The following is a 72,089-nucleotide window of genomic DNA, read 5'->3' on the forward strand; positions in this document are numbered from 1 at the left end:
TGGCTAATAACCAGTACTTATACTCATCTGAGAGGACTCCAGTAAGAAATGGAGCTCAGGAAGTAGAGACTGCAGATGTACTTCTAGCTCAGAACAAGCTTCTAGTTCAACAAATGAGCCTTCTCACTCAACAATTAAACAGCATACAGAGCTCAGTCACTAACATTCAGAGCACCCCTGACTTGGCTTTCATTATTGCAGAACTCGCAAAAAGCCAACAAAGCTTTATGTAGGAAGTTTGAACCTCATTTAGGAACCAGGAAATACGAATGGGCCAGAAAATATCTGAGCAACTTGCACTGATTAACATGGTTACAAATAACAGAGAGAAGTGCAAGACCATAACCTTGATGAGTGATCAAGTGGAAAGTACAAAGGTACAAATTACTGAGAAGCAGATTGCAAAAGAGACACCAGAGAGTGAAATTACAGTAGCAAGGGACACCACCAAGGAAGTAAAACACCCAGGAGGGGGCAGAGTTGAAGTAAAACACCTAGGAAGGGGCAGAGCTGAAGTAGAACGCCCAAGAAGGGGGCAGAGTTGAAGTAAAAAGCTGACAAAAGCCTAAGGGTGGGTTTGGAAATTTCACAAAGTGGATTTCCATTGCAAGTATAGTCCAAATCCAACAATTGGCCAACGTCAAAGTTTAATTTAAAAATGATAATAATCAAGAGTAATTCAACCTCAGGTCGCTCCCTCAGACCATGCAATTAAGATGTCATTTTCTTGGTTGTAAGATGAAAGGGTTTTGAAATCAAAGAACGAAATATTAAAAGAATCAAGAGATAAAAAACTAAGAAATGATCAAAAAAGAAATTAAAGCAAATTAAAAGAAAGCAAGATCAAAACTAGTGAAAATGCTAGAATTGCATAAAAGAGCCTTGACTTAGGAATGAGACTCAAGGAATCCTATCATCGTCATAACCACAACTATGACAATTATGATGAGCCAGTCTCGCTTCGTCAATCCCTAACATCAAGTAGTAAGTTACGCAAGCATAATTAACCTTAATCCATAAGTCCTAGCTAACTTACCAATTACTTGGTAAAAAGCTAGCGTCAATGGAAACAAGAGTCAACTAACTACCCAAGAATTGCCACTAAATGTTGAACATTATGACTCTAGTATCCTAGGAACTCATTTTTCTAGCCAAGGTGTGAAAATCCACTCAAAATTACCAAGTGGCATTTTCACAAACACTTAGCGGGCATAAAAATAAAACATGAGAAATTACAAAGGAAAATGACAACTATAACCAAACTATTCACAAAAGCAATAATAAACATTCAATCAAGCAAGTAAAAGGTATAAAAGATTAAATTCATCAATCAAAACTTCAAGAAACTAAAATTGCATACATTAACAAAGTAACTTGAACCATAAGACAAAGTAGCAAAAGTGATGTAATTAAAGAGAAAATCAAAGGTACTTACAATAAAGATGAGCAAAATCAAAGATCAAACTTGAAACTATAAAATACTACAATGAAAATAAAGTAAAACCCTAAGAGAGCATTTTCTACTTTACACTACTCCTAAAACTATTCTAACTTAATGTAAAACCTCCTCTAAAACCTAATAACATCCTCATGCCTTCATATGTCTTCATTCCCCTTTGATATAGCACCCCCAAAAGGCTTCAGCAACTCTCAAAATTGGGCCAAGAGGCCCCCAAAATTGTAAGCCACTTGCTCTATTAATGAAGTCACGTGCAGGGACTTGTGCGTACGCATAGATGTGTGCGTACGCACACTTGCTGAATTTTCCATTTGTGCATACGCACAGATGATTGTACGTACACACACTTCACTGTGTGCTTCTCTTTTGTTTTCTTCATGTGTTCTCCCTTTTTGCATACTTTTCTTCCATTTTTGCCTAGCCATTCTTGCCACTAGGACCTGAAATCACTCAACAAACATGTCACGGCATCGAATGGAATAAAAATGGAGTTAAAATGATCAATTTAGGAACAAAAATGCATGTTTTCATATTTAGATTCAATCTCGGGAGAAATCACAAAAGTATGCTATTTTGGGGATTAAGTGTGAGTTTATATGATGAAATCCGTCCAATTCAAGCCAAAATATATCATCAAATATGGACTCATCAATATTCTCCCACACTTAAACAATAGTATGTCCTCATGCTAAACCAAACAAGGAGAATAATCAAAGGGTAACAACTTATTGAATGCAACTAACTATATGCATGGACTATACTAAATGCTATCTATATCTATATATACTATAGTATCCTATGAGTTTGGTGAAAACATCAAATCAAATCTCCAAGCAAGAATATGAACATATAGGGCTAAACAAAGAAGTGATTTAATGCAAGCAAAATCCAAATAATTGATTTAAATTTCAAAATGAAGCGACTTGCAAGAATACATTTTTAAGAGGTGCGGAAACACAGAATTGAGTAATCGAACCCTCGCTAGGTGTGTATACACTCTCACACTCGGTATCTAGGGTCTAATCACTCTAGCCTCCTTTAATCATGCTTTCAAGAATTTATTTTTCATCTAACAATCAACAACATAGGATGCATGAATGCAAAAATTATGAGGACTTCATAGAGTTGTAATGGAGTTAGGGTTAAGGTGGGATAAATATGGCCAAGTGGACTAAAAAGATTGAATCCTTGATTAGTTTAAGTATCCAACTCAAACTATATTATCCAATCACAAAAATTTGTAATCCTAACCTTCCATCATCTCTTTTTATATACATTTATGTATATTCGTTCATTCAATTCCCACATGCAATCTTTATTCCTTTCCTTTCTCTTTGGGTAGCTTTTGTCCCAAATTTTTTATTTTTAAAAATATATATATATATATATATATATATATATATATATATATATATATATTTAAGAAACTAAAATGCATATGGTTTTATAATTTTATACATAAATGCAACCACTTTCAAAAATATTTTTTTCGAAGCATACAATACTTTTAATCTTTTCCACTAAAGTTCCTCCAAAATTTCCCCACACTTAAATGCAACACACTTCTCAACCTAAGCTAATCAAGGATACAAATCAAGGTAAATCATGATTTTTCGCTTAAGGTTGTAATGTACTAAAATCAAACAAAGGGGGTAAATAAGGCTCAAAGGGGTTAACAATAGTAGATGCAAGCGTATGTCCATATGGTTAAGTGAGTTTAAAAACAAAGATGGCCTCAATCATGCTCAATGCATTCAAACATCAACTATTGGAAATAAAGAATAAGCAAAACCAAGATTACAATCATAGAAAGAGCACATCACACAATGAACAAAAATTGTGGTTATAAAATGTGACCACTCATTATAAGCTCAAATCTCACAAGGTATTTTGTTCTATCTCACTTCTATATTTCACAAAAATTCATTCAAGCAAGTTAAATAGAATTTTCCAAATTAATTCAATGGCATGCCCTAAAAACAAAATTCTTGGAATTCTTTGTTATTTTTCACCAAAATTATTTTTCTATATATGCATATATTGTGATGGATGCAATTTTTCAAAATTTCCTAGTTCTTTTCCTAATTTTCAATATCCAAAAATCAAAATGAACAATTAGGACAAAATTGACTAGGTGGTATGCTATTCACATCATCCAATCACAACCAATATATATATATATATATATATATATATACCAAGTAACTAAAAGTGCAATATAAATATATCAAAATAGAAATGCAATGCTAGAGATAAGCTATAAGCATACTAACATATATACAATGACCAAAGTACTAGTATATAGTGAGATTTGTGAAAGAAACTCTTGGCAAGTTTTTGGCGCCGCTGCCGGGGATCATACAAACAGTGTTATACTTTTGGTTGTTGTGAATATGTTCATATTGTGAATAGCACTTTTTGGTTGTTTGTTTGTTTTTATTAGTAGATTTTGTTTATATTTTCTTTATGACTTTTTCATACCATTACCACAATTCACCTCCTTGGAACCCAAGCACTTATCTTTCTAGCTACCAATTCTATACATCATCGCCTCACTACATACAAAATCAAAATCCTCATCCCCATAAGTTCAACTATCAACCTTCATCACCTCGAGTTTTGTCTTCATATATGGATCAACCCACACAAGAAGCACTCTTAGTACTTATTCAAGAACAACAAGCGTTCCGGAAGAAGCAAGAGCAAGTTATGTCCACTTTGGCAGAGACCTTGACCTGGTTAGCTTCATTGTGTTCATGCTACAACCAAGAGATTCTAGTGGATGAACGTGAGGAGCCAATCTCAAGTGAAAAGTGTGGAGTGAAGGAAGAATTGCAAAATCAAGTAGGAGACGAGAAGTTACAACATGAAGCACAAGAGGAGGTAATTGGAGAATTGTTGGAGATTGATCAAGTGGATTCCATCATTCATGATTTTTTGTCCAACTTGGTCAATCTCTTCAATGACCTTCATAAATCTTCTCCCATCGAATTTGAAGGAGATGCTGATGTGGACTTCACACAACCTCCAATATTTGACTTGAGTGATGATGAAGAAGATTTTAAAGAGGTTGAGGAGAAGTTTAGTGAGCTACAAGAAGTGAAGGTGCATGTACAAAAGCAAGTTGAGTGGGTGAGAATTACACCAACAAGCTTCATAGGCCCCACCAATATGCTATCTTGAAAATGGATTATCAACTTCAAACCCTTCTTAGAGTGTTAGATGGTGAAGAAAGGAATGTTAATTGGCAACGAGATTCAAAGTTCATCAAGGGAGCCAATTCAACATTTGGATTTCAAATTTGGTGTAAGTTTCAATTGAGTGGATTCCGGAGAGTGTACAAGTGCTCTAATGGTGATTCAAAAGCTTGTTCATCCAAATGCAAAAGAAAATGGAAATCAACAAGAAGATGAACGAGAAACTAGAGTATGGGATCCGGGCATTAATCTCAACAACCAATACTTATGGATCCTCAAGGCTAGTTTGGAATTGCCAACCAAGTTTTCTCTTGATTTGACTTCAACTTAGCAATTCAAGGAGGAGTGGAAGCACAAGCCACCTTGATACAAGCTTCACTCAAACATGTCCAACTTAAGGACTTTAAACCAAAGTGCTAGGTGGGAGACACCCCACCATAGTACTATCCTTCTAACCCTTTTCTTTATTTTACATTTTAATTCTTAAATAATTGCTTGATTTGCTTAGCTTGGTTAGTTGCATTTTGATGTTAATTTACTATTCCTAGTAGAATAATATGTTTTTGAGGTTTTAAAAATGTTTTGGGGATTGGAAAAATATTTTAGAAGTCATGTTTAGTGCCTTAGAGACATTAAAATGTGTTGCAGAAATAGAGCATTGTGCGTACGCACAGCCTTGTGCGCACGCACACTTCCTTTAATTTTTGTCATATGTGCGTATGCACACACTTGTGCGTACGCACACCCCCTTGGACACCTTCACTGTTGGGAGTGCTCACACACGTTGTGCGTGCGCACCCCCATCCTTTTTCCTTACCGTGCGTACGCACACACATATGCGCACACACACATTACCCCTCTTAAAAAAATCTTTTTCCGTGCATACGCACAGCCCTGTGCGCATGCACACCCTCTACCACCCTCCCTGTCCAGAGCGCTCGCACATGTATGTGCATGCGCATACCCTTTTGTTTTCCCTAGTGTGCGTACGCACACTCCCTTGTGCGTATGCACAAGTGGAATTTCGAACGTTAATTCGAAAGGAGACTCATCGCACTTCAGAACCCATCCCCCATTTTCTTCTTCTTCACTCTCTTCAATACTCACCCCAGACCTCCATCCACCACCTTCATCCGACAACAACACCGGCGACCATCGTCGCCCACCCTCTCTCTCTCCTCCTTTCCCACCTCACCCATTTCCTTCTCCCCTTGCCCCTGCGCGCTGCCCTGTTCCAGCCTCACCCAGCCAGCAGCTCCGGCGAGCAGCAACCAGCAGCGGTAGAACTCTGTGCTGCTGTGTCATCATCAATCCCATCCCTCTGTCTCTGTTCTCCTTTCTCTATTCGTCAATGCAGGTTTCCTTTCTCCCTTTGTCCCTTGTTCTTTTTGTTTTCATCAATTTTTCTTACTTTTAATTCTGATGCTGATATATAGATTTAAGTTTAGGTTAGTTAACTTCTGTTTTCTAAACTGAAATTATTGATTGGTTGTTTTCTGGGTTGAATGCTTCTTAAATTAAACTGAAATCTCTGTTTACATGAGCTGCACACCACATGCTCGATGAATTGCCTGAATGGAAATTTTTGCTTAATTCACATGTTTGGCCACCATCTGTGTTAAGTTTTGTTACCCTTAGGCATTATGATTAAGAATTATGCAATTTCGTATGATTTCTGATGCTATTTGAGATCAAATTTTTGTTATGCACTTGTTTGTCATAGTTTGTTACACACCAAATTAGCTTGAATTTTCAACTTTGATCATGTAATTGGGGTAATTTTAGAAGTGCGTAGCATATTTGTTGAGTGGATTCAACATTTGGATTTCAAATTTGGTGTAAGTTTCAATTGAGTGGATTCCGGAGAGTGTACAAGTGCTCTAATGGTGATTCAAAAGCTTGTTCATCCAAATGCAAAAGAAAATGGAAATCAACAAGAAGATGAACGAGAAACTAGAGTATGGGATCCGGGCATTAATCTCAACAACCAATACTTATGGATCCTCAAGGCTAGTTTGGAATTGCCAACCAAGTTTTCTCTTGATTTGACTTCAACTTAGCAATTCAAGGAGGAGTGGAAGCACAAGCCACCTTGATACAAGCTTCACTCAAACATGTCCAACTTAAGGACTTTAAACCAAAGTGCTAGGTGGGAGACACCCCACCATAGTACTATCCTTCTAACCCTTTTCTTTATTTTACATTTTAATTCTTAAATAATTGCTTGATTTGCTTAGCTTGGTTAGTTGCATTTTGATGTTAATTTACTATTCCTAGTAGAATAATATGTTTTTGAGGTTTTAAAAATGTTTTGGGGATTGGAAAAATATTTTAGAAGTCATGTTTAGTGCCTTAGAGACATTAAAATGTGTTGCAGAAATAGAGCATTGTGCGTACGCACAGCCTTGTGCGCACGCACACTTCCTTTAATTTTTGTCATATGTGCGTATGCACACACTTGTGCGTACGCACACCCCCTTGGACACCTTCACTGTTGGGAGTGCTCACACACGTTGTGCGTGCGCACCCCCATCCTTTTTCCTTACCGTGCGTACGCACACACATATGCGCACACACACATTACCCCTCTTAAAAAAATCTTTTTCCGTGCATACGCACAGCCCTGTGCGCATGCACACCCTCTACCACCCTCCCTGTCCAGAGCGCTCGCACATGTATGTGCATGCGCATACCCTTTTGTTTTCCCTAGTGTGCGTACGCACACTCCCTTGTGCGTATGCACAAGTGGAATTTCGAACGTTAATTCGAAAGGAGACTCATCGCACTTCAGAACCCATCCCCCATTTTCTTCTTCTTCACTCTCTTCAATACTCACCCCAGACCTCCATCCACCACCTTCATCCGACAACAACACCGGCGACCATCGTCGCCCACCCTCTCTCTCTCCTCCTTTCCCACCTCACCCATTTCCTTCTCCCCTTGCCCCTGCGCGCTGCCCTGTTCCAGCCTCACCCAGCCAGCAGCTCCGGCGAGCAGCAACCAGCAGCGGTAGAACTCTGTGCTGCTGTGTCATCATCAATCCCATCCCTCTGTCTCTGTTCTCCTTTCTCTATTCGTCAATGCAGGTTTCCTTTCTCCCTTTGTCCCTTGTTCTTTTTGTTTTCATCAATTTTTCTTACTTTTAATTCTGATGCTGATATATAGATTTAAGTTTAGGTTAGTTAACTTCTGTTTTCTAAACTGAAATTATTGATTGGTTGTTTTCTGGGTTGAATGCTTCTTAAATTAAACTGAAATCTCTGTTTACATGAGCTGCACACCACATGCTCGATGAATTGCCTGAATGGAAATTTTTGCTTAATTCACATGTTTGGCCACCATCTGTGTTAAGTTTTGTTACCCTTAGGCATTGTGATTAAGAATTATGCAATTTCGTATAATTTCTGATGCTATTTGAGATCAAATTTTTGTTATGCACTTGTTTGTCATAGTTTGTTACACACCAAATTAGCTTGAATTTTCAACTTTGATCATGTAATTGGGGTAATTTTAGAAGTGCGTAGCATATTTGTTGAGTGAATTAAAGCAATTACTTATTCATAAAGGGTTTTAACATAGATAATCAAATACATAAGTACTTGCTCTTTGAAGATTTTTGAGCAATTCAAATTGATTTTCATCAAAGTTTATTGCTTTTTGAGTAAGGACTATGTCTATCTGATTATTTTCCACTTTTGACATGAATAAGTAAGTTGTTCTGACATTACATTGGTCATTGTTCTTGTGCTACTTTTAATTAAATCTTGCATTCTCATTGCACAATTGCAATGCCAAAGTCTTTTTAATTCAATTCACTTTCATCATTTTAGCCTAAGTTGTTTATGCTCTATCTTTCATTCATCCTTAGGCTCCTTGATTGAGGAAAACCTCACTTTTCTTTGAACATATAAAATTTTCAACATGTTTTCCTTAATTAAGTGTTTGTTTATTTTTGTGGCTCTAATTTACATATTTTAATTATTCCTTTTTTCTGCTTTGGTAATGATTATCTATCTCTCCTGAGTTGTATTCCATTTTTCTTTTCTCTTTCAGGATGCGTCGTAAGGGTAAAGAGCCAACTTCTTCTAGGGATCCTATCCTTGTTGGTCCGAGCAATCAGCCAGACACTTTCATTAATGAGGAGGCCCAAGAACAATACAGAAAGTTAGAGAAAAAGGCCTTCCATTATGAAAGGAAGCTCAATGTGCTTGAAAATTTTTCTGATGCCATCCACAACCGACTTGATTACTACCAGTGGAAGTTCATAGAACTCGACCCGGGGGAAATTAATGAACACCTAGTTAGAGAGTTCTATGGAAATCTGCTGAAAGTGGATGCCGAGACCGTTTTTCTTAGAGGAGTGCAGCTAGACACCTCCAACCATGCATTTGAGGCACTTCTCCAGATTTCTCACATTCCACTGAGCTGTGATGCCCTCCCAAAGATAACAGCGGATGTGATTAAATGAGACATTTCTTTAAATTAGCATTGCGTGCTCTGATATTCATCCAGAGGCAAGGATCTGGCAACAGATAATTGCCGATTATATACCACCGAGTACACATGCCACCTATATCAGAGTTCGAGTGGCCGTCCTTCTCTCGGCCATCTTGGAGGGTAATAAGATCTCTGTTTTACCCCTGATTAGAGAGGAGATATGGAAGGTGTGCACAAACCAGAAGTATAACATCGCCTTCCCATTCATGATTATGAGACTAGCCACTGCATCCGAGGTGGAGCGGAGGCCGGGTGACCAGACGTCTACCCTTATCAGTACTCACCCGTTTTTTCCTTTCGGGGAATGGGAGGAACCAGCACAGAAGAAGTGGAAGACCACTAAGCCACCACCACCATCAGCACTTCCTGCACCTTTAGCTCCCGCCCTTGCAGCACAACCCCTCTATGAGTTGGTTCATGATCTCTTTTAGGAGCTCTGCTTCCATGAGCGCCGTTGTAAGCATCGTTTCCAGTGGTTAGTAGCTAGACAAGAGGGTAGAGACCCCCGGTCTACCTCCTATAGCCACACCTGAGCCTGAGCCCGAGCTTGAGGCTGAGTCTGAGCCGGTAGCAGCAGCAGAGTAGACAACAGTAGAGGAGGCAGTTGAGCAGCCAGTTCAGGAGCCAATACCAGTCACCTCTAGAGAGCTGATAAACCCTAATTTTGTGGTTTATCTTGTGCTTAATTTGGGAGATTTTATCACCTTTTCCCACATTTATTCAATGAAATAGCATGGTTTTGCAATTCTCCCTTCATTTGTGCTTAAATGTGAAAACATGCTTTTTAGGCCCTAAAATTGGTGATTTTAACTCACCTTAATTCCATTTGATGCCTTGATGTGTTTGTTGAGTAATTTCAGGTTCATAAGGCAAGTATTGGATGGAAGAAGTGAGGAGAAAAGCATGTAAAGTGGGAGAACTCATGAAGAAATGAAGGAACCGTAAAGCTGTCAAGCCTGACCTCTTCGCACTCAATCAATCATAACTTGAGCTACAGAGGTCCAAATGAGGCGGTTCTAGTTGCATTGGAAAGCTAACATCTGGAGCTTCAAAATGATATAAAATATTTCATAGTTGCCTGATGTCTAGGGATGCGCACGTGCACTGTACGTGTGCGCACCGATTGGTGCACGTGATTTACTAAAAGCAACTCGTGGCCAGCGATTTGTAGAGTATTTTGGGCCCAATCCAATTCATTTCTAATGCTATTTCATGCAGAATTCAAGCTTGGGCAAAGGGGGAGCAATTGTTTGAAGTTTTTGCATCATGTAGCTTAGTTTCTAGAGAGAGAAGCTCCCTCTTCTCTCTAGAATTAGGGTTCCTAGGATTAATTGCATCATAGATCCATGTTTAATTCTTTGCTTTCATCTTGTTTATTCTACAATTTTATGCTCTAGTGATATAACTCTCTTGCTCTCTCTTGTTAATTTTCCTTTTTTGGATCTCTTTTATGAAATTTACGTTTGATGTTCTTTTAATTGTTGATTTGAGTTGTGAATTTACTTTTCTTGCAATTGGTAGTTGGTAGATTTATTATTCTTGCACTTTTACTATGCTTTCCATTTGTACCCACCAAGTGTTTGACAAAATGCTTGGTTGGGCTTTAGAGTAGACTTTGAGCATTCTTGACTTGGAAAGAGTAATTAGGCAATCTTGAGTCATGAAAATTCAACCTATGTTAGTGATCTAGAGTTGTTAGTTAATATCATTTTTATTGACTCTAATCTCTTGCTAACCCAATTAGTGAGTTGATTAGGACATTTGGATTGAGATTAGCTAGTCTTGTTAGACTTTCTCTCATGGAAGATAACCTATATCTTCTTCCATCATTGGAGATGACGTAATAAGATAAATTCTTGTTAATTATTGTTATTAGTGACTAGGATGGAAGGCCTATGATCTCAATTCTTGCCATGAATGTCTCTCTTTATTAATTGCTTTTCTCTATTTTGCTTTCTTTAATTGCTTGCTTGATTTACTTTTCTTGCCATTTATTTTTCGCCCCTTATAAATCAAACCCCCTTATTCCTTCATATCCAATAAGCATACACTTCATTGCAATTCCTCGTGAGATGACCCGGAGTCTAAGTACTTCGATTAATTCTTATTTGGGGTTTGTTCTTTGTGACAACCAAAATTTTTTATGTGAGAATTATTTGTTGGTGTAGAACTATACTTGCAACGAGAATTCATTTTGTGTGAAATTCTATACCGACACGACAAAATCTCATTATCAAAATGGCGCCGTTGCCGGGGAGTTGCAATGGTGCTATGTTATTGGCTATTGTATATATTGTGAATAGCTTTATTTTTGGTTTGTTTGTTGATTTTTGCTAGTTGTAGGACTTTATTTTCTCTGTTTCTTGTTAGTTTTATTTTTGTCTTCTCTTATCACTATGAATTCTCATCACTTGGGCTATGAGTGTGGTTCAAACTATGTTGTAGGAGATAGAATTTACAATGATGATGTGTATCAAGGATTTGGAGATCAAAGTTTGGCAAGAGTGATTGGGGACATGACTACTATCCTCACGGAGATGCGCAACAACCAAAGGAAATTTATTGCCACCCGAGCCATCCAAGCGCCACCTCAACGTGACTACTCTTCGGATTCTTATGGGTATACTCCTTATCCTATTGCACACCAATCTAATGTATGTGATGACCCTTATTGTGATTGTCAACCACAAGTACCACATACATATGAACCCCCTCCTCAATATAGCCCTCCACCATACTCACAAGCCTCATACCACCATTCACCTCCATATGATCCTAACTCACACCCACCATACCAACCACCATATGAGCCATATCTAGAGCCACCACTATTCCAACACCAATACTCCCAAGAATCACAAAGTCCACACACACCAACTCAAGAATTTCACCAATATGAACCACCTTCCAATTACAACAACCTTCCCTCAAACATTGAACCCTTTCTTCCACCATCGCCTCCCGATGAAGCCCCCATGCTAGAATTGAGAGATCTTGAATCTCATATCTTAAGGCGACAAGAGGAGGATGAAAAGAAGTTTGAGGAGTTAAGAGCAAACATGGCTATCATGGTAGAAGCCATTGGCAACATAGTCTCATCCCGCCTAAGCCTATGCGATCAAGGCACTCCCATTGTTGAATGTGGAGAAGCAACCAAGGAGCTTAGTAAGGGAGTAAACTTGAAGCTCCAAGGTGAAGAAGAAGAGTCAAAGCAAGAAATGCAACAAGAGGATGAGGTAGAGATTATTGAACAAGAGGAAGTAGTGGTTGGAGTCTTAGGATATGTTGAGTATATAGAGGAATCACAAATGAAGAGCCCTCTTCCATGGAGTTTGAAGTTGATGTTGAGGAGGAGAGTGCACAACCTCCAAGACACAATGTGATTGAAGAATTGGAAGAAGTGTTCCAATCAATAGGCCCTCCTATTTATGATGACTCCACATCAACATATGATCCTCTTGAATTTGAGGAATCCTTCCCCACTATACTTGGAATTAATGATGAGGTAGATTTTACTCAACCTCCTATTTATGATTTGAGTGATGGGAAAGAGCTAGAAGACATTGGTGAAGAAGAACTTGAACTTGAGGAAGCTTGGAAAGAGGTAAAGCTTGAAGAACCTTGCCAAGTGGTGGAAGCCTCTAGGAAAGGATGGACGGGAGTAGAGCGCGCCTTATCAAGACCGTTGGGAACTCCTCCACCTAGGTTGTCATCTAATCCTTCATTTGAGTGGGTAAAACTTCTAACTCTTAGCTTTATTATCCCACTTGAATATGGTTTGCTTGAGATGGATGGCCAACTTAGGGCGCTTTGTGGAATTAAGCGTAAGAGGAGGATGTTTAGTGGTTGGCGTTGTAAGTCTAGGCTCATTATGGTTGGAAGCTCAAAATTGAGGAGCATGGATTGGTGTAGTGCTCAATTGAATGGGTCTAGGAGGATAGTTTGGTGCTTCCAAGAGAATTCATCTCTCTTGCCACCCAGAGGAAATCACCATGATCAACTCAAGGACGGGTGTGAAAACAAGGTGTGGGATCCCAGATCACACAAGAAAAATCAAATTTGGGAGCCCATAGTTTGTGAAGAACTCCATCAAAGCTTGGAGTTATTAACTTTGAATGATGAAGCACAATGGAAGTCCAAGCATTGGTGGATGTTCAAGGATGAATTCAAGCACAAGCCACCTTGATGAGGAGCTCCCCATAAGTCCAACTTAAGGACAATAAACAAAAGTGCTAGGTGGGAGACACCCCACCATGGTAATATCCTTTCATTTTTCTCTTTTGTACATATTGGTAAAATAGGTTTAATTTCATGTTTTGATTGATTTGTCAAGTTTGTTTGGTAGTTTAGTGTGTTAAATAAGGTTTTGTGGTGTTTTGGTAGTTGTTTGAAGGTTTGGAATGCTTGGTTTGGTGATAAAACATAGAAAAATTTTAAAAAATAGAGCACCATCCATGCGCACGCGTGCTTCACGCATACGCGTGAATCAAGCAATTTCGACCATCCACGCGCACGCGTACGCGTGGGTTGAATTTTTCTACTTCCCATACATTCACCCGAGAGTTGTGCCTGAAGTGTGCCAACTTTGTGCCCAGGGCACGCGCACGCGTACCTTGCGCGTACGCGTTGACTCTCTGCTTTGCCATGCACGCGTACGCGTCACTTCCATTTCATCAATCCACGCTTACGCGCATATGACGCGCATGCGTGGATTGCTCTGTTTCAACCATCTTCTTTTCTTCTCTTCTTTCCATTTCTTTCCTCTTCCCTTTTCTCTTCTTTTCTTTCCACCCTTCAAACATCATCCAACACTACCAAACACCATGTAACACCATTTCTTTTAGTTAGTTAGTTAGTTTAATTTTTGTTTTCCATTATAAGTGTTGGATTACTAATCTTGTTTACTATTTACTACTGCTTATTACTAATAAGATGTTAGTTTAATATCATTGATGTTAATTGTCATTGTTGGATTATTTGTTGAGGTTATATTTGGTTACTTGGTTTGGAATTTTTCATGTTTAACACTTTTGAATACCAAGTACTTGTTACATTGCCTTCATGCATTTTACCTCTTTGAATTGCATGTTTTGGCCACCGTGCATTCATCATCTATTGTTAGGCAATTGTACATTATCAATGCATTTTTTTTAGGATGCTTGTTCTAATTGATTATCACCTATTTCATGCATTGAAATTGTGCGGTTGAGAAATTGGATCGAAAGCTTACCTAGCGACATATTTTTTAGCTTTCTAAACTTTGTGGACCATGCTTGCTATGTGATTGATTTTTGACTTCTATATTCTTTTCTCTAAGTTCCATAGCATCCATGTGTTCTACCTCTATGTCACTTAGGTGCTGCAACAACTTCAATAAGTGTCATTAATTGTGGTGTAAGTTTCATATACCATTATGTTCATTAAGTTCACTTACACATCAATCAATGCCCATTCATTATCCAATTTCACAATCGCTTGATTTTTGCTTGAATGCTTTTATGCTTCTTCACTACTTGTTCGGTTGCCTTAACCTACAAGTCTTTCAAAGTACTTCAAGTACACTAGAATGAGTGAAGTGTATGCTTTCTTTTGTGTAAATGTGACATGGCTTTTTATACTAGCGTGTGTGTATTCTAAACCGCGCGCAATTTTAGAACCCACACACTTATTTTTCATCAATGTTACACTAATTCACTCACTCAATTTTAGTGATTCACCTCATTCCAACAATTCACGCTTCCTAACTTTTGTATGTTTTCATCTTACGGTGTTTATTTTGTTTTTTCATGATCGATGCACTATAAGCAAAAATAGAAGCGGGAGGAAGAACACGCAGCAACCGGTTGACCTACCAGATGAAGGTGACAACTCGGAGAGTCGCCGTACCCCCTTGCTCATTTAGTACACCGAGGACGGTGCAAAATTTTAAGTGTGGGGAGGTCGTCCGACCACTCGGCGTTTTTGGGTAACAAGTTCTAATCCCAACACTTTTTCATTTTATTTTAGGATTCTTAGTTTCATTTTCTTATTTTGCATATGTATATATTAAGCTTAGTCAAAATAATAAAATTTTTCAAGAATTTTATTTATAGGGGCACCCCAATTGATTGAAAATTTTTTTTATTTAGAACTTGCTTGATTTATATACTTTGTGGATCATGTCTTGAGCCAAGAACACAAGCATGTGAGATTTGAGCCTAATTGTGTGGTTACATCATACATAACCACTTACTTTCCTTATTGTGTGCATTATTCTCTTCCTATGATTGTAATCCATGATTTGTTTGATTCTTTATGTCCATTACTTTGTGTATACATGCAATTATATGATTGAAGCCATTGTTCAAATAGCTCACTTACCCAAATAGCCTACCTTTTATCTTCCATTGTTAGCCAATTTTGAGCCTATGCTTAACCCATTTGTTCTTAATTGTAGCACATTACAAGCATAAGTAAAAAATAACAAATGTCCCTTGTTTGGATCTTTGATTAGCTTAGGCTAGTGAGAGTGTCCATCATTTGATTTTGGGGAAGTCGGGAACAGTGGGTAGAGATAAAAGTGTGTTTACGTTTTTGTTGAAAAATCATGGAAATTGGGTACATACTCATGTATTAATCATGTGTAAACCATATGCATTGATGTTCCTGTATCTATTTTAGTTTGAAAAAAAAGAAAATAAATAATAGAAATAGAAAAAGAAAGACAAAGAATTGCAATAAAAAGGGGACAAAATGCCCAAAGTGAAGTTCAATAATAATCAATGCATATGTATGGTGATCAAAAGGGAATGCATGAGTGTGTGAAAAAGTGAAGAATGGATAGCTAGGTTTGTTTAGAATTGTATAGGTTGTCATAGGTTAGGTGGGAAGTTTAAGTTGATCAAAGATTCGAATCTCTAGCTCACTTGATCATATGCATCCTACCTTGACGCTAGCCCCATTACAACCTATGGGAAAGCCCTCATGATATTTGTATACATGCATGAATTAATTGTTGATTGTTAGATGAAAAACAAATCTTGGAAAGCATGATTAGGGGAGAATTGAGTGAATTAACCCCATACACTTGAGCGACTAGAGCGGATACACATCCGGTGAGGGTTCGATTGCTCAATTTCATGTTTCCACCCATGATCATCTCTTTTCTTGCAAGTTTGTAAAATCTTTTTAATAATTCAATTTAATTGTGGGTTTGATTTGACTGCTATGGCTTTAGGCCTTGTACTTAAATATGTTTTCTTGGACGTTGACTTGTTTTGACCAAGTGGATGCATTCATGTAGATAGATTGCATATAGATAGATTGTATTTAGTTAGTTTGCATTGAATAAATTTGATACCCCTTTGCTTATTTCTTGATTTTAGCATGAGAACATGCTTAGTTTAAGTGTGGGGAGATTTGATAACTCCAATTTTGTGGTTTATATTGTGCTTAATTTTGGGAATTTTATCACCTTTTTCCACATTTATTCAATGAAATAGCATAGTTTTGCAATTCTCCCTTGATTTGTGCTTAAATGTGAAAACATGCTTTTTAGGCCCTAAAATTGGTGATTTTAACTCACCTTAATTCCATTCGATGCCTTGATGTGTTTGTTGAGTAATTTCAGGTTCATAAGGCATGTATTGGATGGAAGAAGTGAGGAGAAAAGCATGCAAAGTGGGAGAACTCATGAAGAAATGAAGGAACCGTAAAGCTGTCAAGCCTGACCTCTTTGCACTCAATCGATCATAATTTGAGCTACAGAGGTCCAAATGAGGCGGTTCTAGTTGCGTTGAAAAGCTAACATCTGGGGCTTCAAAATGATATAAAATTTTCCATAGCTACCTGATGTCTAGGGACACACACACGCATTGTACGCGTGCACGCCGATTGGTGCACGTGATTTACTAAAAGCAACTCATGGCCAGTGATTTGTAGAGCATTTTGGGCCCAATCCAACTCATTTCTAATACTATTTCATGCAGAATTCAAGCTTGGGAAAAAGAGGAGTAATTGTTTGAAGTTTTTACATCATGTAGCTTAGTTTCTAGAGAGAGAAGCTCCCTCTTCTCTCTAGAATTAGGGTTCCTAAGATTAATTGCATCATAGATCCATGTTTAATTCTTTGCTTTCATCTTGTTTCTTCTACAATTTTATGCTCTAGTGATATAACTCTCTTGCTCTCTCTCGTTAATTTTCCTTTTTTGTTCTCTTTTGTGATGATTAACTCTTGATGGATTTGGATCTCTTTTATGAAATTTATGTTTGATGTTCTTTTAATTGTTGATTTGAGTTGTGAATTTACTTTTCTTGCAATTAGTAGTTGGTAGATTTATTATTCTTGCATTTTTACTATGTTTTCCATTTGTACCCACCAAGTGTTTGACAAAATGCTTGGTTGGGCTTTAGAGTAGACTTTGAGCATTCTTGATTTGGAAAGAGTAATTAGGCAATCTTGAGTCATGAAAACCCAACCTATGTTGGTGATCTAGAGTTGTTAGTTAATATCATTTCTATTGACTCTAATCTCTTGCTAACCCAATTAGTGAGTTGATTAGGACATTTGGATTGAGATTAGCTAGTCTTGTTAGACTTTCTCTCACGGAAGATAACCTATATCTTCTTCCATCATTGGAGATGACGTAATAAGATAAATTCTTGTTAGTTATTGTTATTAGTGACTAAGATGGAAGGCCTATGATCTCAATTCTTTCCATGAATGTCTCTCTTTATTAATTGCTTTTTTCTATTTTGCTTTCTTTAATTGCTTGCTTGATTTACTTTTCTTGCCATTTATTTTCCGCCCCTTATAAATCAAACCCCCTTGTTCCTTCATAGCCAATAAGCATACACTTCATTGCAATTTCTCGTGAGACGACCCAGAGTCTAAATACTTCGGTTAATTCTTATTTGAGGTTTGTTCTTTGTGACAACCAAAATTTTTGATGTGAGAATTGTTTGTTGGTGTAGAACTATACTTGCAACGAGAATTCATTTTGTGTGAAATTCTATACCGACACGACAAAATCTCGTTATCAAGAGCCGACCCAGGACATCATCTTCTACCAGCCACCACAGCACCCACCACTGCCAAACGGTGGAGCTTCATAGAGCTAGTCACCCCTAGTTTGATTTTGGCACGGAGGACCGTGCAACATTTAAGTGTGGGGGAGGATCTGCTACTTCTTGGGTGTAAAAATTCTCTCCTAAATGCGGGGGCTCGGGTTGCTGTATAAAACAACTAAACATAAATTGAGGAAGAGTTCATATGGGTGTGGTATGGTAAAAGACAATGCGTGTATTTTAAACGTGCGCATGATTAGAACACACATATTGGCCGGTTAAAATGAAGGCCACACAATCAACAATTAAGAATGATTTTCTCAATTAAACGCTTAAGATGCAAGCAATGAATAGGCAAAGGTTAAAGCACAAGCAAGCTTAGGCAATTATAACAAGAGTGAATTGAATTTAGTAAATATTGGATGAAGTTGTGCAAGTGAAAGCGCAAGATTAATATAAAATAATACATCAACAATAACCAATTCAATGATGAAAAGAAGATTACTTATTCATTCTCAAGAATAAGGAAAATAACCACATGGACATGGTGCTTGTTGCAAAAAGTGACAAGCTTAATAAGAATCAAGTCAAGTCACTCAAACAAATGCAAAGCATTAACAAAAACTAAATAAATCAAATCCTTTTCCAAATTTCGTTCCTTATTTTTTCTTTTTCTCCCTATCTTTAATTTTGATTTTATTTTATGAGGTGTCTGAATTAGTAGATTCCTTTTGTTCCATGTAAGGATAAAGGAATCAAGGAATCTAGGAATAGATTTTTGGACCCATAGTCCCTATGTTTTCCACAAGAAAGTAATGTAGAAGAAAGAAAAATAGAAAATTAATCAATTGATCCATCAGTTGGCGAGCTCAAAACAATTGGTTAGTCTTGCAAAATGACTTCACCATTCAAGTTTGTGCCTGATGCAGAAACCCCATCAGTTTGATTAGGTGTTTCTTTCTTCTTGTATATTTCAGGCCTTCTAAGTAGGGCAGCCTGGATTGCAGCTTTCAATTTATTACCCTTATGCATACCCTTATCCATTTTTGCATCCTCTTTGGATACTCTGATATTCTATTGAACTTCCACTCTCTCAACTTCCAAAGTTATGATCTTTTTCTGATTACCATCCACCCCATGTAACCATGTAAGCTATTGCCCCTATTTCATCACTTCCCTTTAAACGTTATACTTTCCTCTCTCAATTCCCCTATTTTATTTTTTTATTTTTTATTTTTACTTCCTTCCACTTCTCTTATCTTTGTTGGATTTTGACGTACTTTCAGTTTCTATCCTTTCTTCTTTGTGAGTTCATTTTGAATTTCTCTTCGTGCGCGTACGTGTGATTTTTTCTTTAAATGTTTATTATTATTTTGATTTTTGGGTTGTTGGTAGTGTTTTTTTTTTTCCTATCGTAATTGTGGAATGCTTGTTAGTGGTTACTTTGTAAGACCAGGTTCAGTGGGTTTGGATTGGGATCTAGGTGGGATCTCTTGGTTTCTGGTTTCTTCTTATTATATATTATTCTCATCTTTGCGTGATTTAGTTTATAATGTTTATGCTGGTTAATATTTGTTTCTGTGGTTTTTTTAATTTGTTTGTTTTTTTTAATATATATAGATTATCACCTAGGTGGCTTCTTCGTCTGAACAAAAATAAAAAAAGATTGCATGTGAAATTATAATAATTGGATCTTAGTGTTGGATTCTTTTTGTTTCAGGCTTTGTTGTGTTTTTGTTTCAGCCTCTGTTGTGTTGTGTGTTTGTTTCGGGCTCTGTTGTGTGTTTATTGTGCAACACTATCATTTTTTGTTTTACTTTTTGACTTAGCTACATTAAGACAATATTCTCTATCTTTAACTTGTGCATTGTAATTCAATCCAGCTATTTTTAATGGAAGTATAATTATGTTAATTGTCAACAAATTTGCAGTAAGTTATTGCATATTTTGATGATTAATTACATTTAGTTGGTGATATTTTACGTAGGGTTTTAAATTTGAAAGATATTTAGGATGTTTATTTTTAATTTATTTATTATTTTATTATGGAACGGTTTTTCCGGTTGAATCACGGTTAGACCAGTTAGACCAGTAAACCAATGAACCAGTAACTAAAACGGTTTGATGACCAGTCTGGTTTTCAGAACCTTGGATATTTGACTGCACAAGGCATCGAACCGGTTCAGACCGTCCAGTTCGAAAACCTTTTTTTTCCCTACCAAGGTTTTGAAAATCGGACCAGAGCGACCGGTTCGACCGGATTAACCGAGAACCGGTCATTTGGCCGGTCCGGTTAGTCTCTAGAACCGTTCTGCAAAAAACCAGTTAAAAAACCGGCTGAACCGGTGGTTAACCGGCAAACCGAGCGAACCGGCCGGGTTTTTCAAGTCCCGGTCGCTGATCCAACAATCAAACCGGCGCCGTTTTGATTCCAGAGAAAAACCAAAAACCGAATGCTGAGTTATCCCCTTTCTTTCTCTAACAAACACACCCTCACCAACCCTAGATTCTCCTAAACGGAGAAACCCTATTAGAGCCACCATCACCATCTCCCCTTTCATTCTGCTCTGCTCCTCGCGTCGCCAGAAGCTAAGGTCGGTTCGGGGCTGTTGTTGGCATCGCCGTTTTTCTGTCCGAGCTCTCTTTGTCGCTGCTTCTTTGCTCTTCACCGTTGGTCGTTGCCGCTTCTCCACTCCTCGCCGTGGGTCATCACTGCTTCTCCCCTCCTTGCCGTGTCGTTTCTTCTTCTCACCTCCTCGTCGTTTTTGGCTGTGGCCCCTTCTCGTCTCCCCGCCAGTCTTGTCGTCGCTGCCTCTCTGCTCCGCACCGTGTCTCACTGTCGTCGCTTCTCTGTTTCACGTTACCAAAATTCCCAATTTGAATTTCTCTATCTCGCTGGCTCTATGCTGTCTTTTCCTCTCCTTCACTGGCAATCCAGATAACGTAAAACCTCCCCTTTATCCTCTTCAATAATGTTCAATTTGTTGTAATTGTATTACATTGTTTTCTTCTTTATTTTGTTCTGAATATACGTATGATAAATTATTGATGATTCTGCTGAGTTTTGAGATATTCATTTTCTGAAGTTTTATTTGAATTCAGTCAGTTGATGTTGAATTAATTCTGCTAAGATTGAGTTATAAATTTACTTTTTTTAAGTTTAATTTATTAATTATGCTGAGATTATATTTGCTGAGATTGATATTGAATTAATTCTACTGAGATTGGGTTATAAATCCAATCTGTTTTCCTTGTTATTTTGGTAAATTGTTATTTTGCTGTCATTGATTCAAAGAGGAACATTGCTACAATTCTGCATTGGATTTACTATATGGCTTTAAAATAAGAGTTGGATGAAGTTCAGACAAGGAGATAGTTCATTCATAGGAAAAGAGAATGAAGTTAAGAAGTAAAGAACAAAAAGATTACCTAATTTATGAAAATGGAAAATTCAGGAATGGAAACCTAATTTATAAAGGTTATTCATGCTTTTATATTGTGTTTTTTTGTTTAGTTAATTTAATTGTTCAGTTTTTGTGTATTCTGAGCTTCTTACTGTGCTGTGGAATTGCTTCTTCTTGTTCATTGAAGACTATACTGATTTCTTTTTCTCCCTGCACCATACTAAAATTTGTGGCCTCAAATTTAGGTAGCCTATAATGGATCATTATCTTCTATTATATCTGGAACTGATATTGTTTGACCAAGCTTAGAAGTTGCTAATGTGTTATATATACAAGAAGATTGAGAAACTTAAATGAAAGAACCAAGCTTCCACCAATTTTAATTCATACAATGCTTTAATTGCTCTGCACCTTATCTCACGATATATGCCACTTTGAATTTTTAATAATTTTGTTATATTTAACTAAACCGGTTCAACCACGATTCGACCTCGGTTGAACCATTGAACCAATGAACCAGTTACTTGACCGGTTCATTGACCGGTCCGGTTCTCACAACCTTGCCCCCTACCAAAGCGAAGTTGTTTTGGTCATTTTTGAAAAAAAAAACAACCCTAACCCTAAACGGCTAAACCCCTTGAAGGCTCTCTTCCTCACCATAGTATCTCGTCGCAGGAGCTGTGTCGTCGTCGTAGGAAGCTCCCTCGCCGTCGTGTGGAAGCTCTGTGGCCATCGTTGTCTCCTCTGTTCGAGCTCTCTCTCTGTGTGTTCGCCGGTGTCGCCGTCTCCTCTGTCGTCGCCGTCACTCCCCTTCCTCCTCGCCGCCAGTAAGCTCTGTGATAATACTGTGTAGTTTTGTTAATAATTTTTGCTGTGTACCCTTTCTCCTCTGTGGCCCTCTCAATTTTGTAACTTCTACGGTATGCTTTGATTTCCAGTTCTCACATGCATCTCTGAATATTTTCATGATTTGGTTGTAAAAAATAAAAATAATTAAATTGGCAATTTCAGTAGTTTTCTTTCCTGCCATCATTACTAGCACGATCCAAGCAGCTTCGAATTACAATCGTTGGTTTAAGTTTCAGTTGCTTTGAAAGTTGTGGCCACATTTGATTCATCTTATTTGGTACTATTTATGTTGATAATAAGCACCATTATTACACCTTTGCTTTTTGCATACAAGGTTCTACTACAGTCAACTTAATGATATGGTTTCTGCTGCATTTTATAATGATTTATTTCTCATACTGAAAATTTAGTCCATATATTTTGTTCAAATATGTGTTTTCTGCTAGAAGTTATAAGATATCATTTTCAAGAGCTATTTGTACCTGCTTTAGGGAAATTTTCCTATAATTCTTAAAGGTTTATATGGGATATCTTTGTGGCATAATGCATCTGATATAAATTATTGTGTTTTGTTTGGAACAGGCATTGGGGTATCTTCAATTTATTTTTGCTTGTTCAATTCTGAGTTGGAGTTGGGTTTAATTGTGAGTTGCTGAGTTAATAATACTGATTTTGTTGATGTTTGCTTATTCTGAATTGCTGATCTTCTGAAATGATGATGATGTTGTTGCCGATATGTTGTTGGCTTGTTGCTGATTTTCTGATGATTACTGATTAGTGATGATTAGTGCATGTGTTTAGTTAAAAATTTGGTTGTTAATGTTTTTTTTTGTGTAGAACATTAGGTGAAATTGTGAAATTTTGAATTTTATTAAGTTAGAAATTATTGAATTTAAATATTTGAAATTATAAATTGAATTTTTAATTAATATTTAATTAAACCGGTTGAACCTCGGTCAAACTATATATATTGTTGTTGATTATAACTTGTTGATTATGATTCTGTTTATTCAGTAACTGATTGATGCTGTTGATTCTTGGTAGTGTAATATATATAGTTTTAATGGTTGATTGATGTTTTTTTTCCTGATTATTGGTGTTTATGGTTTTTTTTGTTACTATGCTATATTGTGCTGTGAACAGAATATGAATATCATTAGCCATTGTATGTTAAAGTTGGTGGTTAATGTGTTTAGGCTATGTTCTGTTTGGGTCTATGGCTGGATAAAGGGTCTATAAAATAGACCTGATCAAAATATAGTGCCGGATCAAGGCCAAAGCAAAGCCCATTAACACCATTTGCAATTTCATTAAAATTCTTGTCTTACCTTTTTTTTTCCACCCAGCTTTGCTTCTTCTTTAATTGAATTTAATTTTGTTTGTTTATTTGTTTTTAGATTTCTGGTTGCAGAGTGTTACATTGAAATGGGTTGGAAAGCTGCAGAGAAACTTATTAGACACTGGAAAATTGTCAGAGGTGACAATGTAATAACAATCCCCGAATCCAACTAAATATTGTTTGTCCTTTTTTACATATTTATGTTATAAATTTTGATTTTACATATTCATTTTCTGTATGTAACAGGTTATGATCATAAGGGGTAAAGATAAGGGTGAGTCTGGGGTCATTAAACGTGTTATTCGTTCCCAGAATCGTGTTATTGTCGAGGGTAAAAATTTGGTGAGAAAAATAAAACACTCTTCATCCCTACTATATTATTTGTCATATTTAGCATGTGATTATGGAAAAAAATTGATACAATAACAATATACAAACCTTTGTCATAATGATATGGTATGCTCTAGAAACCATGGACACCAATTAAGTGATGTGTTGGTCGCAAGGACACCAACATAGCATGACGAATGTGTATCTGTATCTATATTTGACCAAACATGTATTTCTCAATTGGTTCACACTTCAGACATGACTTGGAAATAGTATAAATAGGTTGGGAAATATCAATAAAAATGATATTTTGTAAATTTTCGAATGAACTTAGTTGTAGTAAGTAGTAACACAAATGACATATGTTAATAATGTCTCTTAAATTTTCTGGCAGAGCCTAGAATGTTGTATATATTGGTAGATTGATATTTATAAAATCATGAAAATTATATAAATCGTATATGTACGTATGTGTTTATAACAATGTTATTCTCGTGCTATTTTAAACATTTGGCTTGTCTTGGTTTCTATGTCATGTAAGTATTAGTGCTTTATTGGGTATTTTGTTATAATTTGAATGATTTGGTGTTCATGTGAGTTTATATCTATATTTGCATCAGTAACTACTCTTGTATTTTGTTGAGATTAAGTGAGAATTTTATTAAATGGGTGCACTATGCTTTCTAATTTTTTTTACTTGAATGATTTTTTTGATGTCCTTTATACAGGTAAAGAAACATATAAAGGCAGGGCCAGGTCATGAAGGGGGGATCTTTACAGTTGAAGCCCCACTTCATGCCTCCAATGTGCAAGTCGTTGACCCAGTTACAGGGTATATGCACTTGTGTTTGAAAATTGCACCAGTGATTGTTGCATCTCCAGGTTTGGAATAATGTTTCACAGTAATTGATTTTCACTTTCACTTGTGCAGGAAGCCTTGCAAGGTTGGGATTAAATATCTTGAAGATGGTACTAAAGTCAGAGTATCCAGAGGAATAGGAACATCTGGGTCCATAATCCCTCGACCTGAGATCCTCAAGATAAGAACTACACCAAGACCTACACAACGTACATATCTAAAACCTTGCCTCTTTTTCCTTGTTTAAGTAGTAGCTGTAGCTTTTCTTTAAAGTTTCCATATATGGTAAGCATATGTTGTTTCTTCTGCCTTTCTAATTATACTCAGGAGTCACTTTTGGAGCTGATCCATCCTCCTTTAATATACAATTTAAAAGATGGCAGTTGGCACAAAAATATGCAGATATATAGAGTGGAAATTCATATTTGGAAAGAGAGTGGGAGAGTGGTCAATTTTAGTTGTCCGACTGATTACATGTTGAAGAAATTTTTTTCCTTTATTTTTTTGTGATAAAAGAAGAAATATTTTTGATACAAAGGGATTAAGGGAATGATATTACATAGAGGATGATGGTACATAAGATGTCCTCAACATAGTTACATAATTTCACTGGTTAGGTGACATACCACGTACTAATTAACAATTAACAATTCATCTACGTATCGGAACGCCATGGATATACTTCCTACATAACATATTTTACATGTGGTGACCTGTTCCTGTATTTGAAAGTATCAGTTTCCTTATAACTATGGTCCTCAATACAAAAAACGAAGCAGGATATTATCCCTTTAAATAGATCGCGTTCCTTACACTAGGTAGGTGCAAATCTATCTCACAAGACTTGCTGCCCAAAAGCCTTCTATTAAGAATGCAAGAATTGCACCTCCCAAATACACCAAATAATGGCAGACAGCACATTGCCATAAACATTTGGCTTCCATTCTTCTCCCAAAACCTACAAACTTAATTGATAAAATCTGACCCAAATTTTCAGGATAAACCCAACATTATTGTTGTTGTATCAAATATGTCAGACAATGAGTTCCATAGAAAATTAGCAATAGAACATTGCACAAATATATGTATATTCAATTCCAAATTAGCACTAACATATAATACATTGATTAGGGAATAGACTTCTAATTCTTCAATAGCATACTGTTGGAGTTAATTCAACTAAGCACTCTTGTCTAAATAGAATATTTCATCATTGAGAGAACTTTGGATTCTAATCAATAAGAGTCTTGTTCAAAGAGTGGTCAGGAATTGGAATTATTTCATGTTGAAGAATTTTAGTTGTCCTAACTGTAATTGTGAAGTGCTTAGAAGAAGAATCTTGCTTCCAGAATTTGAGTTAGTTAAACTAATATACTTGCAGTGAAGCATTCATATCTAAATGCGGAAGCCGAACTAGGAAGCTAGATCATAACACTGTAATGCATTTATCCCAGTAATTTTGATCGATCAATTAAAGTTTATTGTGATATTCATTAAGTTAAAAGTTAGGTTAGAGGCAAGGTAATCGATGGGAGTTCTAAACCTGCATTTGGCAACTTCCAAGGATAGAAATACAGAAAACCATGAGAGTGTGTGTGGTTGGAGGAATTATAATAATTCCTAGGAATTTTAAGATAGGAATATCATATTCCCATGTTTAGTTCAAAGTTTGAAAAACTATTTCTAAGCAAGTTTGATTCCAGGGAATCAAAATACTATCATTTCAATTCCCACCTTCCCCTTGGGTATCTTTAATTCCCATGGGAATGGAATCTTTATAATAATGTAATACTTGAACCACACACATCCTGAGGGACACAAAATTGTTAGAGAAGACATAGGTACAAAAGCAAGCAAAATGCCTCTATCCTAGGAAAGGTTTCCTCTGTACTTTCTGCCCAAAATATGGGGACTGTGGGGGAAATATTCTCTATCTTTACTGTCTCGTTGTCTTTGTATATGTATCTTGGCAGTTGACATAGCTACCAAAAACAGGGCTAAATGTTCCTGTTACAAGGCCAATCTCTTCAGTTACTCTTTAGCTATTCTTCAACCTAGTTTTGTTTGTACCTCTTACTTCCAATGCGGTGTTAAACTTAAAAATAGTGTTTGGAAACAGGGGGCTGGAACTGAAACTAGGAGATTGAGACTCAGTATTGTGTTTGATAGCAGAGATTGGAACTAAAATTTCAGTCTTGGAACACAATTTCTGTCCCTCCAGAAGGTGGGGGACACATGGGATTGAAATTTCTAGAGACAGAGATTGAAACTTCAATAACATTTATTTCCAAAAATACCCTCACCTACTTTTCAAATTCCACTATCTCACTCGCTCCAATTTCTCTCGCCCTCTCCATTCTGCATTCTCTCTCTTCCATTATGCTAAGTGTCAACTGTAAGTTCCACCGCCGCCGACGAAGTATTCTCTTTAGTTTTTCTTTTTCTCCTTTTTTTCCCTCTTTTTTCCCTTGGTCTTTCATTTATTTATTTGTTTTATGAGAGTAGACAGTGGCACATCCAGATAGAGAATAAGAAGCAACACAAAGAAAACCCAAGGAATTCTGGTCACTTTGATCAGCTGAAATTGATTTAGAATTTGTGAGCATTGAAAGCTTTGGGCTATGAATACCATGAGGAATGCGAGCAAATGACCATTTCAATGCCTTGCTAACCCCATACTTTGATTGTTTTTGTGATAGAAGAAGAAAATTGATAAGGAAAAGGGGAAAGGAGGAAAGGGTATTTAAGTAATTTTATTTGTTTCAGTTTCTATATTTATATTAAATCAATTAGGATACTGAAACATAATTCAGTCTTGTACACTTTACACAAAATACAATATAGAGACTTAACTTGGTCTTTGTCTCCCACTCTTTCAAATGTAGCCAAAGGGATATATGGATTCATTGGAATAAAAATAATATCATGTCTATACCTTAGACCAATTCCTATTGATTAGGTTTATTTGTATTTGGAAGTAGGAAAAAGGCAAAGTCTTTGTGGCAATGTGTAGTTTACGCCACTATGTGGAGTATTTGGTTGGAGAGCGTTCTGCTTATTTTCGATGACAAATTTTTGGACAATTAGATGTTTGGCATGAATATGGTGTAAAGCCCATGATCTTTACCATGATTTCTCTCAGACCAGGTCCAAAAGCTTTTCTTCATTGATATCTCTTGTATTTTTATTTCTGCTATTGTTTCTAGCTATAGTAGAGAGGAATTCTTATCCTATGTTTACGTTTCAATGTTCTGCAGCTGGTCCCAAAGATACTCCAATGGAGCATGTGTTAGAGAAGACTTATGATGCTAAAACAGGGATGGGCATGCCTGATCTTTGAAGGGCTTGGATACCTTGTTCCAAATTTTTAATTAGGTAGCTGTTTTGGCAATGAATTTGGTTATGGCATTAGTTTTTCACATGTTTCCATTTACCATGCTTTAATATGGATTTGATTAAATTCTCCTAGTATATGTATTTCAATGTGATCGAATCCGAGGTCATCCCATCACTTGTAACTTTTTGTTTACTACTAGTAACTAGTAATGCTAGTAGCAATAATAATATATTAATAAAAAAAATATTTTACAATTTTTATTTGATTGATAATCATTAAAAAAAAAAAAGTACGCGATACGATTTTGGCTAAGATTTATTATCATTCCTTACATGAGTATACGTCCATTAAATAAAATTAAGTTTTTATAAAATATTGATAATCTTTGCATTATAAATAAATAAGTTTTTGTAATCGAGACTATTTTCAAGGTTTTGAAAATTGGTTCGAATTAGTTGGTTGAACCGGTTGAATTATAAACTGATGACATGCAATTTAATCTAACAAAAAAAATTGACCAACCAAAGAACCGTATAAAAAGTGGAAAATCAGTTGGAAACTGGTGAGTCAAACCGAAAATTGACCGGTTTTTAAATGAATACAGAAAGAGAAGTAGATGAAGAGGAGAAAAGTGAAAAAAAGAACTAGATGCAGTTATGTGTATAGTTGTTAGAACCGAATCGGTGATTGAACCAGTCAGGTTATTGGGTCACTGGATTATTGGTTCAACCGGTGGGTCATTGGTTAAACCGATTGACCCAGTCCTATGTAAATAAAAAATAAAATATAGTAAAAAATTTAAAATTAAAATTTAAAATACATATTTTCACTAACATTTTAAAAATATCTAGCTATTCTAAAATAATATGAAACAGGAACAATAAGTATTTTGTTAATTTTACTCTATCATAAATATTTTTATTTTTTATATTAAAATAACTATTATTTTTGAATTTTAATAATTTATTAATTAGTTTATATCTATTATACTATTATATACTACAAGTATTTATTGAAAAATAATATTAATAGATATTATATAATTATAAAAAAATAAATGAGTTTATAATTATTGTTAAATAAAAATATAATTAATTTAAGAATGAATAAGTTTATAACTAAAATTAAAATAAATTAAATAGAAGTAAATTATTTGCTAAAAGATATTTATATATATATTAATTTGTGTATATATTGGTAACAAGCTAAACAACTTGGTGGTTGTGAGTATCATGTTTTTTTTGATGAGGGGGTTCGAACCCCAGATTCAACATTTTGAAAAAATTTTGAAATTCAAGCGGTTCGATCGAACCAGTTTGACCGGTTCGCACCGGTTCATTGCCTCATCCAGTCAGATTATCGGACTGGACCGATTTAAGGTCCGATTTATTGATTTTTCGGTCGAGCCGGCTGGTCCAATCCGGTTTTGCTAACAATGGTTATGTGTTTTAGTTTAGGGCCAATGCTACGGTGAGAAAGTAATTTTTGTTCCTCACCTATGAAATGTACGTGGGCAAATGATAAACAAACGCGTGTGGTGTGTGTTTCGACGGAGGAGAACAAGATCTGCGGTGTGTGTTTCGACGGAGGAGAACAAGATCTGCAAACTGTCAAAATCTGTGTTGCGTGTTGATCGAAAGGGATTAATCAAGTGAAATTGATTAATGGTTAATGTTGTTAATTAAGGTTGTGTGCTTTTTTTATTGGACCTCGAATATTTGTGTTGCGTGTTGATCGAAAGAGATTAATCAAGTGAAATTGATTAATGGTTAATGTCGTTAATTAAGGTTGTGGGCTTTTTTTATTGGACCTCGAATATTTTTGTTATCTGGTTGGTCTCCAGTCGATTGTTGTTAGTTTTGTCGATGAAAATGTGACAATTTATTTGTTTCACATGAAAGTTTGGGTTGGGAAAAAAAATAACTGATTTTCGATGAAGTTGTATGGTTTTTGGTTGGAACGGATTGTACAATAATGTTTGTTATGGAAACAAATAGTTGAGTAACTTATAATTTGTTAAATCTTAATTTAATTCGAATTTTGGATAAAGTTGCAATCAGTGACGGTGCTTGAAAGAAATTTTTGGAGGGACTAAAAATCTAATAAAAAATTATATAATAGTATTTATATTAAAATAAAAATTATAAATATAATTATTTTATTTTTAAATTTATTAATTAAAATGTAGGATTACATATGATTAAGGTTAACAAAAAAAATAAATATGATTTTTGTAAAAAAAAAATTGTTTAGATTAATAAACCAATTTGATTTTAAATAAAAAGTCAATTTTAAAAAAATAATTACTTTTTACATGAAAAAAGTAGTTTTTGCTCATAAAAACTTATTTTTATTTAAAAAAATCATTTTTTAATCCAAAAACTAACTTTTCTTTTCAAAAAAATTGATTTTTTATTTAAATTATACAAAAACGATTACAACTTATAAATTATTTTGTAACATTTTAAAAGATTAATTTTATTTTCGATAATATTTATCTCTCAAAAGTCTCAAGATTAATTATTTTTGGTATTATTTTCATTATAATCAAATAATACAATACAACAAAATAAAATCTTAAATTTCTAATAAAATAAAAATATTAAAATTTATTAATGTAAACAGTGTTGATACTACAATAATATTTAATTTGTAATGTTGATTTAAAATAAAATATTAACTTTTTATTAATAACTGATATTAGTATTAGTTATACTATAATTTTTATTATTCTAAAAATAAAATAATGCATGAAAATATACGAGAAACAGAATATAATTCAGTGTAATATTGATTTAAATATATGCATGCAAGAAAAAAAAATTTTAAAGAATGGTGAAGATGGGTGTTGAACCCAAGTATATAAGTTGAAAGCATATTATTTTAACTAATTGAGCTAATTTGTTTTTCTTTGAGATAGAACTACTTACAAAAGTTTTGGGGCCGTGGCCTCCATTGTCCCAAGAAAGTTCCGCCACTGGTTGTAATGATATCAATTTTACGTTATGAATTTTATTTATTAGTACGTTAAATAGTATACAATAGTATACGATGATATAATTAGCAGGAGAAAGAAAATTATTGGTATCATGAAGTAGTTTAAGATTATGGCAAAAGATAATAATTGAAAGTTTTCACACAGAATAATGTATGGTTTAGAAAGTGCAAGAGAATGTATTAATGGCATGATTGGGCAATTAAAAATCTCTATGTAATTTTTTCACACACAGAACAATGTATGAAATGTTTTTGAAATTAAAAATTAAATAGATTGAATTTAAATTAATAATTTAATAGGATTTAATTTGATAAAAATAAATGTATTAGTATTATCTTTGTCGTATAATTAATTATGTTCATTCGTAAATAATTATTTTTTTGTTTTGGAAATAATTATTTTTTGTAATATGCATAAGAAAAAAATCAAATAAATTAACATACTTTAAATGTATTATTATTATTATTATTATTATTATTATTATTATTATTATTATTATTATTATTATTATTATTAATGGAAGAAGAGACTTTCATTTCATATGGGCTATAATGTCCAGCCAAGCCAAATTTTGAATATGGTTAGGAGCCTCTTCCATCCATATAGTATTAAGATTGGTATCGGCTATTTTTGCTAAGAATAATTCTCCATATACAAGCATTTTTCTATACAAGTCTTTACAAGTCATTTATATTCACGCGCTTTCAGCCGTTACTGCACGTTCTTCACTGCACGTTCTTCTTCTTCTTCAATGAAAATATAATGTAAAAGTTTTGCATTGAAAAAATATTTTTCTGTATTTACAGTAAATTTGGGTATAACACAACGATATGGGTGTAACACGAAGATATTTAGGTGTATTTTAAGAATTTTGGGTGTATATTTATTCTGATAAGTTCTGCATAATTCAAAACTCTTCTTCTTCCTCTTCCTCATATTCTACTGCTTCTTGTTTTTTCATCATCATAACTATCTTCTTTTTTTCTTATTCATCTTTTCTATTTTGTTTTACCTTCTCAAGTTTCTTATTGTTTTACTCTCTTAACAAGAATAAAAACAAAAAAAAAATCAAATAAAGAAGAAGAAAAAACACATAATGCTGCAAAATTACTTGGAAGAGGATGAACTTACATTCATTAAACTAAAAGAAAGAAAGAAATAAAGAAAAAAAGAAGAAAAAATGCAGCATTAGAGAAAATATTTTTCTATATTTGCAGCAAATTTGGGTGTAACACGAAGATATTTGGGTATATTTTTAAGAATTTTGGGTGTATTTTTATTCTGATAAGTTCTGCATAATTCAAAATTCTTCATCTTTCTCCTCCTCATCTTCTACTGCTTCTTCTTCCTCATCTTCTTATTTCATTTTCTTATAATTCTTCTTGGGAGAAAAAATCAAACAAAGAAGAAAAAATACATAATGTTACAAAATCAATAGACAGAGAAAGAGGGAAAAAATACAGCAATAGCAGTAATAAAAAAAAACAATGATGAAGATGAAACACGCGAAGAAAAAGGAGGAGAAACGCAAAGAAGAAGGAGAAAAAGGAGGAAGAGGAGGAGGAGGAGGAGGAACGCGAAGCACGCTATGAAAACCGTTGAGTAGCGCGCGTGTGGTTTGGCCTAACTTGTATGACTTGTAAACCCAAATGACTTGTATGTGTAGCACTACTCTTTTGCTAATTCATGGGCTACTTTGTTTCCACTTCTTTTAACATGAGTGAAAGCCATTAATCTAAAGTTACACATCAAAGATAGAGCATCTACTACAAAAGCTCTGAAGTAAGTTGGGTTTGGTCTACCGTGTTTGAGTGCATTTACCACTTCTATGCAATCACTCTCTACAACAATCTCCATAAAGCAATATTCTTTTGCTAGCTTCATCCCCAAATATATTGCAAGAGCCTCTGCTTCATGGGCTTCAAGTGGTTGTGTTGTGGGCCATATTGCTGCTGCAAGAATGTGACCCATACCATTCCTAATCACCGCCTCAACTCCTCCATTATTACCATTGGATATGGCTGCATCCACATTAATTTTAACGAGAGTGGTAGTTGGTGGTTCCCAATTATGCTTCATTTGGGTGGTCATTACAGAGCCTCTCTCCTTTTCCTGTACTTGAGCTTTTCAAAATTCGTTCGCTATTTTCTTTGCATGTGTCCACTTCTGCTTCAATTGTGTCTTCTCTACCTTCGAAGGTTCTTCTATTTCTCGCAATCCACAACTGGTGCATCAGGGTGCAGAGTAGAGTTTTTTCTTTCTCTTCCAGATTCCCCAACAATATAGCAACCCATTCTTTCAGAGTAGTTCCAGCCTCATCTTCCGTTCTCAGCAGCAATGGGTCGCAAACTAGAACTTCTTTGCAAACCGACATCCCAGAATTATGTGGCTTTCCGTCATTTAGTACATAACAGAGCTCTCGTCATCCCTATTCTGCAGAGATTTTTGTTTGTAGGGAGGGATCCATGGATCAAACGCCAAAGAAAGTTCTTCGATCTTGGGGGTGCTTTAATTTGCCAAACTTCTTTCCAGGTAACCTCCTTTCTTCCTTCACTCTCTGTGTCTGTGGACTGGTTCTGATTTATGGCTTTAATTTCATGGTATGCTAATTTGACTTTGAAGATGCCATCTCTAGCTGTTTTCCATATAAACCTGTCTGGTTGGTCTATTCTTGGGATTGAAATGTTTAGGATTTGTTGGCTCTCAAATGGTAGAAATATTTGTTCTATTAAATCTCTGTTCCAACTCTTATCTTCTGTTTGAATGAGTTCTGCCACTTGTTCTATTAAATCCAAAGTATTTGGTGGAGTCCATGGCTTGGAGCCATTTTGTTTCGAAAGCCATGGATCCTTCCAAATGTTGACATTTTTTCTATCTCCTATTTTCCGATATCCACCTATCTCAATAACGCCCTTAACTTGCCATATGCTTCTCCAAGTGTAGCTTGGTACCCAGCCTAGATCCGAGTTCCAGAAGGATTTTCTGTTAAAGTATTTACCTTTTAGAATTCTCGTTGCCAATGAGTCTGGGTTGTTGATCATTCTCCACCTTTGTTTCACCAGAGCGCCAAATTGAAAGCCTCTACTTCTCTGAACCCCAAACTTCCTCTGTCTTTAGGTCAACACAACTTCTCCCATCTGACCCAATGTATCTTTCTCTCCCCCTCCCTCGAACCCCAATAGAATCTGTTAATCATTGCCTCTATATGGTTACAGAGGCTGTTCGGCAACTTGAAAAAGCACAATATGTAGGCCGGGATAGCCTGAACAACTGACTTTATAAGAATCTCCTTTCCCACTCTTGATAATGTCTTCTCCTTCCAACCTCTGAGTTTCTTCCAAACTCTCTCTTGAACAAACTCAAAAACCCTCTTCTTAGATCTCCCCACCAAAGTTGGTAGACCTAAGTACTTCGAGTGTCTTTTCACCGCCTTAAACCCCATCCGATCTTGGATGATCATCTGTCTGTTAGTAGGAATGTTTTGGCTAAAAGACATCTCCGACTTCTCTAGGTTGATGCGTTGTACTGACGTGTTCTGATAAGAATTCAGTATTTCCGTCATGGCTTGGATTAACTGATCAGAGGCCCTAGTGAATAAAATACTATCATCGCAAAGAATAGATGATTTATTTATGGGCTGTGTCTGGCTATCTTGATCCTTTGAATCTGTCTGTTTTCTTGTGCTCTGTTTAGATTACCAGAGAGTACCTCCATACAAAGAATGAACAGGTAAGGGAAAATTGGGTCCCCCTACCTCAGTTCTCTCCCTGGTTGAAAGACTTTCCCTGGCACACCCATTCAGTAATATCGAAAAGGACGTCGTACTCACGCATCTCCAAATAGTTTGAACCCACCTGTCCGGAAATCCCATGGAGATTTGGACTTCTCTTAAGAAACTCTATTCAACTTTATCGTAGGCTTTCTCTATGTCGAGCTTCATCCCCACATAACCTTTATTTCCCTCCGTCTTCTTCTTCATGTAGTGGAAGATATCAAATGCAACCAACCCATTATCTGTAATAAGCCTCCTGAGAACAAAGGCGCTCTGATTTTCTCTTACAATCTGAGGTAGGATTCTCTTTAGTCTATTCGCCATTGTCTTGGTAGCTATCTTCATGATCACGTTACATAATGAGATTGGCTTGAATTTCCTTGTATGCTTTGGTTTAGCTACCTTGGGTATCATGCAGATGTGGGTGTGGTTAATTGGTTTTGGATCAGCACCTTCGTTAAGAATCTTGAGCATTATTCTGGTTATTTTTTCCCCTACTATAGGCCATATCTTTTGGTAAAACAGGGCTGGCATACCATCTGGCCCAGGAGCCTTTGTTGGATGCATTTGCTGGAGAGCTTGCGTCACTTCCTCTCTAGAGAAATCCTTATTTAGAAATTGAAACTTCTCCTCATCTATTCGGCCTCCAATAACTTCACAGATCTTTGTTGCCTCCACTGTCTCCTCCGATGAGAAAAGTCCTTCAAAAAAACTCCTCATCACACATTCAATTTTTTTCTCATCTTCAATCTTTCTTCCCGCATCATCTATTATCGCTTCGACCTTACTTCTTATTTTTCTCTGAGATGCTTTCTGGTAAAAATACTTCGTATTTCTATCACCATGTCTCAGCCAGTTGGCTCTTGATCTTTGCGACCACTAAATTTCCTCCAGTTTCAATAATTCATCCAGTTTAGCTTCTACTTCCCTGGTGTTCCTCAAAACCTTTTCGGTTTGCTGGATTGAGTTTAAGTGGGCTAGTTCCTTTTGTTCTTCTCTAATCTTCTTTGGGATATTTCCAAAATTTTTCTCCCCCTATCTATCCAGTTTTCTCCTGCATTGCCCTAACTTTTCTTCAAGCGTTCCTGTGCCATTTCTCCAAGATTCTTTAACAACCTTGTAACACTCTTCATTCGATAACCAAAATTCCTCAAACTTGAAATGGCGGTCGCCCTGTAAGTCTATTAGAATTGGACTGTGGTCTGATTTGAACCTTCCCAAGTGATGGACTATTGTTATTGGAAAGAGTTCTTTCCATTCTACATTCGCTAGGGCCCTATCCAGACGTTCTTGAATATTCCTATCACCCGATTTCCCATTTAACACCTGATTAAAATCTCCAAAAATAATCCAAGGTAGTCTAGAATTACATCCAAGCGCATTTAAAATATCCCAATTAACCTTTCTGTTTTGGTTTTTTGGGCATCCATAGAAGCCAGTGGCTCTCCACTTTCGATCACTGTCTTTCTCGGTTACCTCCATATCTATGTGATTTTTTGACATGGATACTAACTTTACTTCTAGCCTTTTGTTCAGCTTCTTCCCTGTTTCTGCTTTTCCCAGGTCTCCCCTGCATTCCTTGCTACGTTCTGTTTATGTTCTGTTCAGTTAGTATAGTTAGCTTAGTTTAATCACATTTTAGTTAGTTAGTTAGAATTGCATGTGGTTAGGTAATTTTAGTTGTTTGTTAGTGGATTTAGGTTTAATATTTGGTTTATTTTGCTGTCTGAATTGGGGCATGCTTCACTGCTCCAGGGATATAAGGACGATGGTGATTTTTTTTTGTTGATTTTCATACATTGTATCTGATGCATATGTTGCTGTTTAAGTTGAAATTCAATTGGGTTTAACATGTTTGAATTGAAATTACTTGCTTATTGAATGGTTCATTATTAATGGAGTGATGCTGCTCTTCTGGAATTTATATTGAACTATCAATTGCTCCATTTCAATTTTTCCAATTTGTCCTTGCTTCAAGATTGGTTGTTGCTGAGATGTTCTTGCAATTCTGCATTTGAGTGTTTGAATTCAGCTTGCTTGCTTGTTAAATAGTTCAGTGTTTTGGTGCTATTTTAGTTCATAATGCTTAATTCCTATGAAATTATGGTTGCTGATTTTGTCTTAATCGTTTTAAATTTCATATGGACTGAGTTTTGCTGTTTGTTTAATCCGGGAACACTTAATTTACTGTCAGAATGCTGCCGAATTTTTTTGAAAATTGTTATGTTTTTAACTTCCAACTTATAAATTGAGTTTGGTACATTTTGACTTGGGTTTCATTTAGCTTTTACCAAACTACATTCATGGGTTGGTTGGTTGGCATTTCCGCCCTTCCTTTGGCTCCTTTTATTTGAATTGCATCATTGACAACAAGAACTATTTGACGGATTTCTGTGTCAAATCGAACCTTGTTGACCAATGAATATTGAACAAGACTAGAAGATCTTGTCCGAGATCGACCTCCCAGTTTCAGATAACCCTCAGAACATTGGCGCCGGAAGTCATCCCCTTGATATGGCAAACAACCCTGCCAACGACCACAACTCCGGATTAGAAGAAGGAACTCCAATTAAGAACACGGATGCCACACAAAAGGATGCGGACCACTCCAAGGGAGATAGGCAACCTCAAAACACAGAAATCTTAGATGCCATTCGTGAACAGCAGGATCGCCTCAGACAGCTCGAGCAAGAAGCCGAACGTCAGCGAGAAGCAGAGCGAGATCTCCGGAGAGAAACAAGACGACGTCGAGAACTGGAAGACAAGCTGTTAAAACTCGAAGCCGACTTAAAAACCAAAACCACACGATCTAACCGCGAGGATAGCCCCTACAAGGACCAAGATCTATTCACGAAGGAAATCATGAAAGCTAAAGTCCCGAAGGACTTCAAAGCTCCTGAAATGACCCCGTACGATGGTACGTCCGACCTAAGCTATCATCTCAGCAACTTTAGAAGTCGGATGTACCTCATAGATGCCTCAGATGCAACCCGCTACAAGGCCTTCCCGACCACCCTGACCAAAATAGCAATAAAGTGGTTCGACAACCTGCCACCAAGATCGATCACAAGTTTCGATGACCTCGCCAAGAAGTTCCTAGCCAGATTCTCCATCCAGAAGGACAAGACAAAACACGCTCACAGCCTGCTAGGAATTAAACAAGGAGATCGGGAAAGCCTCCGCAGCTACATGGAGAGATTCAATAAAGCATGCCTTGACATACAGAATCTCCCTACAGAGGCGGCAATTATGGGGCTCATCAATGGCCTACGGGAAGGACCCTTTAGCCACTCCATATCCAAGAAACATCCGATATCCCTGAACATGGTACAAGAACGGGCCAAAAAGTATATCAACATGGAGGAGCACTCCCGATTAGGAGAAAACTCCAAATCTGGATTCTCCTACCCACCTCGGGATAAGGATAAAGATTCCAGGAAAAAAGAAGACCAATCCGCAAAGAAATCCAGAAAATACCATAATTACACCCCTCTTCGGGTATCCCTTGTGGATGTCTATCGGGAGATATGCAACACAGAAAAAATCCCACCTACTCGCCCGATTAAACACAAAAGGGGAGGAAGTCGGACCGAATACTGCGAATACCACAGGATCTACAGACACCCCCACCAACGAGTGCTAAGACTTGAAGAATGTCATAGAAAAATTAGCTCGAGAAGGAAGACTAGACTGATTCCTGGCCAACAGAACTGACGAGCCAAAAAAGAGAAGACGGGATGAAGAGGAGGGGTGAGCTGAACAACCTCCTCACACCCCAGAAAGGCACGTTCATATGATCAACAGAGGATTCACAGGAGGAGAAATCTCCAAATCATCCTGAAAAAGAAACCTCAAAGAGGTATACCATCTCGGGGAAGGGGATAGGACATCTAACCTCCCCACTATCGCCTTCACCAAAGAAGACGCTGCGGGCATCATCCCCAGATATGATGACCCCTTAGTCATTACTATCATACTCGCCAATGCCAATCTCCACCGAATACTGGTCGACCAAGGAAGCTCTGCGGATATCCTATTCAAATCCTCCTTCGACAAGCTCGGCCTACAAGGAAATAAGCTCAGAGCATATCCAAATATCCTGTTCGGGCTCGGAGATGCCCCAATCCAGCCCCTAGGTTACATCCCACTACACACAACCTTTGGAAAGGGAACCCGCTCTAGAACACTGAGCATCGACTACATCGTAATCGACGTGAGCTCCGCATACAACGCCCTCATAGGCCGGACAACACTAAATCAGCTCGCGGCAGTAGTCTCCACTCCACACTTATGCATGAAGTTCCCAATTCCGGAAGGGATAGCCACCATCAAAGGAGACCAATATCTCATACGGCGTTGCTATAATGAAAGCCTGAATCTAAAAGGCGTCCCCAGAGGGAAAGGGTCCAATACCATTGAACTCGGTGGAGCCAGGGCTCGAGAAGAACTCCGCCCGCAACCAGAAGGCAAAACAGAGGAGGTCCAAATTGGAGACTCCCAAGACCAAACAACAAATATAGGAGAAAACCTCAAGGAAGGACTGAAGAAGCAGCTAATAAAGCTCTTAAAGGACAATTCCGACCTTTTCGCATGGAAAGCGGCAGATATTCCCGGCATAGACCCCATATTAATGTGCCATAAACTGGCAGTATACCTAGGATCTCGGCCAGTACAGCAGAAGCGCAGGAAGCTTGGCCCAGAAAGGTCACAAGTCGTGGAAGAGCAAGTGCAAGCCTTACAAGAGGCAGGGTTCATAAGGGAAGTGAAATACCCATTATGGCTAGCCAATGTCGTGCTGGTAAAAAAGCCCAATGGAAAATGGCGGATGTGCGTCGACTACACCGACCTCAACAAAGCCTGCCCAAAAGACCCCTACCCTCTTTCGAATATTGACACCCTGGTCAACACCTCGTCGGGATACAAGTACCTCTCTTTCATGGACGCTTACTCAGGGTACAACCAGATCCCGATGCATCAACCCGACCAAAAGAAGACCTCGTTCCTAACCCCGAAAGTAAACTACTGCTACGTAGTCATGCCATTCAGACTCAAGAACGCAGGGGCCACATATCAGAGGTTGATGAACAAAGTATTCACCGACCACATTGGAAAACTAATGGAAGTCTACATAGACGACATACTGGTGAAAACACAAAAGGAAGAAACGCTGCTGCCCAACCTCATCGAAATATTCAGCACCATAAGAAAGCACAGGATGAGACTAAATCCCACAAAGTGCACCTTCGCAGTAGAAACAAGCAAATTCCTAGGGTTCATGCTCACCCAGAGAGGGATTGAGGCAAACATAGAAAAATGCCAAGCTATACTCAACATGAAGAGCCTGACCTACGGTAAAGAGGTACAACAACTAAACGAAAGGCTAGCGGCCCTATTTAGGTTCCTAGCCGGATCGGCCATAAGATCCCTTCCCTTCTATGCAACTCTAAGGAAAGAAAAGAGGTTCAAATGGACCCCAGAATGTGAACAAGCCTTCCAAGACTTCAAAACATTTCTGGGGCAACCACCTATTCTAACCCGACCTCGACAAGGAGAAGAACTGATCCTATACCTCACCGTGGGAAGTCGGGTAATAGCCTCAGCCCTAGTAAGAGAAGGCAAAAGCGGTTAGCAACCCATCTACTTTATCAGTAAAGCTTTACAAGGGGCCAAACTAAACTATCAAAAAATAGAAAAGTTCGCCTACACCCTCATACTTACTTCCCGATGACTTCGACCATACTTTCAAGCCCACACCATCAGAATACAGACCAACTAACCCATAAAAGGTATCCTGTATAAAACCGACTTAGCTAGGAGAATCCTACAATGGGTGGTCGTTCTATCCGAATTTGACCTTAAGTACGAAGCTCAGACAACCATCAAGTCTCAGTACCTGGCCGACTTCGTCACAGAATACACCGACACCCCAGGAACCCCACCGACTGGAACCTCTACGTTGATAGGTCATCAAACAAAGCCGAAAGCGGAGCGGGCGTTATCTTAGAAAGTGACCAGGGAACCCAACTCGAACTCTCCTTAAGGTTCGAGTTCCCCGCCTCAAATAATCAAGCCGAATACGAAGCTCTACTGGCTGGTTTGATGCTAGCTAGAGAAGTCGGAGCCTAAAGGCTTACCATATTCAGCGATTCACAAGTAGTCACCTCGCAAATAGAAAGGAGCTACTAGGCAAAAGATCCCACCATGAAAAAGTATCTAGACAAGACCCGAGAACAGCTCGAAAAATTCATGGGATTTGAGATCCGACATATACCTCGGGAACAAAATGCCCAAGCTGATGCACTATTGAAACTAGCCAACACCAAACTAGGGGGCAACAATAGAAGCCTCATCCAAGAAACACTACAAAACCCGTCAACCTCGAAAGAAGAGAAGGTCCTAAGCATATCGGATCAGGACCAAGGGTGGATGACTCTCATAATCAACTACCTCAAGTCCGAAATACTCCTCGCAGATAAAAAGGAGGCAAAAAGGCTAGTACGGGTAGCACAATACTACACCATAATACACAACATCCTATATAGGAGAGGGATCTCAATACCCCTCCTAAAATGCATCCCGACCTCCGCTACAAGGGAAGTCCTAGAAGAAGTCCATGGCGGCATTTACGGCAACCACCTTGAGGCACGAGCCCTTTCCAAAGAGATACTCCGGGCTGGCTTTTATTGGCCGACCTTGCAAAAGGAAGTAACAGAGTTCATCAAAACATGCCCCCTATGCCAGAAGCATGCCAACTTTCATATTGCCCCACTCGAAGATCTCATCTGCGTCACGTCACCTTGGCCATTCGCAAAGTGGGGGTTTGACCTCCTCAGACCATTCCCCCAGAGATCAGGGCAAGTTAAATTCCTCATTGTAGGAATAGATTACTTTACAAAGTGGATCGAGGTAGAGCCGTTGGCCGCCGCCACTGCCCAAAGAAGTTGGAAATTTCTATATAGAAACATTGTCACAAAGTTTGGGGTCCCATGCTCCATCACCACGGATAATGGCACTCAATTCATCGACACAAGCTTCAGGAACCTGGTAGTCGATCTAAAAATCAAGCACCAGTTCACCTCTGTGGAACACCCACAAGCCAACGGACAGGCAGAAGCCGCCAACAAAGTCATATTGGCTGGGTTAAAACAGAGGCTACAAAGCACAAAAGGAGCCTGGGCTGAAGAGCTCCCGCAATTTCGATGAGCATACCGGACAACACCACACTCCACCACCGGAGAATCACCCTTCCGACTTGCTTACGGAATGGAGGCAATGATTCCCGTAGAAGTAGAAGAAAGATCCCTTAGGGTGATGCTCTACAATGAAAATACCAACTCCCAAGCACAAAGGAAAGAGCTCGACCTACTTCCAGAAGTCCGAGAAAGAGTCCGGATTAGAGAGGAAGCACTAAAGGTACAAGAACTCGCATAGAGGTCCCATCCACCAAAACCCAAGGCCATACAAAGGTCAAGGAAACAGCCTAAAAATAAAGGTACTTTGCTAAATACTCATCACCAGAATGCACCAGATGCAAAAATTAAAACATTAAAGGCTCGAGTGCTAGCCAATGGCAACCCAAGAGCAAGAAGTGTTTTGATTAAAACTAAAAGTTGCTAAGAAACAACTAGGAAATGTCAAGAAAACACCCAAAAAAGGATACAAAACTAGAAGTTTAAAAGGTCCACAGGTCGGACTGCATCAACACATAATAAAAGAGAAATGAAAAAGAGAACTATAAAGGATCTAACTTCACCCCGGTGGCAGCATCTTCAGGAGAAGGAGGGATAACCGAGATCGGGGTAGCTCTAACAACCCTGTCCGGGCCATTCAAGATTTCCACATCGGGCTCAAGACCAGGAGGGACCACCTCGGCAGAAGGAACTGCGGACGTTCCAGTAGGAGGGGCTGCAGAAGCCTTGGCTGTCGACACTAAAAGAGGAACGTCATCATCATCATCGTCAGGGGCAGGCACAATTTTCCCATCCTCCACAACGTTGTCCGTGCTGAATAGAGAGAGGTCGACATCGAGAGCAAGAACTCGGACCTGGGCCTTCAAATTTTCATATAGCGCAGTCATACCATTCACCACGTGACCCTGGAGATCAACATAGTCATCCTGAGCAGACTGAAGCCTCTCCCTGGTCTCCAACAGCTCGCCGTAAGTCCGGGTGTAGCTCTCCTTGGTCTTTTTGGCCATGTCCTCGGCCAGATTAGCAGCCGCTTCCGCCGCAGTAGCCCGAGCCTTCTCCCTCTCTACGGCAAGCTCCAACCCAACGCTCTTGGCCTCCAACTCATTCTTCAGGCTCTTCACCCTATCATAATCAGCCTTGGCATCCTCAAGGAAAGCCTTGGTGGCACGGATAGAAGACTCTCTAACAACCCGAGACAAGGTAGCACTGAGGTTAGCCATCCGAATAATATTGCTGGAAATGAAGTCGAGGTGATGAATGATGGATACATCGTCAGTGGGGACCTTGCCATAAGGAGCAATAAGCTCTGTGGCAAAAGCCACACCATCAAACTCCTTATCTTTAAGATCATAAGTCCCGGAAGTCTTCGACCTCTTAGGCGGCGGACCAGTAGGAGAGGAAGGGGCACCCGAGGTCGCCAAGGGAGGATCAACTGAAGCCACCCGAACTCGGGGAGTCAGGATGACCTTCCTTGGACCCTAAAGATCGAATTCTGGTTTCTTCGGAGGCAGTTGTGAAGAGCTCTCCCCCGACGTCTTTCTCGACAAATTATGGGGCCGCCACCGCCTTTTTTGTTTTGCGAAAAACCTTCATCGAATCGGAAGATGACACCATCTCTGAAAGAAATCGGGAAAACAGTCACACAACAAACAATGACAAAAACATAACTATACGTATAAATTCTAAAAAGCGAGAAATCAGGCACTACCTAGCTCGGAGCGAGGAAGGGAAGGATTCCCTAAAAGCCTCTTAGTATCCAGCTGAGGAGGTTTCCCCCAGTGCTCCTTCAAAACACCAACAAAGGCCCTCTCCACCTCATCCAGACTCTCTATAGAATACTTAAGGACCATAGGCTCTTTTTGCCACCATAAAGGAAAAATGGGCTCATTGTTCTCATCCAAGAAAAAAGGGTGAACTTCCTCAACAGCTCGGACTTTGAAATAAAAGTTTTTAAAATCCCGAAAAGAGTCATCAAACATAGAGAAAACTTTCTTTCCCTGGGTAGCCCGGAAGGAGATCCAAGAAGCCTTCTTCTTGGCCACCCCCGGTTTGGTCAACATGAACAAGTAAAGGAAAAGGGAAAGGGTAGGTCCGACACCCAGCTCTTGGCACAACAACTGGAAAATCTTCATAAAATCCAAGAGTTCGGGTAAAGCTGCGACGGGGCAACATTGCAATTCCACAAAACCTCATTCCCAAATGCGGTAAAAGGAAGGGTAATACCTAGTTGGGTAAAGAAATAGTCTTAGGCATAGAAGAAAGGACGCTCTACCCGACCTAAGGGAGGGAAACTAACTCTCTCTTCAGGATCGAGCGACACCAGCTCATAGTTCTTTTCATCATCCCTACTACTATAGATCCTATAAAATCATCTAAGTTTCTCAGAATACTTCGGATCGGGCACAGTAACACACATCAACACTATAGAATCTAACCACTCAGCCATACCAGGGGGTACCTTTGTAGATATCTCAACAATATTTCTACGTGAAGACATAGAAAACTACACCTACAGCAAGAAAATGGAACAAGGGTCACTACCAAGTAACTCGGACAGAAACAGAAATGCAACCAGTAACCAACAAAACACAACAACAAAATGGGCGCCCCAAGGCTCGTCGATCACCACTAAACCCCAGGGGCACCCTTTGGAGGCAATGCAGATACAAAAAGGAAGAAGCATAAAGGAAAAGCAGTGGAAATCAAAACCCTAACCCCTCTAGCAAACAAAAACACGAAAAAATCCAAAACTGGAAAGCCTCAACCTTTTTCAAAAAATCTCAACAAGATCAAAACTTTGTGCAAAAAGAAAAACATGCAGTGGTACAGCACAAAGAAGAACTACAATTAGAGCACATAAAAAGAAAAAGGGTATGAAGTAGAGCACCAACATGCAAGGAAGAAAAGAAGCAACAACAGATGAACAGAAAAGCACGAATGGTCCACACCAGCAAAAGCTTTGAAGCTTCGAAAGAAAGAAGAGAGCTTGGGGCGAATCAAGGAAGTAAACCAGAGAAAGAGGCCTCCTCTCCAGAAGAATGAAAATGAAACAGACAAAAGCAAGAAACTGAAAAAATAAAACCCCTTCTCAATTTCAAATTGCAAAGAGGGAAAAGAAACGGCGTAAAAGAATAAAAGCCCAATCAATGGGAATTAAAAGTGCGTGTGTATTCCCAAGGAGGCAACCCCCTTGAGAAACAAACGTAGCAATAAAAGGAGCAAAAGTAAAAACAATTCGCATTTTTTAAAACGGCATTTAAATGACGCGAAACTCACAAACAGAGGAGCAGACCGGACAAGGTGCTTGAACACAACTTCCCCAAAGAGATCGAGGCTCAGAAAAGCACGATCTCATAGAAAGGTACAAGCTCATGCAGGGTCACTGTTCATACCCTGGACTGAGCTATAAGGTACGTGTTTGATGAAGAAAAAGTGACCGACCTCTTTGAAGTATGGTCGACCGCCAACCTCTTCACAAAGAGCTCGAACGAATCACTGCAGAGGCCCAAAGAGGCCCACAAAAGAAGAGTCACCGCCTACCAGAAGGCGGCTGGCCAAAAGATAGGTAATCTCACCTCCAAAAAGATAAGATAAGATAACAAACTTATCTCAAGGAAAGTCACTCAACACTACTATAAATACACTGGAGCACCTAGGTATAACTCATACTCTAACTCTACAAAAAACCTGCCTAAAGCCCGTACTGACTTAAGCATCATAGTCTCTTGCAGGTACTACCCCCTCCGGTGAACGAGGATCAGCAACACCTCATAGTCCAACAAGTCGGACATGGCAGCCTTGACCAAGACTAGAAGATCTCGTCCGAGATCGACCTCCCAGTTTCAGGTAACCCTCGCAACAGTCGCATTTTGCACTTTGGCTTGTATATACTCTAGATTTTTTGTTGGATTTGCATCTTTTAGTTTAGTAATATATATATATATATATATATATATATATATATATATATATATATATATATATATATATATATATATATATATATATGGCTTAGTAGTTGTGATTTGGAAAAATGTGGATTATTGAGCTTAGTTTACCCTTTTGCATATGAGAATTTGGTTTGATCAAAAATAGGGAGTGAACTAAAAATTTTTGGCTTTTCATAATTATAACATTTCATTTAGTATATATATATATATATATAATAAATGTTGGTCAATTTGATGAAATTTTCAAGGAATATTTCTTTTTCTTAAAAAGGCATTAAGCTTCACATTGATTTGAGTTGAAATTTTTTCAAACTTGCATGATGTATATATATAGTTTGGAATATGGTTTTTGAAAAAAGAACACAAAACATGTGAGTTTTTGAGTCTAATTATATGGTTACATTATTTAACCATGATTTTGATTCTTGTGTGTTTTCTTCCCTATGATTACAATCATTGGTTTGTTCCATTCTATATGTCCATTATTTAGTGTATATTCATTCAATTATGTGATTGAGGCTATCATTTGATTATAGCTCACTTATCCCAAATAGCCTACTATTTCATTTGCCTTTGTTTGCCACTTTGAGCCTTTTTAACCCTTTTTGTTCTTTAGATTATGACATCACTAGCCTTAAGCGGAAAATAATTAATTGTCCTATTTGAATATTTGGTTAGCTTAGGATAGTGAGTGTGTGTAAACTAAGTGTGGAGAAATGTGAGAACTTTGGTTGATGAGAATGTGTTTTGTTTTTATTGACAAATATTTAGAATTTGGGTATATACTCGTGTGAAATTATAGAAACCATATGCATTGATGTATTATTCTTTCACATATAAAAAAAGAAAAAGAAGAAGAAATAAATGAATAGGGGATAAAATTACCCCAATGTTAAGTTCAATAAAAAGATCAATGCATATGTGATGGAATTGGAATTGATACATGAGTGTAAGTATATGTGTAAAAGTGAGATCGTGGGTGGCTAGGCTTGATCTTAGAATTGTATAGAGAGTGTGTATGTGTTAGTTGAGAACTTAGATTAGTCAAAGATTCAAATGATAGCTCACTTGGCCATACATATATTCTCACCCTTACCTTAGCCCCATTACAACCTTAAAAAGTCCTCATGGTATTTGTATTTGTACACTAAATATTTGTTGATTGGTTAGATGAAGAACAAAGTTTTAGAAAGCATGATTAGAGGAGATTCGAGTGGTTTAACCCTAAACACTTGAGCGATTAGAGTGCATATACACATCCGGTGATGGTTCAATTGCTCAATTCCATATGTCCATATTTGATCATTGCTTATCTTGTAAGTTTGTGAACTCTTTTGAATAACTCAATTCAACTGTGAATGTGTTTTGATATGAGTGATTTAGCTCTTGATTGTGCATATATGATTTCTTGGAAACTTGACTCACTTTGACCACATATATGCTTATATGTATATATAGATAGATAGTAATTAGAATAGCTAGACGCATGTAGGTAGCTTCATTTAGATAGGTTGCATTGCATAAGTCCTACCATTTTCCCTTCACTCTTTTGGTTATCTTGAGCTTAGCATGAGGATATGCTAATGTTTACGTGTGGGGAGATTTGATGAGCCACTATTTTACGATTTATTTTGTACTGAATTGAGTGGATTTTATTAATTATTCATACACTTATTCATATAAATTGCATGATTTTACAAATCCTTTCTAATTTTGTGCTATGATTGAAAACATGCTTCTTTGGCTTTAAAATTACTAATTTTTAATCTTTTCTTATTACCATTAGATGCCGTGATATGTTTGTTAAGTGTTTTCAGGGTTTATAGGGCAGGAATGGCTTAGAGATGGAAAGGAAGCATGCAAAAGTGGAAGGAACACCAGAAATTGAGAATTTCAGAAGCTGGTAGCGACGTGTACGCGTGACCAGGAATTCGTTTAGTGACGCGTATGCGTGGCTGACACGTACGCGTGATGAGCGTCACGTGCCTCAGTAAAGCAAATTTGCTAGGGGCGATTTTTGGGCTGTTTTCAAGCCCGAAAATACAGATGAGAGGCTGCAGGGTAGAGCAGGAAGGAGGAATCATTCACTTCTCATTCATTCACACTTTAGGTTTTAGATGTAGGTTTTCTAGAGAGAGAGGCTCTCTCCTCTCTCTAGGTTTTTAGGGTTTTTAGTCTTGTTCCTTCTCAAATTCAGATTTCAATCTTCCTTTAATTTAGTTTTCTCTTACTTTTATTTGTTCTAGCACTTTAGTTATCTACTTCCCTTGTTGATCCCTTTATTTTGCTAATTTAGTTTATGAGGCATGTGTTACTCTCAATTTTCATTAATGCAATTTATGTTTCATGTTTCTTATTGTTCAATTGCTTTGTTATGGTTATTTCTTTGCTTTGGTTAGTCTTAGAATTTCCTATGTCTTGTCAATTTTCTATGCTTTTATTTTGTGTCTTCCAAGTGTTTGATAAAATGCTTGGTTGGATTTTAAATTAGATTTTTATGTTATTGACTTGGATTGATTATTTAGAGACTCTTGAGTTATGAAAAGTCTTTTGTTGATTGGTGATTGAAGATTGCCGGTTAGCTTGAACTTCACCAAAGCTAGTTTCTCACTATGAGTTGACTAGGACTTGTGAACTCAAGTTAATTATATGCACTTGACCTTCCTCCATTGGTTAGAGGTTAACTAAGTGAAGGCAATTCACATTTACCATCACAATTGATGATGATAATAAGGATAGGATTTCTAATTCTCAATCCTTGCTAAGAGCTTTCCTAGTTATTAGTTTATTTTTCTCGCAATCTATATTTTCTTGTTCCTTATTTCAAAAATCCAAAAATATACTTTTCCATAACCAATAATAAACATACTTTCCTGCAATTCCTTGAGAGACGACCTGAGGTTTGAGTACTTCGGTTAATTTCATTGGGTTTGTATTTGTGACAAACAATTTAAACATTGATTGAGGTTTAATTGTCGGTTTAGAACTATACTTGCAACGCGACATTTTTGTGAAAATCTTTACCGATATTTTTTCTCCGTTAGTTTGTTGGTGATTAGTTTTCCTATTATGCTTGTCTTACAATCTTGGACCACTTTCGTTATATCCTCCTCATCATAGGTTATTATTTCCTCTTCTTCTACTATTCTATTATCTCTTTTCTTTTTCTTTGTTCCTCATTCTCCATGTTTTGCATTTTCAGGACAAAGTCGATAGAGTACTAAAACCCCTCCCTGTTTTAGTTTGGGGTGCACGATCATTGACGGACGAGTTGCACGATATAATACGGACAAATTGCACTACACTTTCCAAGCCCTAGGAGAGAAAACCTAAGACGAGGAAAGAAAGGATTATATATTATTATTATTATTATTATTATTATTATTATTATTATTATTATTATTATTATTATTATTATTATTATTATACCTACACAGATTTCATGGAAAAAAAATTCATTCTATATTTATTTGTTTGATGGATTAAAAATATCTATTATCAATCCAATCCATCTTTTTTCAAAATTTTCAAATCAAATACCAAAAAGGTCCACAAACTTAATCATCTCCATTGCGCTGACACATTCAACATTATTAAGTATTAAACTATGAAAATATCTGCAATCTCTAAAAGGTATTACAGGAGCTGTTTCCCTCTCTCCAAACATTGCTTACCAATGTTCTGAAAATTGGACCAGACCGGCCGGTCGAATCGGTTTAACTACGAACCGGCAACATTAGCGATTCGGTCAGGCATGTAAAACATTCGTGTAGAAAACTGGTGAAAAATCATTGAACCGGACAAGAACTGGCCGGTTGGACCGAACCGGAACCTGCCCGGTTTACACAAAAACGGAAGTTCCTTCATTTTTTATCCCTTTCCCCTTTCATTCTTTCATTCAGAAAGAAATCACACAACCCCAGCCAAAAAACCCTAGCACTGTAAGCCTACACCACCGCCGCAAGAAGTGGCATACTGCCACGTCCATCGCACTCAAAGTTTGCTAGCTGTCCGTCTATCTAGCTTCCCTCGTGATCCAAGTCTTCAACCCCTGTTCGCCGTCATTGATCGCGGCTGCTTCCTCGAGCTTGGCGTCCGTCATCTTTGTCTGCTCAGCCGCGCTTCCGTCGCCGTTTGTTTGCCATTCACGTTCGCGTCTTTGTTCATCTGTCATCTTCGTTCGCGTTCTTCACCGTTCACGTTCGCTCGGTGTTCACTATTCACGTTCACTCGCCGTTCACCGTTCGAGTTCGCATTCGTGTTCGTCTCGAAGCCACGTTGCTCTGCTTCAAACATTGCAACCAACCTGCGCGCTCTACCTTACCGTCAAAATGCTCTCTTTTGTCGACATTGTGAGTTCCCTAAACCCGCCACCAGACAATACACTCACACAACACCAACACTCTGCTTCAAACTCTGCAACTTCTGATTTCTATTACAATAAGTAACTATTTGATTTGGTAGAAGTTTGGATTATTTCATAGGCAGAATTAAAGTTACAATAGTTATGTTCTCTTCTCTATCACATTGATATTAAGCTTTTAATTCTCTTATTTTGTTTTAATTTTACCGCACTCAACATGTTTGATGAAATGCTTTAACCATATTTCTGGTTGGTTTTATAATTTCTAACTTTTAGAAACTTAGTAAGTTGATTGCATGTGAAATTAGAATAATTGGATCTTAGTAATTAGGAAATTTTAGCTGCACAAATAGCATCTTTGCAGAAAACATATTAGCATGATGATTCCATTTGCATTAGTGTCCTTCTGGTAAATTTTAACTGTTATTGTGAATTTATTAATTTACTAATTATTCTTGTGTTGTTGTTTTGTTGTTCTTCTGTTACTTTTAATTTTCTTTTGTTTTTTTTGTGATTTCGGTTCTTGATTTAAGCTGTGATTGAAGGTTCTTTGGTTTTGGTGTTCTTCACTTTCCTGTAAGCTTAGCTTTTAATTCTTTGAGCATACACAGATCAAATCATTATTTTCAGCAATGGTGATTTTTGGATTTTTTTGGGTTGCTTTGTTTTAAATGTTCCTATTGTTGTTGTGTTTTTGCTGTGATTTAAATGTTCTTTTGATTCTTTTTTTTTTCCGAATGCCCAGTTAATACTTGGTTGATTGGTTTTGCTCACTGAATGTATTTGATGAAAAATTTTAAATTGATAACTCTATTACTGCTTTACTGTCTATTTTTGTAGTTAAATTTTATTAAAGTTTCTTGAATTTGCACTACCTATGTTATTGATTAATTGTTCCTTCATTGCTTTTTTTTTGTTGTTAATCATTGTGATGAGCTTTGTTAAAATTGGGTTGAAAACTACTAATCTTTCTTCATTTTTCACTATTCTAACTTCTGTTCTTATTAAAAGATTTGTAATTGGTGATCTTTTGATTTATTATATGCTTCATGTTTTTATTGTTCTGTTCTTATGAAGAAAAAAAATTGCAATTATTGATTGTATGATTCATGTTTTGATTGTTTTGTTATATAAACAAAATTTTGTTTTCACTGTTTGGTTGCACTGTCCCTATTCTTGATGTCTGCCGACTTGCTACCCCTCCTCCGTGTTGGATTCTTTTTGTTTCAGGCTTTGTTGTGTTTTTGTTTCAGCCTCTGTTGTGTTGTGTGTTTGTTTCGGGCTCTGTTGTGTGTTTATTGTGCAACACTATCATTTTTTGTTTTACTTTTTGACTTAGCTACATTAAGACAATATTCTCTATCTTTAACTTGTGCATTGTAATTCAATCCAGCTATTTTTAATGGAAGTATAATTATGTTAATTGTCAACAAATTTGCAGCAAGTTACTGCATATTTTGATGATTAATTACATTTAGTTGGTGATATTTTACGTAGGGTTTTAAATTTGAAAGATATTTAGGATGTTTATTTATAGTTTATTTATTATTTTATTATGAAACAGTTTTTTCGGTCGAACCACAGTTAGACCGGTTGGACCAGTAAACCACTGAACCCGTGAATAAAATAGTTTGATGACTGGTCCGGTTTTCAGAACCTTGCTGCTTACATGCGTAGCCCTCCAGTAATGACCACATCACTTTCCGCAAGTGAGGAAAAAATAATCTTCCTCATCGTAGCATAACCCTTAGTTTAGTGGCTAAAATGAGCATCTTGGTTCTTTTGATACTTGGACATAAAACAAATTGATGGTGCATATTAAGGGTTTTGATCATTCAAAGCGATCGCATCCAATTTAGGGCAACGCAAACCAGGTCTAAACCCAGACCGAATACCTTAACTGATTTCCCACCACTGTTTCTACATCAATTCCGTATTACTTTCATTCTTATTCCGTTTATGCGTTTACAACAACAACCATCTTTTCTTTTTGCCTAAATAAGTCCAGTGGTGGCATGGAATTTAGAACTCTGCACAGCTTGACCGGCAAGTACACCGGGTCATCCAAGTAATACCTCAGGTGAGTGAGGATCGAATCCCACAGAGATTGTCGGATTGAGCAAGCAATGACTATCTTATATATCTTAGTCAGGAAATCAGAAAAAGTGGTTGTTTGATTGAAAGCATAAATGAAATAAATAGGAACGAAATACCAGATGATTATGAAAGCAGTGATAAGGGGTCAGTTAAGGCTTCAAAGTTGCGTCATCTTTCCGGGTTAACTTTCCTTACTGACTACTTCAATAATAAATGATTCTTTCAATGGTAGCCGTAATTGACTAACTCATGTCCTCTCATCAAGTTAGTCTCTTCTCTTTCTCTGGAAGTCCACCATATCCGAGTAACTCATGTCCTCTCATCATGTTAACTCATGGCTTCTAACCACAGCCGATGATGAAGCTCTAAGTAATCCAATCCCCTTCATGATCCTACTCAAAATGCCACAGACAAGGTCGAATCTTCTGGATCAGAGAGTGCTGCTTTTCTGGACTGTTATATATTGCTGGAAAGCCCTAGATGTTAGCTTTCCAATGCCATTGAGAATGCTCCATTTGGACTACTATAGTTCCAGATACGCTCATTTGAACGAATGGAGGTAAGAATCTGACAGCATCTGCAGCCCTTTCTCTGTCTCTGAATCAGACATTTCCAAAACTTGCCAGAATCACCCAAAAATCTCCTAAAAACATAGGAGAAGCACCAAAACTCAAAGTAGCATAAAAAAAGTGATTTATGCACTAAAAACTACTAAAACTTAATGAAATTTAACAGAACATAACCAAAAATAATAAGAAAACAATACTAAAAAGTGTATAAAATATCCGCTCATCAGAACACCAAACTTAAACTGTTGCTTGTCCCCAAGAAACCAAAAACAAAATAGGATAAAGAAGAGCGGATTACAATAAGTCTCAAAGCTCTCAATGAATCTTAGCTTTAATTATTGGAATAGGGCCATTAGCTTCTTGTTTCTGAATAGGTTTGGCACCTCACTTTCCTTTGAAGCTTAATAGTATCGGCATCTCTTGGAATTAGAATCTGGATGATATTATTGATTCTCCTAGTTTAGCTTTTTCTTGAATCTTGACCCACAGCTTCTTTTGGTGCTTTGCACCTTTTTGAGCCTAGCCGTGACCCAAACCATTTTGTTTTCCAGTGTTACCACCGGATACATAAACGCCACAGGAACTTAACTGGGTGAACCCAATTAGATTGTGATTCAGCTTTGCTAGAATCCCCAGACAGTGGTACCCAGAGTTCTTAGGCGTACTCTTTTTTTTTTCTTTTGCAATGGATCACGACTTTAACCGCTTAGTCTCAAGCTTTTCACTTGACACCTTCACGCCATAAGCATATAGTTAGGGAAGCAGCTTATTTGATCTTTTTAGGCCTTATTTTTGACCCTCCTAACCATTGATGCTCAAAGCTTTGGACCCTAGCTCTCCTTTTCCTTTCTTTTGAGCTTTATTGGATTTTTCTTTTGCTTTTTCTGTTGTTTCTTTTGCTTCAATAAGCCCATCTTCTATGCAACTTTCTGCCTCACTTGAGTATGGACTTCCTTGATAGTGTTCCTCACTTTCTTATTTTTCCACCTCCTCTTTTGTACTCAAGATTTGATTTAATAGCACTTTTATGGAGGAGGTTTGTTGTTCTTCCCATGATTTCTTTATCTCCTCTTCATATCTTTCAATCACAGATTCAAGTGTTGAGAGTTTTTGGTTCAGGGAGGTTTTGTGGGGGTTGTGAGTTTTCATGTTCCTTTGTCATCTCAAGTGGCTTCTGTAGATGTGCAATTTCAGGTTCAAATACCTCCACCACCTCATTCTTCATCAAAATTTTGCTTGACACAGTAGCCTCTTTATCTTGCTCTTCTACTTCCTCCTTCATATCCACCAATTGGTCTTCATCTCCCTTGCTTAGCACTTCTTAGTTTCTCTTTGCTTGCTCCAAATATCCATCCATCTTATTGCAGAGGGTTTCTTGCTCTTTCCAAGAGTCTATGGATGTTTGTAGGTATTGTTCAAATGCTAGATCAAGAGATGAAGGTTGAGAGAAATTTTGTGGGCATGGATGTGTTGTGGTGATGTTTTGAGGGACATGGAATGAATCTTGTGAATTGTGGACTAAATTTTGTGGTTGGTATAGATTGTGGAGGAAACTTTGAGTTAAGACATCATCAAGTGATGAAGAATTTTCACATGAGAAACTGGGAGGTGAGGTTGGACAATTTTGCATGAATGAATTGAAGGTTTGCTCAAATGATGATGGCTTTTGATTAATGGAGTATGACACATTGAATCCTCTCTGATTTTGATCCTCCCAAGCACAACTTGAAAAATTGTGGAATTCATCACAGTATGGATCATCTTGTGGCAGTGGGGGGGCAATCTTGCATGAATTTATTGAAAGTACACTCCAGTGAAGATGTCTCTTGATGAACAAAGTATGGATCACTAAGATCTCTTTGATTTTGACCTTCTCAGTTACAATATGAGTAGTTGTTAGACTCATCAAAATCTGGATCATATTGTATCTCTGGGAAGTGTCCCATTTCAACTGATTGTTCACACTCTTGTTGACATGTCCAGACACCATGAGGGTAATGACATAAATCATCTTGTGGTTCTGGATTATATCTCATGTGAATTACTTCATCATCTATCATTTCTTGGTGATATTCCCAGCCATCATTAGGATAATGACTTGAATCATATTGTGATAGTGGGCAATATCCCATGAAATTGTCTTGCTCATCTTGTGGCTCTGAAGCATATCTCTATTGATTGGAGTGCTCAGAATCTGTGATTTCTTGGTGATATTCCCAGCCACTATTGGAATTGTCAATTGGTGATGGTGGGTAACATCCCATAAAATTTGTTTGATCACAAGATGAGTTGAACTCCATTTGAATTTCGAAAAACACATCACCAATGAAAATTGAAATTCATGTCACAGAGAAGAATTTCTTAGTGAGGCAATAACTCAAATACCTTGGTATCAACTTAAAATAGAAAATTTATCAGAACAAAACAAAGAAAATGCTTAATCTAGACTCCTCACCCACTTAATCATTGTCGATCTATATCAATTCCCGGCAACGGTGCCAAAAACTTGATGGTGAAAATTGGATTTCTACACAAAACTCACTGGCAAGTGTACCGGGTCGCATCAAGTAGTAATAACTCACAAGAGGGAGGTCAATCCCACAGGGATTGATGGATTAAGCAACTTTAGTGAATAATTAGTCTAGTTAAGCTAACAATAGTGAATTGGGTGAAAATTGAAGCAACAGAAAGTAACTTGTAGGAATTATAAATTGCAGAAAGTAAATTCACTGAAACTTAAAGAGCAAGAAAAGTAAATTGCAGAAGATCTAACTTGCAGGAAGTAAATTGACAGAACCTTAAAGAGTAAGAAATGTAGATTACAGCAAATGTAAAGGGAGTTGGGTGCTAGAAACTTAAATCAGAATTCAGAATAATTACAGAAGATGTAAATGGTAGGAAAGTAAGTTGGGAGCAATGTAAACAGAAAAGTAAAATTGCAGAGAAGGAAATTGGAGTAGAGGATTGTAGAAATTGAAATTTGCATAAACTAAATTCAAGACTGAAATATAGAAAGTGCAGAAAAATAAAAGTGTATTAAAGAGAGCCTCATATTCTACTTCTACTCCTACTCCTACTGCTGCCTAGCAGCCTAACCAAGCTCTCCCTAATGAAATGAATTTGATGCCTTTATATAGGCTTTATAAAATGAAATTGAAATTGAAAACAAATTACAACTCAAATGAAATCCTATTCTAAGTGTGTCTTGTGCCTGAGTGATGTTCAATGGGCTCTGCTTGCTTTGGAGCTTCAATGGGCTTTGAATCAGATTAATTGAGCCAGAATTCTGCTCCCAGGAAAATGTAGCGTTCATTTAGAGAACAGAGAATTCGGGCACCCACGCTTATACGTGCTGTACACTTGCGCGTCCTTGGTGTGTTTTGGCTCATCGACGTGTACGCGTCCCTTGCAGCGTTCACAAAACGGACGTAGCATTCATGCAACGAACGCTCCTCCCACGCGTACGCGTCATTCACACTTATGTGTGGGTTGTAAAATGTTAAATCCACGTTGCGCTCAATTCACGCATTCGCGCGCTTTCTTCCAAAAATCACATCCACGCGTACGCGTCATGCACGCGTACGCGTCGATGGAAAATATTCAAATCCAAACTTTGCTCTTTGTTGTAGGCATTCTTTGATAATGAACGTAGCGTTGTCACTGAGTGAACGCTGATCCCCCACCCACGCAGACGCGCCATGTATGCGTTCTCGTAGTTTGCAAAATCATCATTTGCGCGTAAGCGCCTTGTACGCATGCGCGTCACTTGTGAACGTAGCGTTCTTGGCCTGAGAGCACTTCTTCCTTGGTAAATCATGGGCCACGCTTTTAAAAGCGTGGCCTAAGGCTCCAAACGTGCTCAAACTTCAAAAGTATGTCCAGATTTCTTCCTTTGAGCTTATTTTGTGTTTTCTGCTTCTTTTCCTTTATCTTTCCATCTATCATCAACCAAACAGATACATCAAAGCCTTGGCATAATTATCAAATCTTGCATCATTCATATTATCAACTAAATCTTGCAAGAAATATAATGAAAATGCATAAAATTACTAATGTTTGATTGAATCAAGACAAGCATGAAATTGTCACTCAAACACTTATTGCCTAAAAATGCATGAAAACCAAATGAAAACTAATGAAAAATACGATGCCATTTGTGTTTGGTTGATGAGGACAGGTAAGCCCCTATCTTTTCCAAGAAGCCACGTGGGCTTCCATCATCTACGTAACCACCTCAGCCATACACCTCATCCACTTGTCTACAAACGTCAGTAATTTCCGTCAAGCTTTCACCGTGAAAGTGACAGAAGGACCACGTTGGTAAACGAAGCATAGGGTCAGGGACCAAAATGGATCGTATTTTTGGTTAAGGATCGGGTTATCATTTGGGTAAAAAGACAGGGACCGGATTGGTACTTTACTCTTAAAAAATTAATTTTTGAATATTTGTTCATACAATATTATTATAAATTTTAAATATAAAGTGCATTATACAAAAATAATTTCCAATGACCAATATGAAAATTAATATTTATTGATAATTACATGTATTTTATTAATCACTTTAGTTCTTTAACAAAAAAGTACATGTACCATATTATATGTTTTATTTTGTTATCATTGGGTACATTGTACCATATTATGTTACAACTCGACTAATATTAAGCCACTTAATTAGTTGGCTAGTCGATTAGAGATTGTTAGGAATATAAATAAGAGTATTGAGTGTTCGGAGTAGATTCAAAATTTAGAAGTTTTAATTTAAAAATATAAAGGTAAAATTTGAATTTAATGAATTTTTCTGAGTGGGAAAATGTATCTTTTATAGAAAATTTTTGTAAAAATATATACCGGAGTTTAAGCTGGCAGTACCAGCTCTAGTCTGTCTGGTACTACATATTTTAGTAAAATAAGATTTTGAAAATTTAATTTATTATTTTGAAAGTACAAAAATAATTTAGAATTAAAAATCGGGCACTAATCTTAAAGGTTTTAGTCTAAAGTGGGCCAACCAGACCTAAAACGCTAACGGGTTGGATCGGGCTCAAGTTGGGCCCAAGTCCAACATACACACACAAGCGTTGGACCGGGCTCAAGTTGGGCCCAAGTCCAACACACACACACACACACACACACACACACACACACACACACACACACACACACACACACACACACACACACATATATATGACTTTTAATGAGCATTCATCTCATTTTAACCTAATTTGAGAGAGTGGGGCGTCGATATGAGAAAAGAGGAGAAGAGGGTTAGGTTACTATTCATCACCATCTTCCGGGAGCCATAACTTGAGCTACGGTCCTCCGATTGATGAGCCATTTGTGGCCACATGAAGCTCTTATCAAGCTCTTCGTTTCTATTTAGGAAAAGTGATAAGATTTTCTAAATCCAAGCTCCAGTTTCTAGCCCTAACTCTTTTGCATTTTGGTTGTGGTTTTTGAGTAGATTGTGTTTTTGGTTATTTAGGGGTGATCTAGTATTGGAATATTATTGAATTTTGTCCCTAATCTCGTTGGGTAAGGTAAGGTTTCGCTAAACCCTTGTGTTTAGTTGTTTGGTGAACTCTAGGTTTGATGTTGGTATGTTGTATGATGATAGATTGAGTTTTGGTATTTGTTGGAGTTGGTTTGAGGCTTTTGGATCGAGCTTGGTGGCTTCGTTTTTGGTGTTTGGTGCATATTGGGTATCGGCCAAGGTATGATTTTAGTTTTCTTTATGTAATATGTAATGTTTCTGGACACTTAGGCTAGTTGACCCTAAGATAGGATTGAATGATGTTGGTGTATGATTAATTATATGTGAATCTATGTTTGATGATGAGGAGAATTATACGAAGTATTAAAATGTGTGATGTATGAATCATGATGATAATATAATGAGTATTGCTGTTGTTTATGATTATGATGATTGATGAAGGATATTGATGATTATGATGTGTGATGACAAAGGTTGATGACGAATGTTGTAATTTATTGTTGTGATGAAGGTTTGTTGATAATATTGATGATTAATGATTTTGATAGGTGGGATGGCGTAACTAGGACATTATTGATGGTTAAGTTGAGAAATGATTAGTATGGACTTTTGTGTTGTTTTGGGTATTGTTTGTGTTGTGAGTAACTAGGTTTGAATTGAGAGTTTTGGTGAAATTGGATTTTTAAGGATTTTGGTAAAAACGGATTTTGAGCAAAATTTGGCAGATCATATCTTGAGCTACAGTTTTTAAAATTGATTGAATTTTGTATCAAATTAAAGATAATTTAAAGAGTTTTAAAACGGTATAGATTTTGTAGAAATCGGAATTTAGTAGAAAAAGATATGATCGTTGAAAGTTGGTGCCAAAAATATGAAATTCTGTGATGTTGCAGAATGTGTTTTCTGCTTTGTGTGCGTGCTCTGAGCAGGGGCCATATTTTCACTTGTGCGTACGCACACCCTGTACAATTTTGAAAACGTGTGACGCACACTCTGATGCGCACGCACACTCAGGGATATGCCTACTGCTGAGAGCGCTCGCACACTCTGGTGCGCAGGCACACCCTGTGAAATTTGCAAGTTGTGCGTACGCACAACATCATGCATATGCACAAGCCCTGTTTTTCCCCTAAGACTCTGTTTTTAACTGTTTTACCTTCCTGGCAAGCTTGTAAACTTCTATAACACTGATTTAAAACCTTTTGGCTAGTAATTAGACCTAGGACTACTATATATGAGTTTATGTTTGAGATTTAATGGATTTATATATGGGTTTTAGAAGACGGTGACTTAAGGTTGGTATGTCAGTTGGGTGGTTTTATCTTGTGAACTAGTGGGGAGCCGGGTTGATGATAGACCTGAGATATGAATAATGGATGATGAGACCGGAACTCGTGAATGAGTTGAGATTGATCTGAAATTGATGAACTTGAGGTATATTGATATTGGCTAATGAGTTATGCTGTATTACTGAATTGTTATGTTTGGTAAGTCGTTGTGCACCTTGGGCAAGGGCTGTGGCAGTCTCCCACTTGTCGAGGTGGCAGTGCCAGCATAGGACTGAGGCAGTCTCCCGCCAACATTGAGATATGAGGACTGTGACAGTCTCCCGCTCACATAACCTTTCTGCTGCCAGAGTGAACTCGGGCACTATAACCCGAAAGATTGTGCCGGACACTATAACTCACGGGGCGCAAGATAAAGTGCTGGGCACTATAGAGAGTGAGCAGGGGATGTGTTGGGTTGGCATTTTGAACCGACAAGTGATATCACCAGCCAAATAGGGTAGGCATTCATCATATTCACCTTCTATCTGTTTGTTTGCTTTGATTACTTGAGTTATGCCTAATTGAATAATATGTCTAAATGCTAATTGACTTACCTGTTACACATAAATAGTATTTGTGCTTTAATTGTTTGCATTAAATGTGTTTTAATGGCGTTGAGGAGGACCGAGAGGCGATGGCGATGGGCTCACATGGAGGGTAGGTTGGCAGAGGCTGTGGGATACAGCGGTGTGATTAGCATTAGTTAGAAATCTCCTAAGTTTAGATAACCCTGTTTATGGTTTATGATTTAAGTTATTTATTTTTCATTATGCTTGGATATCTGTATCAGTGTGAAGTTCTAGGATTGCCTTTGGCATCCCAGATCCTTACATCTTATATATTGGGCCTTGTTACCATAATGAGAACCTTCGGTTCTCATACCATACATTGTTATTTTTCAGATGCAGGTCACAACCGACCTCGGTGAGTTTGTGGATGGTGATAGAGCGGAGGATCTTTTGTTATCTTCGTATTTTGATTATTTTGTTGTAGTACTTTCTTTCACCTTTTTTTTAGACTTTATGGCCTTAGAGGCTTGATTTTGAGAGAGAAGTTGTATAAGCTATTTTAGACATCAAAACTCTGTTGTATTCAGTTTGACTAGCCGGCCTAAACTCCGCAGGCTGTAACTAGTCCTCTTTTTGGTATATCCTACTTATATATATATATATATATATATATATATATATATATATATATATATATATTATAAAATTTAATTATTACCTTGTGTATGCTGGAGTTATCTACAAGGTTTTATATATATTATGTCTTATTCTGTTCATGCCTACACGTTTAGTTATTGTTTTGGGAACGCGTCGCGCTTTGTAAATCCGCTTTATGCGACTTTGAACTTTATTCCTTCATCGGGCTTCTAGTTATATAAATTCTTGGATATATATTATGAATTTAACGGCTTTATAGCTAGAGGTAAGGTTTAAGGTAACGGGGTGTTACAAATTCCATCACAATCTCTTTCGTTCGATAGTTCTAGAGATGGTTACCATTGACTTATATTCACAAAACAATTTTGGAATGCTCAAGGAATTACAGAAGTGCAAAGATTTTTGAAAGTTGAGAAAGGTCTCATAGAAAAAGGCTCTTGCCTAGTACCGATTATGGAAGAAACACAATCCAAATGCAGACAGAATGGTATTAGATATTGCTTTTATGAATAGATATCAGTCAGATTCTCGCCCAATCTTATCAGAAATTTTGTGGAATGAAGTTTCAGATCTAGATGTATCTTTGGAAGAAATTAGTGCGTACTTGAAGAAGTATCAACCACAGCAACTGCAACACATCACAAGAGAAGAAGAAGAATTAGATTTTAATTTTGAATTTCAACCACAACAGCAATAAGAAGAATCAACAGAAATTACAGATCAAGCAGGATTTCTAAATTTAAATCCAGAAATTCAATAAAAAATAATTCTAAATATAAAAAATCACATACGCTCAGAAACAATTGCAAATAAAGTAGCAGATCACAACAATAGTGGAAAAATCAGAACAACTTTCAAAGTTCAAGCAGAACCGCTTTTATTGTGGGGTCTTCAGCAGTAGCGTTCGACGGTGGTGACATTGACGACGTTGACAAGAGCAGCACCAAGGTTGGTGCCTCTATGGAGGGAGAGGCAATTGCAGTGGTGAAGATTATGAATAAGGGTGATGTGAGTGGTTTTTTACGGGTATGCTTCACAGCGGCATTGTCGTGACATGAGGAGGAGAACCACGAGCGACAAACAGTCACATGTTGATAGCACTGAGTTCCGACGGAGATCTTCGCAGAGGTTGGTTCTGTCGTGCTACTCCGACAGTGGCTAAATCACCGGCACTCATGGCAGTGGTGTTTCCACGTGACAATAACATCCAACTACCATAGTACCAGCACACAACCAAGACACCAACTATAACAACTGTGCTCTCCCTTTTATTCAAAACCTCATTTTGAAATTTCAAAAAGTCAATTATAAGATAGAGTCGGAACGTCTCAAAATTTTAAAATTTGAATAAATGCCTAACCGCCACTCTAAACCCCTTCTTTTTAAAATTTAAATATCCTAAGCTCACATGCTACCAGAGTATATAAATAAAGATAGACGAACAAGTGAAAGCTCGTCTCTTTCAGTCCTATCCTTCTACCTCTTTCTCTTACAAGGGTATTCCATAAGTGAACACAAGGAAGAGTCAATTTTATAAGTTGATCAAGAGGCGTTAGAAAAAGTAGGAATTTTATGTTTTCTTTATTTTACATTCTTGGCATGGATTATATTTCTTATGTCATTGTTATACCAAATCCTTATTATCTATGTCTTTACTATACATCTAATGCTTTGTCTTTTCAATCTTTAATATTTTTTTTATCGCATTTATCCTTTCTCTTTCTATACATGTATACTTGGTTTATCATCCAAATTTCTATCACATACAAACTTATCATTATATGAGATTTTTTAATTAAGATTACATGCATTTCTGTATGATTCCTTAATTGATAGCATTCCTATAATCATTGTCATTATATTCCAAACTATTTATGCCAAGAGTACTTGTATTTTGTGATTCTATATAGTTATTTAATTTGCATAATTACTATTATATTTCCTAAAAGTATAATCCTACATTATTTTTTTTGTGCCATTAATATTGTTATCATTATTATATTACGAATCTTTAAATTAACGAGTATATATATATATATATATATATATATATATATATATATTATGCAATTATTATTATTATTATTATTATTATTATTATTATTATTATTATTATTATTTATACTCGAATTAAATATATATAAATGTAATACTGTCTATATACATAAGTTTTCTCTTACAATTACACATGTATAATTCTTATGTTGAAGGTATATGTCTTTTTTTTTACCTGACTCTCTTCTTGTGTATATTTTAAATAAAATTGATTATTAAAATAACGGAGGGAATCTTTCGGTAAGAAAAGGTGACCCCAAAGAAAAGATATCGAAATGATCCTTCGGAAAGTGATTGATAAACTTTTGGGATAAGAACCTTTGCTAAGAGAAGGGAACTCCCATCTTTTTATGCCGGTGAGCTCAATACCATCTGTTTTGAGGGTTACTTGAAACTGGATGATGACTGGGCTTGCTTGTGAGGCCCAAGCATTGAAAGAAGGTGGCCTCCGACTTGTTCACTTCTGAGAGCCGCCGTCCAAGTTGTACATGTGTTCCAATAGGTGGGGGGTAGTACCTGCAAGATACTCTGATACCTAGGTCAGCAAGGGGTTAAGCAGGTTTTAAGGTATTAGAACTTAGATTTACTTGAGTATGTCAGTGTATTTATAGGGGACGAACCAATAACCACCATTGAAGTAGTTCCACTTCTGATGGTGGATAATCGTCACTTTATCTTAGGGTTGTTGAAATCTCTCTTCTAGAAGTGGGTGAGAGATTTGGGGAGGCAGTTACTCACTTGGATAAGTCTGAGCTTCCTGGCTTCATCAATCCCGACATCTTTGAGAAGGTTGGACAAATGGTGGAGGCCAACCTTCTAGATTGGGCCTTTGAACTTGGTTGGGCCTGGCTTATGTGTTGGGCCAAGGTATGAACAGTGCCCCTACTTGAGTTCGATCTCTTCATTTTGAGTCGGGTTTGAGTATTGGTTTAGGTCGGAAGTCCGATGTTATTTTGGCTTAAAACCGGCGTGATTTTGAATTTCTAACCGTCATGTCTGTTGGCTTTCCGCATTAACACGTAGGGAGCGGTTACATTAGTAAAGGCGCACCCCTTTAATGATTGAGTAGTTTCATGATTATGCCCCTGGTATCTTATAAACACTTTCCTCCTCTTCCTCCTCCTGCCCCTACCCCCACAGTTCTTTCCTCCTCGGAACCTATTTCAAAGAAACGCAAGACCTCGGAAGCTAGTGTCTTTAATATTGGGGACGCTGGTTTTGATGGGGTGAAGTTCAGCAATAAGCACATCCTTCCTTATAACTCTATTGCTTTGAATGATGCTTCTATCCGAACTCATCTCTAGGTCTTAATCCGGGGAGGAATTCAGACTGCTAGGGTTTGCATCTCTCTTCTTGATGAACTGGATAAAACTCCTTTGAATGCAACTCAGCATTCTTTGGAGACTCTCCAGGGCTAACTGGCCATGTATCGAGAGGATGAGAAGAAGCTTCAAGAGGAGAAGGCTCGGCTGGAAGATGAACTTTCTAAATCCCAGGAGAGGGAGAAGTTGTTGATGGCCTCTTGTGCTATGGCTGAGGGCCTAAAAGAGAAGGTAGAGCAAAACTATATCCGGATGTTCTCGGACAACATCGATCTGAATAAACAGTTAGAGCTGCTTTGGGAGGGGTATCAGGACTTGGAGGATTCTGTGGTTGAGGGCACCGAAGAGGTGTTTAAGGTGATGAAACAACAAGTCGGAGTTCTTGCTCCTGACTTGGACTTGTAACCTCTTCACCCCGACAAGGTCGTCGTTAATGGTGAAATTGTTTTTCCTCCTCTTCATGACACCAACTCCGAGCTTAAGACGGCAAGACAATGCCTGGTTGAATCTCCTCCTTGCGAGGTCATATTAACTGAGGAATTATGAGTTCTTCAGTAGCTCCTGAGGTCGTTCCAACTTCTGGTGCAGAAGAGATTCCTCCGACTCCTTCGACTTCTGTGGTTGACCCGACTCCTTCTCCTGCTAATGATCCCATTCCTCTCCTCGGTTCGATGTGATGTTTTTATTAAGGCTCGACTTGTGGGACCTTTTTTTACAAACACTTTATGTATTTTTTGTATATTTTGCTTATGTATGGCTTCTGACTCTTGATCCTTCCCAAGGATCTTTAACAACAATTGCTATTTTTTAGGTGTTTTAGTCCTTTATAAAGGACTTTTAACGAAATAGCTTTTTTCTGTTTTTCTTCGTAAAATTTTTGTGTTTGATAGATGCTTTTACTGTCGTTTAGCTAAGCTTTAAGAAAACTTTTTTCTAAGTAGTTCTTCAATTTGACAAGATTTTGTGATAACTTTTCCAAAAGATCTCTTAGGGACTTTTGCAACTTCGTCTTTCCATTACTTTGGCCCAAACGTTCAATCTATTACTATTGAATCATTTTTGTAACTTAGGTTATTTTTGCGATGCACTTTTATTCTGCTCGGGGCTTCTCGACTTGTAAGTCGTTTGCTGTCTTATGGCTACGTTGTTATGATCGCCTTTTATAACTTCTTTACATCGAATTGTACCTCGTCGCTTTATCTTTCTGACCACATAGGTCAGGCAATAGATTTTTGTGCTTTTTTGTGCTTAAGTCGATGCATATCATAAGAATAATAATGGAACTTTTGAGGTGAAACAAGCATTATCATTAATGAAATCTAACTTTACAAGGATGCTTTGGCTACTAAGGGACTAAAAATTCTCTTGCCCCTAATCCTCGCTATGATGCCTCGTTAAAACCTCCTCCAAGAAAACCCTTTTCGGGAAAAAAATCATGAAGTCGGGAAAAAAGAGTACACCGGGGAGCGAGGTTCGCTTCTAGCTATAATATCTTTTCATATTGCAAGCATGCCATGACCTGGGGAGCTCGGTTCCACTCAGGTCGGACACTTTATAATAACCCTTTCCCAAGACTTCAATTGTCTTGTAAGGTCCTTTCCAGTTTGCGGAAAGCTTCCCTTTGCCGGACTTATTTACTTCAATGTCATTTCTAATCAGAATTAAGTCATCTGAGGTGAAGCTTCTTCAAATGACTTTCTTGTTGAATCTGCTTGTCATCCTCTGCTTTAACACCGCTTCTCTTATCTGGGCTTGTTCTTGGACTTCTGGGAGCAGTTCGAGTTCTTCTTTGTGGGCTTGAATATTTCTGACCTCATCATAAAATCTCACCCTTGGACTTTGCTCATTGATCTCTATAGGAATCATGGCTTCTATGCCATAAGCAAGTTGGAAAGGTGTTTCCCCCGTGGTTGAGTGAGGTGTAGTTCGATAAGCCCATAACACTTGAGGGAGCTCTTCAGCACAAGCTCCTTTTGCTTCTTGGAGCCTTTTCCTTAATCCTGCCAATATGATCTTATTGGCTGCCTTGGCTTGCCCATTTGCTTGGGGATGCTCCACCGAAGTGAATTGGTGCTTATTTTCATGCTAGCCACTAAGCTTCTGAATGTAGAATCAGTAAATTGTGTGCCATTATCCGTGGCAATGGAGTGAGGGACTTCAAATCGGGTAATGATATTCATGAATAGGAACTTCTATCTTCTTTGCGCTGTAATCGTAGCTAATGGCTCTGCTTCTATCCACTTGTTGAAATAGTCCACTCCCACAATAAGATATTTTACTTGTCCAGGTGCTTGGGAAAAAGGTCTGAGTAGGTCCAATCCCCATTTTGCAAAAGGCCATGGAGAAGTTATACTAATAAGTTCTTCTGGGGGAGCGACATGGAAGTTAGCATGCATCTGACAAGGTTGACACTTTTTAACGAAGTCAGTGGCGTCCTTTTGTAGAGTCGGCCAGAAGAACCCAGCTTGGATTTCTTTCCTGGCTAGAGACCTTGCTCCGAGATGATTCCTACAGATGCTATTGTGCACTTCCTCCAGGACTTCCTCCGTCATAGAAGTCGGGACGCACTTTAGCAATGGTGTAGATATCCCACTTTTATAAAGGACATTTTTCTCCAAAGTGCAGTTTTGTGCTTCCCTCCGAACCTGAACCGACAAGTGCACCAAGTCGTCCAAGTAATACCTCAAGTGAGTGAGGGTCGAATCCCACGAGGATTGTTGGATTGAGCAAGTAATGGTTATCTTGCAAATCTTGGTCAGGCAAATAAAAAGGATGAGTGTTTGTTGAAAGCATAAACAAAATAATAAAGAAAGAAATACCAGATTGATGTGAAAACAGTGATAAGAAATCGGTTAAGGCTTTGGAGATGCTTTATCTTTCCGGATTAACTTTTCTTACTGTCTACTTCAATAACGAATGATTTATTCAATGGCAAAGCCGTAAGTGATTAACTCATGTCCTCTCATCAAGTTAATCTCCTCTAAACCATAGCAATCCACCATATTTGAGTAACTCATGTCCTCTCATCAAGTTAGCTCATGGTCTCTCACTATAGCCAAAGATGAAGCTCTTAGCAATCCACTCCCCTTAAATGATCCTACTCAAAATGTCACAGACAAGGTCGGATCTTTTGGATCAGAGAATGCTGCTTTTCTAACTCTAGCCTTAGTGCCACAGAGACCTCATCTACCCAGAACTAACGGGATTATATGTCACGTATCCCCAATTATCCCAGATAACTCTCTTAGAACCTGTGATGCGTCCTCAAGCTCTGGCTCCCATTATCCTGGTCAGGACTCATGTAAACCCATGTAGAACTAGGGATGAATGTCATGTTTCACCCCCGATTCATAAGAATGAAGAACGAGAATGCATCATAGAATAGAATCAGACATATATTGAAATAGAAACAGTAATATTATTAATCCATGAGAATCAGCAGGGCTCTTAATCCTAACCTAGGAGGTTTAGTTGCGCATAGCTTACAGAAAAATAATAGTGAATTCGAAAGTGCTGGAAGAAAGAGAGATAGATCTTTAACATGGTTGATCTTCTCCTATAAATACTAATCCAATAACTAGAGATTACAAAAATAAGATAACTTAGGCTAAAGGTGCAAAAATCCACTTCTCGGGCCCACTTGGTGAGTGTTTGGGCTGAGCTTGGGGTGAATCCATGTCCTTATGCTCCTCTTGGGGCATTGGACGCCGAGCTTGTTCCTTCTTGGGCGTTGAACGCCAGGCAGGGGGTAAGTTGGGTGTTCAACGCCCATTTTGGGCCATTATTTCCAAAGACAAGTATAAACTATTATATATTGCTAGAAAGCCCTGGAAGTTAGCTTTCCAGTACCATTGAGAGGGCATCATTTGGACTTTTGTAGCTCAAGATATACTCGTTGGAATGCACGGAGGTCAGGATTTGACAATTTCTGCAGTCCTTTGAATGCCTCTGAATCAGACTTTGCCAAAACTTGCCAGATTCTCCCAAAAATCACTTAAAATTATAAGAAAAATACAAAACTCAAAGTAGCATCCAAAAAGTGATTTTTTCACTAAAACCTACTAAGACTTGATAAAACTTAATAAAACATAACCAAAAATACTAGGAAAATAGTACTAAAAAGTGTATAAAATATCCGCTCATCAGAATACCAAACTTAAACTGTTGCTTGTCCCCAAGCAACCAAAAACAAGATAGAATTAAGAAGAGAAGAATACAATAAGTCTCAGAGCTCTCAATGAAGCTTAGCTCCAATTATTGAATGGGGGAAATTAGCTCTTAATTTCTAAATAGGTTTGGCACCTCACTTTCCTTTGAAGCTCAGAAGTATTGATATCTCTTGGAACTGGAATCCAGATGATATTATTGATTCTCCTAGTTTAGCTTTTCTTGATTCTTGACCCACAGCTTCTTTTTGGTTCTTTGCACCTTATTGAGCCTAGCCATGACTCTAACCATTTTATTTTCCAGTATTCGCACCGGATACATAAACGACACATGCACTTAACTAGGGGAACCCTTTTGATTTGAATTCAGCTTTGCTTGAATTCCCAGACAGTGGTTGATGAGTCCAATTCACCATTCAAAAATTGGTGAATTAGTTCTTTTGGCAAGCGCACCAAAATTATCGTCAAGTAATAACCAACAGTGGAGTGGGATCGTATCCACAGAGATTGGCAAATTCGAGCAGTTTTAATTAATTGATGAATTAGTCAAGCGGATCAATAAGGTTGTGAAGTGCAGAATTGTAAATGACATAAATGTAAATGACTAGAATATAAAGAAAAGCAATAAAGTACAGAAATAGAAATGGTAGAATGTAAAGAGCAGGATCATAAATGACTTGAATGTAAATGGGAATGGGGAATTGCTGAATGTAAAATTAAGCTATAAAGAAAGGGATAAATAAGAATGGGGAAATTCATTGAGATCGGGAGATGTTGTCTCTTTGGATCAAATCTAGCTTATATCCTCTTCAATCATGTAACTCATTGACTTCTTGGCAATCATGATTGATTGAGCCCCAATCCCTTGGTGACTCAATCTCTCAGATCTTGATCAATAACCAATTCCTTGGTCTAATTGCTCATGAAGAGAGATATGCTTGGTCCCTGATTATACCACACATCATCATAGGTCCAAGTAGAGGGAGGATTATATGTCACATATCCAAACACCAAAACCCAGATTCTACTCAAGTGTAAGAAGGGATTTCAAGCATGGTTTCATGTTTCCTTCCCCAAGGTTTCCATGAAACCCAATTACATTCAATCTCTTTTCCAAGATAATTGAACACTAAGCATTAAGAACGAAATTCCTTCTAGCAAATCAAAGAGAAGATGAAGAGAAGAAGAATTTCACTATTATCAATCCATCAAGTACAACAGAGCTCCCTCCTTCAATGAGAGGGAAGTTAGCTACTCATAGCTCAAAAAGTACTCAAAAGTGAAGTATAAAAGTGGATCTAAAACTAACTGCTTAACCCCTTTCTTCAGTACTCCCTGGGGGTATTTATACTACTCCTAGTAAGATAAAAGAATTACAAAAGTGAAAAAGGAAAATTACATTTTGGAGGGAAAAGAAGCTCAATAAGTGTGACCTCCCAGCTGGCGTTTGATTGGCGCTCTAATGGCGTGTCACGTGCTCTTTAATTTTAGCTTGGCGTGCAACGCCCAGCCCTTCAAGTGGCACGCTCGTCTCTCTAAGAACCTTGGCGTGCCACGCCTTCGAGCTCAAGTGGCACGCCCTAGCCTTTTTTCCTTTCTCTCTTCCTCTGGAAACTTGAACTAGCGTGGCATGCCCAGGGTTTGGCGTGCCACGCCCTTGCTCTATGCTTGGATAAGCTTCTCTGGAAACTTGCACTAGTGTGGCACGCCCAGGGTCTGGTGTGCCACGCCCCTTTGTGAGTGAGTGGTTCTTCTGTTTGGCGTGCCACGTCACGAACTCAAGTGGCACGCCCTAATGCTTCTTTGCTCTCTCTATGACACTGGCGTGCCACGCCTGGGATTCAAGTGGCACGCCTAAGTGAAAAATAGTGAGTGGCGTGCCACGCCTTCGACACCAAGTGGCACGCCCCATGTAATTGCCCTCCTTCATCCTCTCTGGGAACTTATACCAACGTGCCACGCCCATGATCTTGCCTTGGTTCCAGTAGCTGGCGTGCCACGCCTCAGTTTTCAAGTGGCACGTCATAGTGAGATGCTTGGGTTGGCGTGCCACGCCTTCGATAGCAAGTGGCACGCCCAGTCCTTGCTTTCGTTCTCTTTGTGTATTGGCGTGCCACGCCTGGTTGCTCAAGTGGCACGCCTAAGTGAGATTGAGAGGTTGGCGTGCCACGCCCTCGACTTCAAGTGGCACGCCCAGTCTTCAATTGCCTTCAACCCCTTCTCTGGATTATTGTACCAGTGTGCCACGCCATGCTGTTCAAGTGGCACGCCCATGGATTTGTGAACTCTTCAAGCTTGGCGTGCCACGCCTGGGTTCTTAAGTTGCACACCCAAGTGACTTCTTGGAGCTGGCGTGCCACGCCTTCGATACCAAGTGGCACGCCATAGTGGAGGTTCTTCTTGGAATGGTGAGTTAGGCGTGCCACGCCTAACCTGGCGTGCCACGCCCCTTTTATGTCCTCCATTGTTGCTCTCTGGAACTTTGTACTAGCGTGCCATGCCCAATCCCTGGCGTGCCATGCCCACATGCATGCTTGGACTTCCCCTCTGGAATTTAGTACTAGTGTGCCACGCCTAGCTCCTGGCGTGCCACGCCAGTGCATTTTTGTGGCGTTTGCTCCCAAGTGGCACGCCAGTTTCACACGCCCAGCTTCTTGTTTGTCTTCTACCGATTTTGATGCCTTTTTCACCTGAAATTCAGCACAACTTATCTCAAAGTAGTGTACCATAATATTCATCAATTAATGCATGAATTGTACTGATCAAATGGGATTTATGCTCTTTTATGGTCTTCTTTATGCAAGAAAGAAGGGTAGATGATGCAAGTCATCAGTGGTACCCAGAGTTTTTAAGCATACTCTTTTTGCATTGGATCACGACTTTAACTACTCAGTCTCAAGCTTTTTACTTGACACCTTCACACCACAAGCATATAATTAGGGGTAGCAGCTCATTTGAACTTTTTAGGCCAAATTTTGACTCTCCTAACCCTTGATGCTCAATGCCTTTGATCCTTTTTCTTTCTCTTTATTGCTTTTGCTTTTTCTTTTGATTTTTTTTCTTTCATTTTTTCTTTTTTTTTTCTACTTTTTACTTTTTCTACTGTCTCTTTTGCTTTAAGAATCAATATTTTTTTTATTTTTCAGAGACTCAATAATACTTCTTTGAATTCACTGTTCCTCAAGAGCCAATACACTCAACTTCAACATCAAATATGCACAGTTAATTTATACATTTAGAAAATAAATGCAGGGCCACCACATCAAAATAATTGGAAACAAGTCATGATATACTCAAAAA

The 72,089-nt window shown here is 37.7% G+C and overlaps 2 protein-coding genes across 11 annotated transcripts; one reads left to right on the top strand and one right to left on the bottom strand.

The window, feature by feature from the left end:
* Positions 1–18,982: 18,982 nt before the first annotated feature.
* On the top strand, positions 18,983–28,465 carry LOC107618165 (uncharacterized). 10 transcript variants are annotated; one of them, XR_015900025.1, is made up of 9 exons: positions 20,749–21,141; positions 22,278–22,429; positions 23,034–23,095; positions 23,849–23,936; positions 24,037–24,132; positions 24,849–24,952; positions 25,052–25,188; positions 27,958–28,126; positions 28,237–28,465. XR_015900025.1 is itself a non-coding variant. In XM_088500201.1 (8 exons), the coding sequence occupies exons 4-8, from the start codon at positions 23,877–23,879 to the stop codon at positions 28,317–28,319; spliced, it is 480 nt and encodes a 159-aa protein (XP_088356327.1). In that variant the 5' UTR covers positions 20,701–21,141; positions 22,278–22,429; positions 23,034–23,095; positions 23,849–23,876; the 3' UTR covers positions 28,320–28,465. The 10 variants fall into 10 exon arrangements, 6 of the variants coding, with proteins under 6 accessions (XP_088356329.1, XP_088356325.1, XP_088356326.1 ...); XR_015900023.1 differs by lacking the exons at positions 20,749–21,141; positions 23,034–23,095 and adding an exon at positions 18,989–19,345 and having other exon boundaries at positions 23,863–23,936; XR_015900024.1 differs by lacking the exon at positions 23,034–23,095 and having other exon boundaries at positions 20,670–21,141.
* A 7,656-nt stretch (positions 28,466–36,121) lies between these two features.
* LOC148546040 (uncharacterized) lies at positions 36,122–36,568 on the bottom strand. The gene has a single exon (XM_088499124.1). It carries the CDS (start codon positions 36,566–36,568, stop codon positions 36,122–36,124), a length of 447 nt encoding a protein of 148 aa, XP_088355250.1.
* Positions 36,569–72,089: the final 35,521 nt, after the last annotated feature.

Source organism: Arachis ipaensis, chromosome B9 (assembly GCF_059453495.1).
Source record: "Arachis ipaensis isolate K30076 ecotype BB chromosome B9, ASM5945349v1, whole genome shotgun sequence".
In the NCBI taxonomy this organism is placed as follows: domain Eukaryota; kingdom Viridiplantae; phylum Streptophyta; class Magnoliopsida; order Fabales; family Fabaceae; genus Arachis; species Arachis ipaensis.

Coding starts and splice junctions, on each gene's coding strand:
- LOC148546040 (XM_088499124.1), bottom strand. CDS start 36,568: ATGGAGGTAACCGAGAAAGACAGTGATCGAAAGTGGAGAGCCACTGGC.
- LOC107618165 (XM_088500199.1), top strand. Junction 23,937..24,036: donor AAATTGTCAGAGGTGACAAT/GTAATAACAATC, acceptor TGTATGTAACAG/GTTATGATCATAAGGGGTAA. Junction 24,133..24,848: donor TTGTCGAGGGTAAAAATTTG/GTGAGAAAAATA, acceptor TCCTTTATACAG/GTAAAGAAACATATAAAGGC.